The sequence below is a fragment of the Haliotis rubra genome, unplaced genomic scaffold (genome assembly GCF_003918875.1).
Source record: "Haliotis rubra isolate DU_JTF1 unplaced genomic scaffold, ASM391887v1 Scf200, whole genome shotgun sequence".
Lineage (NCBI taxonomy): Eukaryota > Metazoa > Mollusca > Gastropoda > Lepetellida > Haliotidae > Haliotis > Haliotis rubra.
The window spans coordinates 550,852-622,940 of record NW_025766004.1 but is presented as its reverse complement, the minus strand read 5'-3'; the positions used below and the strand labels follow the sequence as shown (position 1 = coordinate 622,940).

General features: G+C 41.5%; 1 long non-coding RNA gene across 1 annotated transcript; it reads left to right on the top strand.

The window, feature by feature from the left end:
- The first annotated feature begins 30,569 nt into the window (after positions 1-30,569).
- On the top strand, positions 30,570-55,020 carry LOC124275647. Its single transcript, XR_006898328.1, has 3 exons — positions 30,570-30,581; positions 39,233-39,242; positions 54,945-55,020. It is a non-coding gene; the product is annotated as an uncharacterized LOC124275647 (long non-coding RNA).
- The last annotated feature ends 17,069 nt before the right edge of the window (positions 55,021-72,089 follow it).

Sequence of the window (72,089 nt, the reverse complement as noted above, 5' to 3'; positions counted from 1 at the left end):
AGGAATGTAATGCGTCTGTAATTTAGGTCTTGCTGCAGATGAAATATGTGATTGCGTGCATATACAGTGAGCAGCTTTGGCAACGTGATCTCGAAAGAAAACCATTTTCAATACCATCAATAATGTTTTTGTTCAAAACGGTCTTTTCTGTCACATGACAATTGATTTCTGGAACAGTTTTAGATGTCATGACTTGAAACTTTAACCCTGGTGTGAATTTGATCAATGTCTGGCTAAGAAGATAAAAATGGCAGTTGTCAGTAGTGTGTATATTCTCAGTACTTACTCACCTTTCGATCTTTCAAGTGCTGTAAGATGATGTTCAGGGAATGTAAGATCCACTTTCCATATTCATATAAAATGGAAATCATAATGCTCATTATAAGCAAGCATGATTGATAACCGTTGTTTATTATTGTTCATCACAGACAACCGGCGAGTTTTACTGTTTATATCCAGTATACCCAGGCCTCTATAAGTATTCAACATCTTGTTAGAGCAGCTCTCCCTCAAACCAATCCTCAATGCAGTTAGACAGTGACTGATCGTGTTCGCGAGTGATTGAGTGAGCTGGTTTTTACGCCGCTTTGAAACACGCCAGGCCTCAGCTGACTGCCAGCTAAAGCCCACGGTGATGCAGGCCATACCATGTTCACCACGTACAAGCCGTCGAGCACGTCCCGGTGCAGGTGGGTCAAGGAGTAGGTTCTAATCCGAACCGTGTTGTAATCGGTGCATGATTATATGGTTATGAACATGCCGCTTCACTAACCATAACAATAATGAAAATCTTAAAACAGCCGCATTGGATTTATGTGAAAATCGAAGCGGCTCATGGAACATTTGCTTTATTGCACATCCAACAGTTCATTATCACTACAGGGGTATTAAATCACAGAAGACACCTTGCCATGCTGGTCTCTTCTTTCAGCCAGATTTAGCTGTGTAACGCTCTGAATCCTGCATTACATGCTTGCCGACATGATTAAGAACATTAATCTTAAAACCTATGAAGACATAAAGGCTAAAGAGTTAAGTCAACAGCAAGGACGATATCCCGTTGTGCAGCGAGATGGGTTAAGCTGCCTTTGAATAGTATTTAAAGTATTTTATGGCTTCTTATTTAGCAGCCTGTAATTTTCGAGTCTGGAGGCAATTCAGTGAGTATTAGCAAAGAGGTACGATGACACTGTGTTATGCAAGATCCCACGCTTGACCATCTGATCCATTAAGACGCCTTATATGGTCAGAAAGGCTCCTGGAGATGAACTATTTCGACTAATATAGATAACTGGTTATTGTTTCTAATAGAGAATTGTCACTATATTAACGTAGGAGGAAATTCCAAAGTGTTTGGGATCGTATATTGTTGTGAAATCCTCTAACAGGCATCCCAAGAATGGCAATCCCTTAGCAGAACCTTCCTGGCTTCTAGATGCTGAAGTTTTAGTGCTAAGATAGTCGTAAGTTCCATACATTAACATTAACTTGCGACTATCTTAGCGCTAAGAGAGCTTCGAAAATCTAGGCCCTGGTCACCAAGGGACAGGACTTCTACAGCGATAGCTTTGAACAAGAACAGACCTTATATGCTTTTAAACCAAAACGCTATACCCTTCAAAGAGTTAAACCTACAAGGCTGTCAGCATCCTGATTACGACAAGAAGACGAGATCAGTAGTTCCCGAAGAGGGCCATGTAAAACCAATACGTCCTCTTATGTTTAACGAGTAGACGACCCGCTACAGCTGTGTAATACAAGTGTATTGACCAGGGACTTGTGCACCATCAACGAATCTCAAGCACTGACCGTGATATTTGCCCCAAAGGGTTAATTTGGTCCCGTTCTCCTGTGTGCTCTCTCTCTGAGAGGCAGCCTTCTGTATATAGACTCTTGTCTTTTTTACCAAATTGCACACAGTGCTAGGTTGAAGGTGTTCGATGTTTCATGGAAGATATGAAGATGCACCAGCACGTTCTGCGATCTAAGATAAGTTTACTGTTTAAGCCATGGTAATAGAGGGAACGCTGCCGTAATCTGCGCGCGTGGGCCAATGAAATGTATTCTGTCGCTCACACATCTCGCAGTTAGTTATATTTGCAAAAGGGAATTGATTTTTTTTCGGATTTTCTGTATTGGCAGTGCAAACCCCAGTTTACATAAAGAATAGGCTTCACCTCGTCTTGAGGCTTTGTTGGGCACATCATGGTGGCAGGTAATACTTACATGCCTTTTACATTATATGATGCTGAAGGTGTCATCGTGCTGCTAAACAGATGGCTTGTATATTAACAGAACAACATCATTACTCTGTCATAGGTTTTGCAACATTGATGTTTTACGATATACTATGTTAGAGAAAAACACGACAGCAAGGGTGGTGCTGGGAAACCAAGGATCATCACTTGAGTGAGTGGGTGTGTTAAAATTTTACAATCACATCGACAATATTGCAGCAATATCGGGATGACAACAGCTTATTTGTGACTAAATGTACCATAACAAAAAATGTTACGAAAACGTCACTAATCTGAAAACAGTCAATAAAACATGGAAAACAGTTGGATAAACGGTTATTGAAAAAAGGAGCAAATTATATGGCGGTCTAACTAGCTGACTTTATCTGCAGATCGAAGACCATAATTAAAATCCCTGAATGTCTGTCCAAAATTATTTAAAGGTAGACATCACATAGCATGGTGCAGCGTTGAACTAAAAACAAACAAAGAAACAGTGCTGAATGAAGGAACACTTCGCAGATGAAGCATTAGGTGAAATATTTATAATATCTGAGTACATGATGTACATATATGATAGTGTTTTCACGAACCTTTTTAAGAGAGACGAGATATCCGACTGGTCACTATAGTACACAAAGTGCAGAAAGAACAGAGTAATAGCTGTCCAGATGTATTGGGTCAAATTTATGAACCCTCTGATCTTCGTTCCATCACTTGTAATTTCCAAATATATGATCACACAAACGTAGGCATCCATTATTCTTTGAATCTTATTACTTTCATCCCACATCTTGGGATTGGAGACCACAGCAACAGAACATATTCAGGTGGAAATAGCCTTTAGGATTTCGCTGGATTTGCTTGAGACGCTCGATGTTCGAACTAATGAAACGTACTAAAGTCCGGATGATATATAACCAGACATTTTCCAGGACATGAATATCATGGGGCTGAACGGGCTTATTATGCATCAGACTTGATTACTTTCCTTACAGTTTTAGATGACCTGTACACGATGCACTGGGATGTTGTCATTATCAATTAACAGATTTGACCTTGATTTGTAATATTAGGTCATGAAGCGTTCTCGGAATTATCTTGGATATTGGCATTTTTCAACCCATTCCAGCAGATGTACATGTAATCTAATATGACATGTCTTGATACTCTGTGCTGGTGTCGCAAGAACGTGAACACACTTATCATTTATCCGATAACAATTTGACTTTTGTTGACACTGCTCTCTCTTCTTGGTTCTCCTGAACCACAACGTCCTTCCTTGACACCTGAAGTTCAAAACCACGTAAATGGAGATAATAATGTTACCATTTCGATACATGTTACAGCTGTCTTCTTTAGACTGAAAGGGAATTCGGCAACTTTTACATGGGATACAGAAAATGTTGTTCAAGATTCATGTCAACTCGTCAACACTGTACCGGTATTCCCTGTCATTATAACATGTTTAGAAGTTCACAATGTTGTCACCGTTTCCTGTCGTGTACGTCAGTTACACCAAGTATATTGAATGTTAACATTTTCCTGGACTGGTCTTACTGCACTTTAGATCTATGATCTTTTGACGTACGACCCTTGGTAAATCACAGACTGGTATAGGTCCCACGCACAGTGCTTGTTATAGATGGTCAGTTAGTCACAGAAGTCGAGTGGACAGGTCAACTGAGGTTATCACCCGGGCTGTTGGGTCATTTCTGTAACAAGATAATTACTGGCGGTATCCTTATCTGTCCTGTACTGGATGATCTGAGATAGATCCCCGCGGGTATTTGATTGATTTTGGCAGTAAAAGTTTATTTCCTTTTATCTTTGAATATGGATTTCGAAAATAGAAGGCAACGAAACACCTTTCACATCCAGAAACAAATCTGTACTAAAATTGAGTAAGTGATGTTTTATGTCGCCTGGAGCAGTCTTCCAGCAATATATCACAGCCGGGACACCAACACATTGAACTAATGTGTGGACTCGAACCCGGATCTTTGGTGTGACGAGCGAACGCCAATAGGCTACCCCACCTCCCCTCTGCTTACAGCAGTCACTTTTACGATTCTGACTAAATCCTGAGTATGTGTTTATGAGTATCTATCAAATAGTGATGGCACAAGCTGTTCACGGAAAGGTTGGCGTATCCTGCTCCGCCGGTTGTTCGAGTCATAAACACCTGCAAAGGCACATCAACTATTCACCTGAGAATATACGGGAACATATTGTACAAGCCAAAATAGGGAAATTGGCATTTTCACTTATGTCTCCAATGTTGCTATAAATCTGGAAATCTTTTCCACATTTCCACCATGGCGGATGTTTTTAAATCTCCACTGAAGACTCGAATGTTGTAGCCATGATCGAACAACTTCTGTACAAGAAGCAAGGGTTGCATGACGCTCTTTGAAATCTTGATCATGCTCGAATGTTTCTCAAATGTTAAAGGGAAAGTTGAATATTGAGAAATACACGTCATACACTCGTTTGATGAGTGTTTTGACATTCTGAATCGTTATCCAAACATAAATCAGATAAAGCTGTCTTGCTTGTATCCAATATTTGTAGTCCAGGGGGGATCATCAATGGAAGGGAATTCGCTATTTGATTGTTATTGAGGGATCCCACATTATCTAGATAACTGAAGCGAAGTTACCTTGTTTTCACTTTGCCAGTCCAAGCAGAAACTCTGATTCCTATGGACACAGATCTACAAGAAGTAGGACACAGTTGGTCCCCATGCGGATGAGTGCTTGTCTAAATCTAAACCAAAAACACTTACACGTATGTTATCAATGAAAGACCATTTTTTAATCTTTGACTGGATTAAATAAAAACGTATGTTCTCTAATCTTTCTTTTTCTTTGATCTCTTCCTTAAAATGCTTATGTCCTTTAATCTTGGAATATATACTCCATCCTATTTAAAGGACCATTTAAATGTGAGGTTACCTTTTAAAATGCCTTTTTATTATTCTTTTTATTTGTTCCCATAGTTGAATGCACGCATTTAAAGCAATAAATGTACAAATGCATGATACATAGAGATTTAATTCACGCACATTTTATATGTTAATTCCTGTATCTCTTTTTCCTGTATCTAATTTTCCAGGAACTTTTGCTGTTTCTGTAAAAAACACATAACTTCCAAATAAACAAGTCACAGAAAGCATGTTTCAGTTATACATATGTGTATACGCTGGAGTATATGAGAAATTCTTATATTCTCATAAGTTAAGAACTCTTAAGAACTCCATGAACAAGGCAAATGGATGCACCCGTGCCGCCATTGTTTTTCAGAACTATTTCTTAGATCAGGTTGTGTAAGCTAAGTATATTACCTACAGGGCTTTCAGTTAAAACATTGCAGGAGAACCATTTCTTGGGGACTTGATGAAATCTTTGGATAAATGATAGGTAAATAAACACTCCATTTCAGGATAAGACCAATAAGACCTATGGAACCCGGTATTTGATAGACGCAGTTATTGGCTTCATAAATATAAGTCTGCAGGGCCATATCCAATCCGTCTGGGGATGACAGGAATGTCACAGCAATAATTCGTGTGTTCCCTCAGTCCTCCGACAGTCTGGTTGGACTTAGTGAACAGTGCTGTGATCCATGTTGGGTGCTAACGTCTCCGACAGTCTGGTTGGACTTAGTGAGCAGTGCTGTGATCCATGTTAGGTGCTAACGTCTCCGACAGTCTGGTTGGACTTAGTGAGCAGTGCTGTGATCCATGTTGGGTGCTAACGTCTCCGACAGTCTGGTTGGACTTAGTGAACAGTGCTGTGATCCATGTTGGGTGCTAACGTCTCCGACAGTCTGGTTGGACTTAGTGAGCAGTGCTGTGATCCATGTTGGGTGTTAACGTCTCCGACAGTCTGGTTGGACTTAGTGAACAGTGCTGTGATCCATGTTGGGTGCTAACGTCTCCGACAGTCTGGTTGGACTTAGTGAACAGTGCTGTGATCCATGTTGGGTGCTAACGTCTCCGACAGTCTGGTTGGACTTAGTGAGCAGTGCTGTGATCCTTTTTGTGTCTTAACTTCAGCAACAGTTTGATTGGCATTATGGATGACATCTTCTTTATAATATACTCTCCCAACAAATAAAAACGCATCATGAAAATAGCAATTTCATGTAGCAATGAATTAAAACGTGATTCATTTTACAAAAGGTTTTGCTCTGTTTATGAGTCCTATGGTGTTTATGTTTTGTAACATCACAACAAAACGCACCATCCGTAAAATACCCGTATTTAACAGCATGATTTCGGCGTGTAGTGTCACAGAATACACATTTCACATGCAATGCACGTGAAAGTTGGGGATCAGATAGTCTCAATGATGGGTATAAAAGGTTGATCGCTGTCTGTCGATTATTCACTGTATTTGGAATATTGTTGACGAACGCAAAATGCCACGTCTAAGTGAAGCCAACCGTCATATCGCCATTGGTTTGCTTGCAGCTGGCCAGTCTCAACGTGCAGTTGCCCGACGCATGAATGTTCACCAAAGCACCATTTGACGGCTCTGGGAGAGATATCGCCGGCAGAATGCGGTAGCAGATGCCCCTCGTAGTGGGCAGGATCGCTACATCCGGGTACATCACCTGCGTCATCGAACAGCTACGGCGACCAGTACCGCTCGACAAATACCCGGATTGAGGAGGCTTTCTGCACAGACCGTCAGGAACAGGTTGAGAGAGGCTGGTTTCCGTGCCAGAAGACCTTATTTTGGCCCTGTGCTTCGACAACAACATCGTCGACATCGAGTTCAATGGTGCACCAACGTTCAGGCCTGGAACCTACCGAATTGGCGTAGAATCTGGTTCAGTGATGAATCACGATTTCTATTGGAACGACGCAATGGAAGAATGCGGGTGTACAGACGTCCACGTGAACGTTTCGCCGACGCTTGCGTTCCCCAGGTGGACGGATTCGGTCGGGGGAGTGTTATGATGTGGGGGGGCGATCACCGGCCGTAGGAGAAGTGATTTGGTGATGACCCAGGGCAACCAGACAGCTCAACGGTACTGTGACGACATCCTACGCCCACACCTCCTTCCAATCATTGATCGCCAGAGGGAGTTGTTTCAACAGGACAATGACAGGCCCCACACAGCACGTCACACTAAAGACTTCCTCCAGAACCACAACATCAATGTGCTCCCCTGGCCCTCAAGATCACCGGACTTCAACCCGATCGAACATCTGTGGGATGTCCTGGACAGACGGGTCCGACGCCGTAACCCTCAGCCCCAGACACTTCAGCAACTCGCACAGGCACTACAGGCAGAGTGGGCTGCGATTGGGCAACACGAGATTCTGAGACTTATTCGTTCGATGCCGAGGCAATGCCGTGCAGTTCTGGATGCTCACTTGTTGTGGTCACACGAGGTATTGACTTCAGCGTCACCACACGTCTCCATGTGACACTCAAACTGACTTTCCTCGAGTTGGTGCCAAAGGCGGATCAGTCTGCATTCCCAGTGTGCAATTTCGCTATATTTCATTGACTCATAAAGCCTACAAGATGTTTCAAAAGAAACATAAAAATACAGTTGAAATTCCTATATGCGTTTCTTTTTTGGGAGAGTATATTATGAAGCGACGTTTCGGTATGGAATCTTTACCGAAACATCGCATCATAAAATGATAAAGAAGTGTCACTCTTGCTTGACAATGGTATATAAATCTAGGAATCTATACCAAAACGTCGCATCGTAATATAATAAAGACGTTGTTATCCATGAAGTATCCTGCTTTTCTCAAAACATTTACCTCGGACGTGTCGTCTCTCTCAACAGAACATGCAATTTGATATAGCAGTGAGTACCGAGAACGTTACTGCAGTGAGCAAACAAACAGGTAGGTTTCAAAGCTCCAAGGTTCTGAAAAAATGCAAATGACGCATCACGAATATTATTCAGTTCATTCAGAATGACCTTTTTGTTTACAAAAACTGGTCTAGTCTTTCAATCTGTACGTTCATACAAATTGTATCGGCAAGGTATCGTCCTACAGACTATTTCTGTAATACCTGCGTAACATTCACATAAATAGGTTCTGGGCTGAATTACCCTACACCCTCAGTGTCCTTGAAATAATGTTTGCATTGACATGTACAACATTAACAACATTGAATTATTGACCTGAGTATAATAATTATCATATCTATTGTCCCAGTCTTTTATTGTAGTCGTCTTTTCTATACAGTACGTATTTGTCTCTCACCTTTGTCCTTTTCTTTGCACAGGAATGTAATGCGTCTGTAATTTAGGTCTTGCTGCAGATGAAATATGTGATTGCGTGCATATTCAGCGAACAGCTTTGGCAACGTGATCTCGAAAGAAAACCATTTTCAATACCATCAATAATGTTTTTGTTCAAAACGGTCTTTTCTGTCACATGACAATTGATTTCTGGAACAGTTTTAGATGTCATGACTTGAAACTTTAACCCTGGTGTGAATTTGATCAATGTCTGGCTAAGAAAATGGAACTGGCAGTTGTCAGTGGCGTGTATATTCTCAGTACTAACTCACCTTTCGATCTTTCAAGTGCTGTAAGATGATGTTCAGGGAATGAAAGACCCACTTTCCATATTCATATGAAATGAAAATCATAATGCTCATTATAAGCAAGCATAATTGATAACCGTTGTTTATTATTGTTCATCACAGACAACCGGCGATTTTTACTGTTTATATCCAGTATACCCAGGCCTCTATAAGTATGCAACATCTTGTTAGAGCAGCTCTCCCTCAAACCAATCCTCAATGCAGTTAGACAGTGACTGATCGTGTTCGCGAGTGATTGAGTGAGCTGGTTTTTACGCCGCTTTGAAACACGCCATGCCTCAGCTGACTGCCAGCTAAAGCCCACGGTGATGCAGGCCATAAATGTTCACCACGTAGAAGCCGTCGAGCACGTCCCGGTGCAGGTGGGTCAAGGAGTAGGTTCTAATCCGAACCGTGTTGTAATTGGTGCATCATTATATGGTTATGAACATGCTGCTTCACTAACCATAACAATAATGAAAATCTTAAAACAGCCGCATTGGTTTAGGTGGAAATCGAAGCGGCTCATGGAACATTTGCTTTATTGCACATCCAACAGTTCATTATCACTACAGGGGTATTAAATCACAGAAGACACCTTGCCATGCTTGTCTCTTCTTTCAGTCAGTGTTAGCTGTGCAACGCTCTGAATCCTGCATTACATGCTTGCCGACATGATTAAGAACATTAATCTTAAAACCTATGAAGACATAAAGGCTAAAGAGTTAAGTCAACAGCAAGGACGATATCCAGTTGTGCAGCGAGATGGGTTAAGCTGCCTTTGAATAGTATTTAAAGTATTTTATGGCGTCTTATTTAGCAGCCTGTAATTTTCGAATCTGGAGGCAATTCAGTGATTATTAGATAAGAGGTACGATGACACTGTGTTATGCAAGATCCCAAGCTTGACCATCTGATCCATTAAGACGCCTTATATGGTCAGAAAGGCTCCTGGAGATCAACTATTTCGACTAATATAGATAACTGGTTATTGTTTCTAATAGAGAATTGTCACTATATTAACGTAGGAGGAAATTCCAAAGTGTTTGGGATCGTATATTGTTGTGAAATCCTCTAACAGGCATCCCAAGAATGGCAATCCCTTAGCAGAACCTTCCTGGGCCCAGATTTTCGAAGCTCTCTTAGTGCTAAGATAGTCGTAAGTTCCATACATTAACATTAACTTGCGACTATCTTAGTGCTAAGAGAGCTTCGAAAATCTAGGCCCTGGTCACCAAGGGATACGACTTCTACAGCGATAGCGTTGAACAAGAACAGACCTTATATGCTTTTAAACCAAAACGCTATACCCTTCAAAGAGTTAAACCAACAAGGCTGTCAGCATCCTGATTACGACAAGAAGACGAGATCAGTAGTTCCTGAAGAGGGCCATGTAAAACCAATACGTCCTCTTATGTTTAACGAGTAGACGACCCGCTACAGCTGTGTAATACAAGTGTATTGACCAGGGACTTGTGCGCCATCAACGAATCTCAAGCACTGACCGTGATATTTGCCCCAAAGGGTTAATTTGGTCCCGCTCTCCTGTGTGCTCTCTCTGAGAGGCAACCTTCTGCATATAGACTCTTGTCTTTTTAACCAAAGTACACACAGTGTCAGGTTGAAGGTGTTCGATGTTTCATGGAAGACCTGACGATGCACCAGCACGTTCTGCGATTTAAGATAAGTTTACTGTTTAAGCCATGGTAATAGAGGGAACGCTGTCGTAATCTGCGCGCGTGGGTCAATGAAATGTATTCTGTTGCTCACACATCTCGTAGTTAGTTATATTTGAAAGGAAATTGATTTTTTTTCGAATTTTCTGTATTGGCAGTGCAAACCCCAGTTTACATAAAGAATAGGCTGCACCTCGTCTTGAGGCTTTGTTGGGCACATCATGGTGGCAGGTGATACTACTTGCCTTTTACATTATATCATGCTGAAGGTGTCATCGTGCTGCTAAACAGATGGGTTGTATATTAGCAGAACAACATCCCTCTATTTCATGGTCTTGCAACACTGATGGTTCACGATATACGATGTCAGAGAAAAATACGACAGCAAGGGTGATGATGGCTGCCACATCGCGATAACAGGTTAATTATGACTAAATGTCTGTTGACAAAGACTATGTGAAGTATCACGGTTTAGTTAAAGACACACGAAATCAGTATTGGAACACATAACATCTCAGTATATTATTAAGTAGGACCACTAGCAAACCACTAGCCAGGCCACCTTATTCGGGATCAGTGGGACTTACTGTGTGTTTGCTTCCAGACTGATTCACAGCAACATTTTGGTCATCTCTTTGGTCAAGAGTGGGTGTGTGCACTGCCAACAAATATTTTGCCCAAGGGAATATGTCTGTTGGCATGTTGTCTTTGATTACTAGCTTAACATTACGAGGTTAAGGCATCCTATTGGAAATAATATGAATACCATCAATAATATCTTTGTTCAAAACGAATGGACAGGTCTGAATTTTTTCTGCGACATGAACACTGATTCCAGGAACTGTTTGAGATGTCATGACCTGTAACGTAAATGTATCGTTAATTTGATCGACCTGACAATGGCAGTCACTGGCAGTGGCGTGTACGAGCACTCTGAATCCGTACAGTAACTGCATTTCTGCAAGTTATTGTCTTTACTAGAGCTTTTAAATGATGTTCGGGAAATTTAAAAGACAAAACCCTAAGGAAGGATAAACAATATATTGACGAACAACTTCTTCATTACAGCGAGAGAACAAGGAACGAGATGCATATATACAAGTGTGGGAACATGTTTATACTGTACAATGTGGTTTAGGATTGCAATAGCTTGGGGAAGCCAGTAATCCAACTTCTAAATGACTCTCTAAAAAGGGACAAAACCATGTTTAGAGTCACAAGACATTTCCATTGTACGATTCCAACAACATCGTTTTGAGTAATTATCAGACGGTAAATGTGTAATAATAATAACAACTGATATCAGGTTTGCATGAAATATTTCAGTTCAATACATCCTGAACCACTGATGGCATGCGTTACAAACACATGCAACGGCAAGTCAAATCTTCACGCAAAAACACAGGAACATGTGGTCTAAGACAAGATGCACCAGACATTAGTGCTCGATTGTACTTTAGATATGGAGAAAAGTAGTCAACAAAAGCTGTTGTATAATCACCGATCAGCAGTGTTATAATTATTATAGATTTTCTTGATGTCTGACGTATCTATAGCAATGTTGACCATTGCTAATTATCCATCATAATTAAAGATTTTCATCAACGTTAACCATTGTTCGAACTTGTCAAACTCCGTTCACTGCTAACTGAAATGTATTGTCATCACTTTTATTTATCACGTACACCAACAAGCGGGAACCAAGAAGTTCAATATCCAAACTACATACTGGAAGTATTTAACAGTTTCTAAGCGCACTTCGATGTGTACAAACTTCGAGTCAGCGAGACAGTGACTGAGCGTGTTGCCGAGTGATGCAGTGAGCGAGTTGGTTTGCACTATATGCCAGCTTACGCTACGAGAGCACGCAGTGGTATAGCTCAGTTCACCATCGAGCAGCAGTACCGTCGTACGAGTTGTAATCAGTGCTTAATTCTGCGTTGAGATAAATGTTGTTTCACTTAGATCATTAAAATGATTCAAATGCGCATAGGAGTTAATGGGTAAATGTGGAATCGTAACGGGTTGCGGAACGTTTGCTTTGACTTAGCCAACTACGTTCATTCTCACTACGGGAGGATTACATCCAAGATACTTCTTGCAATGCCGGTCTCTTGTTTCAAGTTGCTCTAGGTGTGTAACGCTCAGAATGTTTCATCGCATGCTTGCCAACTTGACTGAGCACACTAATAGTAAAAACCAAAGCTACATTAGCGCTGAAGAGTTATGCGAACTTTGAGGATTGAAAACTTTGATGCTTGTGTGTACTTGTGTTTAGCATCGTGTTCTCCAAGTCACCGAACCCGACCACCCGACATTAAGCCGCCTTTTGTAACCAGCAGAGGCTTCTGGAGACCAATTCTGTCGACCAGCATAGGTCCCGGGGGACCAATTCTAACAAAGGATCACCTGGTATGTCGCAATAATAAGGTGGGCAATCTTGAAATGTAAGTTGTAAGTTTAAGATGTTTATTCGTATAACGAGGAGAGTTTTATGGTGTAGCTACTAACACCGTTATCAAGCAAGTGATGTAAGTATTGCAGGAAAGGCTACATCACTTGCTTGATAACGGTGTTAGTAGCTATACTGAAACGTCGTCCATATCAATAATAAAGAAGTTGTGTATCCTAAGAACACTCCTCGTTGGTCAAAACACCAACTTCTAAATGCCACTCCCATAAGTTATGTTGTTCGCAAAGAGATGCTTTTAGACTTATCTGAATTTGGGGTTCGACATGCCTCTTTACAGTAATACGGATTCAATCCATTACACCTACGGCGGTCAAAGAGTTAAACCAATAAGGTTCTGAACACCCAGATTACGCCAAGGAGACGATATCATTGGCCCTAAAGGAGGACATGTGAATCTGGTGTGTCGTCTTATGTTGAGCTAGTAGAAGACCCGGTAAAGCTGTGTAATACAAGTGTATTGACCAGAGACTTGTCACAATGACGAATCTCAATTTAAGCGCTGATCCTGTTATTTGCCCCAAAGGGTTAATTTGGTCCCGCTGTCCTGTGTACTCTTTTTGAAAGGCAACTTTCTGCATATAGACGCTTGTCTATTTTTCCAAATTGCACACAGTGCCAGGTTGAAAGTGTTCGATGTTTCTTATGTTGAGCTAGTAGAAGACCCGGTAAAGCTGTGTAATACAAGTGTATTGACCAGAGACTTGTCACATTGACGAATCTCAATTTAAGCGCTGACCCTGTTATTTGCCCCAAAGGGTTAATTTGGTCCCGCTGTCCTGTGTACTCTTTTTGAAAGGCAACTTTCTGCATATAGACGCTTGTCTATTTTCCCAAATTGCACACAGTGCCAGGTTGAAGGTGTTCGATGTTTTATGGAAGACCTGACGATGCACCAGCACGTTTTAGTATTTAAAATAAATTTACCGTTTAAACCAGGGTAATAGAGGGAACGATGCTGTAATCGGAGCGCGTGAGTCAATGAAATGAAGTCTGTTGCTTACACATCTCGCAGTTTATTTTGTTTGAAAAAAATATCTCCTTTTTTTCGTTTTGGGATTTTCTGTATTGGTACACATCCTTCAGTTAACATGAAGACCAAACAAGCTGCGCACTTTATAAACAAGGGGTACAACTATGGGGAACCGTGCTGCCTAAACTGGCGTGTATACTAACGGAACAACACCATTCCATATCACGGGATTTTTTTGCAATATGGATTGACACATCTATTGGAGATATTTACAGTACTGTTACATTGTTTGGGAGAGAAAGACGATCACTGGCGTGGTGGTGAGAACCCAACTTGAGGTATCACCATTTCATGGTCTTGCAACAGTGATGGTTCACGATATACGATGTCAGAGAAAAACACGACAGCAAGGGTGGTGCTGGGAAACCAAGGATCATCACTTGATGATGGCTGCCACATCGCGATAACAGGTTAATTATGATTAAATGTCTGTTGACAAAGACTATGTGAAGTATCACAGTTTAGTTATGAGACACACGAAATCAGTATTAGAACACATAACATCTCAGTATATTATTAAGTAGGACCACTAGCAAACCACTAGCCAGGCCACCTTATTCGGGATCAGTGGGACTTACTTTGCTTTTTCTTTCAGTCTGATTCACAGCAACATTTTGGTCATCTCACTGCAAACAAATATTTTTAAAAATGACTTTACTATCTCGTGGTATCAACATATTAGTCGATGTTATGTACTTCACTTCAGATGGACTCGCGTGCCATGCTCAGGGGGACTAATCACTGAAGTCAACGCAAGATTCGAACTCATGATCAAGGAAGGTTACACTGCATGTAACACTGTGAACAAAACACATCTAAACTGTAGTGCTTTCACAACAGGTGCAATGGCGCTGTCGCGCCGTAACAGCATAGACCCAGTTTGAGTTATGGGGAATCCTCGTTCCCTTTAACAGTAACATATAGACTATCGGGGTAAAGAAAATATACACTTGAGAATTGGAGTGTACCAAAACAAAGATATTACGAAAACGTTACTAGGCTGAAAATAGTCAATAAAACATTGCGAAAGTTAATTAGACCTGGTCTCCAGCAACCCATGCTTGTTGTAAGAGGCAACAAACTATTGGGTGTTCTTGCTCTGACTTTATTGATGCATGTCATCAAACCCCTATTGTGGAGATCGAAGCCCATCGTTTTTATTCTTGTATTGTCTGGCCAAAACTCGATCATTTAAAGGTAGGCATCACATATCTGAGCGCTGCATAGCTGTAGCTGAACTACAACGAAGCAAAACAAAATACCAAAGAAAAGAGCAAGCAAACAAAACAAACAAACAAACAAACAAATAAACAATTTGCCTGGCTGAATGACGTTGAGGAACCCTTGGCATACGAAGCATTAGGTGAAATATTTACAGTATCTGAGTACATGATGTACGACCGCCTCCGTGGTGTAGTGGTTAGAGCGTCCGCCCGGAGAGCGGAAGGTCGCGGGTTCGATCCCCGACCGCGTCATACCAAAAGACGTTAAAATATGGTACTTGTTGGTCCCTGTCTGGCGATCGGCATTAATGGGTACAACAAGGACTGGTCGGCTCGGAGTCAGTATAATGTGTCTGAGTGGGGTATTCATGCTTCACTGCGGCATGGTATCTCAGTGGGCTAGCACTATAGAACCAGCTTAAGTCTGGGATAGTACAAGCAGCCGCACATACACACATGCGCATGCACGTCGTCCTATGAGCGAAATATTCTCAAGCACGACGTTAAATCCAATTTCACCTTACCTCACCTCACATGATGTACACGTATGCTATGCGTTTTCACGAACTCTTCCAGAGAGAGGAGGGATCCGTTTGGTCAATATAGTGCACAAAGTGCAGAAAGAATTGAGTAATAGCGGTCCATAAGTATTGGGTCAAATTTATGAACCCTCTGATCTTCACCCCCTCACTTGTAATTTCCAATACAAGATCACAGAAAGGTACGCATACCTTATCCTTTGAATCTTATTACTTTCATCCCACATCTTGGGATTGGAGACCACAGCAACAGAACATATTCAGGTGGAAATAGCCTTTAGGATTTCGCTGGATTTCCCAGAGTTGCTCGATCGAAGTAATCAAACGTACTCAAGTCCGGATGACTTTTGATATATAACCAAACATTTCCAGGACATGAATATCAGGAGGCTGAACTGGGCTTATTATGCATCAGACTTGATTACTTTCCTTACAGTTATAGATGACCCATACACGATGCACTGGGATGTTATCATCATCAATTACTAGATCTGACCTCGATTTGTAATATTAGGTCATGAAGCGTTCTCGGGATTATCTTGGATATTGGCATTTATATGCCCATCTACAGTCGCTAGAGTCTCTGTCGCCAAGGTTTGCAACGCATTCCAGCAGATGCAATCCTATGAAAGCCGTCTTGATACTCTCTATTGGCGTTTTTCAGAACACTGATTCGGCATCCTACGAACGTAAACACATTTATCAATTTTCCGATAACAATTTGACTCTCTTTGAATACACTTTGCAAGTTACAACTGTATTCTTGAATTCGGCAGTTTTTACATGGATTCATAAAATGTTGTTTATGATTGAAGTTTACACCCCAAATTCTTTTGTGCATAGATTTTTGGATTAACTCAGGAAGTCATCATCAACCATAGGAAGAAGTGTCGATGGTCAGAAAGTCTGAACTGGCTGAATATGTCAAACATAACAAACCTAATTAAGATCAAATCAAGTGTACCTTAGGACGGTGTCACTTAATTTTGAAAATGTAACTGTCTGCAGAAGAAAGTATGGCTTATTATGCTTTGGCTTGTTTGCAAAAATATATGAATTTGTGTCTGTAAGAACTTAGAATTCACATGACCATTTGGTCCATGGAAATTAAGAAAAGGGAATTTTGAAAATTTCGGTAGATAGTATATTAAAAATGTAATGAAGTTCTTATTTTCACCAAAAATTCTGGATAATGCAGACTTAATTATCAAGGCGAATAGATAGAACACTTGGTTGTCTGGTTTGTTTACAGGCCGCCAAAGTAGGGCTGTCAGGCAAAACATACTACCATTTTAAGGCACATTTAATCGCGGGTGCTACCGTTGTGGCAGTGCATGCTTACCGAACACCTACTGTCATCAACAATTTTCAGGGATCCATTCATGTAATTAACACTGTCTTTCTTCCGTTTACACCAATCTGAATTTGTTTCTAGGGATAGTCAACACTGGATATTCTTTTTCACTGGTTTTCTATTATTAGAAGGGAGAAAATACTTGTAGTGTAAACTTAGCCACACGTCTTCATATTAAAGTATACTGTTTTAGTTAAACATTGTAGAATACGTAGAACCATCTCCGTTGGAATTGGCAAACCCGTGGGGAAACTATATTAGGTCAATAGACTTTCCACAACAGGATATATCAGTGAAGACTATAAGAAATATGACGTGTGAAGTCCGGTATTGGGAAGACGCAGTTATTGGCTTCATAAATAAAGTAAGAAAGTCTGACAGAGCCACGCGCAATTAGTCTGGAGATGACAGGAAGGTTATAGCAATCATTTGTGTATGGCCAACTCTTCCTGTTTTTGTCCTCAATCTGTCGGAAAAACGCCGGTTACATTTGTACTATGTCCCTGACATTTGTATGTGGTAACGTCTGTGATACTTCAGGTATCCGTCATGTGCTATATCATTTAGGCTGTTAGCTACAACCATCACATCAGGTTATGATAGTCAATCGTGTGTTCTGTTGTCCACGTGGTTCCTGTGTAGCTGAACGCCACACTCAGCAATAGTCAAGCTTTATGACAGCGGTCTGTAAACGATAGCATCTGGACCAGACAATCCAGTGATCAACATTATGAGTATCAATCTAGGCAATTTGGATACGATGAAATGTGAAGCTAGTCAGCGAGCCTGACCACCCGATCTCCTCTGAAGATCAGTTCTAACCCGGATGTCCAGTCGTGGAAAAAAGCAGGTTATATCAGTCAGTCTTGTGTATTTCGATCCAGTTTGTGAGTGAGCCTACCCGACAGGCACATTATAGCATTCACGCGTGTGCCCTACGATCCACTGATTATCCTGTAGATTTTCTATATTTGTGGGGACCCGTGAAGATCCGGGATAGAATAGGTCTCCAGCAACCCATGATTGCCACAAAAGGCGACTATGCTTGTCGTAAGAGGCGACTAACGGGATCGGGTGGTCAGGTTCGTTGACTAGGTTGACACATGCCATGGTATCCCAAATGCGGAGTACGATGCTCATGCTGTTGATCACTGGATTGTCTGGTCCAGACTCGATTATTTACAGACCGCCGCCATATAGCTGGAATATTGCTGAGTACGGCGTAAAACTAAACTCACTCACTCACTCTATATTTGTGGGGTTAAATGTTAGTATTAACTCGTGTGTGCTCCACACACTGCACGTTTTCAGTGTAGCCCAAGGGAATATGTCTGTGGGCATGTTGTCTTTGATTACTAGCTTAACATTTACGAGGTTAAGGCATCCTTTTGGAAATAATATTTATCTTTGCCCCTAGTGTCTTTGAAATTGTGTTTGCTGTGACACATGCCTCATCAAGAATACTGGTCAATCACCATGTAGTGCATTATTGATCTATTGTCATTGCTGTGAGTACCAGTATTTTATTCTGGCTGTCTTTTCAAAACAAAACGTATTTATCACTAACGTTTGACCTTTTCTTCAGATAGAATTTAACGCCGCACTTGGTCCTGATGAAATATGTGATTGCATGCATATTCAGTAAACGGTTTTGGCAAGGCCGATTCCGAAAGGAAAACAATTTGAATACCATCAATAATATTTTTGTTCAAAACGAATGGACAGGTCTGAATTTTTTCTGCGACATGAACACTGATTCCAGGAACTGTTTGAGATGTCATGACCTGTAACGTAAATTTATCGTTAATTTGATCGACCTGACAATGGCAGTCACTGGCAGTGGCGTGTACGAGCGCTCTGAATACGTACAGTAACTCCATTTCTGCAAGTTATTGTCTTTGCTAGAGCTTTTAAATGATGTTCGGGGAATTTAAAAGACAAAACCCTAAGGAAGGATAAACAATATATTGACGAACAACTTCTTCATTACAGCGAGAGAATAAGGAACGAGATGCATATATACAAGTGTGGGAACATGTTTATACTGTACAATGTGGTTTAGGATTGCAATAGCTTGGGGAAGCCAGTGATCCAACTTCTAAATGACTCTCAAAGAAGGGACAAAACCATGTTTAGAGTCACAAGACATTTCCATTGTACGATTCCAACAACATCGTTTTGAGTAATTATCAGACGGTAAATGTGTAATAATAATAACTGATATCAGGTTTGCATGAAATATTTCAGTTCAATGCATCCTGAACCACGGATGGCATGCGTTACAAACACATGCAACGGCAAGTCAATTCTTCACGCAAAAACACAGGAACATGTGGTCTCAGACAAGATGCACCAGACATTAGTGCTCGATTGTACTTTAAATATGGAGAAAAGTAGTCAACAAAAGCTGTTGTATAATCACCGATCAGCAGTGTTATAATTATTATAGATTTTCTTGATGTCTGACGTATCTATAGCAATGTTGACCATTGCTAATTATCCATCATAATTAAAGATTTTCATCAACGTTAACCATTGTTCAAACTCGTAAAAATTCGTTCACTGCTAACTGAAATATATTGTCATCACTTGTATTTATCACGCACACAAACAAGCGGGAACCAAGAAGTTCAATATCCAAACTACATACTGGAAGTATTTAACAGTTTCTAAGCGCACTTCGATGTGTACAAACGATATCTTCGAGTCAGCGAGACAGTGACTGAGCGTGTTGCCGAGTGATGCAGTGAGCGAGTTGGTTTGCACTATATCCCAGCTTACGCTACGAGAGCCCGCAGTGGTGCAGCTCAGTTCACCATCGAGCAGCAGTACCGTCGTACGAGTTGTAATCAGTGCTTAATTCTGCGTTGAGATAAATGTTGTTTCACTTACATCACTAAAATGATTCAAATGCGCATAGGAGTTAATGGGTAAATGTGGAATCGTAACGGGTTGCGGAACGTTTGCTTTGACTTAGCCAACTACGTTCATTCTCACTACGGGAGGATTACATCCAAGATACTTCTTGCAATGCCGGTCTCTTGTTTCAAGTTGCTCTAGGTGTGTAACGCTCAGAATGTTTCATCGCATGCTTGCCAACTTGATTGAGCACACTAATAGTAAAAACCAAAGCGCCATTAGCGCTGAAGAGTTATGCGAACTTTGGGGATTGAAAACTTTGATGCTTGTGTGTACTTGTGTTTAGCATCGTGTTCTCCAAGTCACCGAACCCGACCACCCGACATTAAGCCGCCTTTTGTAACCAGCAGAGGCTTCTGGAGACCAATTCTGTCGACCAGCATAGGTCCCGGGGGACCAATTCTAACAAAGGATCACCTGGCATGTCGCAATAATAAGGTGGGCAATCTTGAAATGTAAGTTGTAAGTTTAAGATGTATATTCGTATAACGAGGAGAGTTTTATGGTGTAGCTACTAACACCGTTATCAAGCAAGTGATGTAAGTATTGCAGGAAAGGCTACATCACTTGCTTGATAACGGTGTTAGTAGCTATACCGAAACGTCGTCCATATCAATAATAAAGAAGTTGTGTATCCTAAGAACACTCCTCGTTGGTCAAAACACCAACTTCTAAATGCCACTCCCATAAGTTATGTTATTCGCAAAGAGATGCTTTTAGACTTATCTGAATTTGGGGTTCGACATGCCTCTTTACAGTAATAAGGATTCAATCCATTACACCTACGGCGGTCAAAGAGTTAAACCAATAAGGTTCTGAACACCCAGATTACGCCAAGGAGACGATTTCATTGGCCCTAAAGGAGGACATGTGAAACTGGTGTGTCGTCTTATGTTGAGCTAGTAGAAGACCCGGTAAAGCTGTGTAATACAAGTGTATTGACCAGAGACTTGTCACATTGATGAATCTCAATTTAAGCGCTGACCCTGATATTTGCCCCAAAGGGTTATTTTGGTCCCGCTGTCCTGTGTACTCTTTTTGAAAGACAACCTTCTGCATATAGACGCTTGTCTTTTTTGCCAAATTGCACACAGTGCCAGGTTGAAGGTGTTCGATGTTTCATGGAAGACCTGAAGATGCACCAGCACGTTTTAGTATTTAAAATAAATTTACCGTTTAAACCAGGGTAATAGAGGGAACGATGCTGTAATCGGAGCGCGTGAGTCAATGAAATGAAGTCTGTTGCTTACACATCTCGCAGTATATTTTGTGTGAAAAAATATCTTCTTTTTTTCGTTTTGGGATTTTCTGTATTGGTACACATCCTTCAGTTAACATGAAGAACAAGTAAGCTGCGCACTTTATAAACAAGGGGTACACCAATGGGGAACCGTGCTGCCTAAACTGGCGTGTATACTAACGGAACAACACCATTCCATATCACGGGATTGAGAACCCAACTTGAAGTATCACCATTGGAACAAATCTAAGATTCGAACTCATGATCAACGGATCCTAGAAGGTATAACTATGGACATGTTAGGCCTTTAAGCAATGTTATGCTTCCACGGATGGTGAAATGGCATCTCGAACACTGTAAATATATAAAATGTGGTTGACTTACGTGGACTCCCTGCATCCTCTCTCCCCTTTGAATGTGAATATATGGGATTAAGACAGCGACTGAACATATTCAGGTGGAAATAACCTCTTAGTTTCGCTGGCTTTCCGTGATCTGTTCGATGTAATCAAACGTGTAGGAGTCCGAATCCTTCTTTTGTCGTATAACCAAACATTGTTCAATAACATTAATATCAGATCAGAAGATATAGATTATACATCAGACTTGATTACTTTCCATACATTCATAGATGACTCACATTCGATGCACTGAAATGTGGGCATCATAAATTTATATAGGTATACTTTATATATTTATATGCCCATCTGCAGTCGCTTGAGTGACAGTCTGATATTTTGCAACCCATTCGTGGTACTCACTGCTGGCGTGCTCCGCATCCTACCGACGTTCACACATATATTAATTATCCTATAAAACATTACTAGGAGGGAAAATGTAACTAAGCTATAAAAATACAGTACACGTCAGGAAATGGTGAAGACGTAGTGAAATGTGAATTTCTAGATGTGAGACAACGACATTCTGATTATTAACTCAAAGAAATACACTTAGGCACCAGAACGAATCCGAGTTGCCGAGTGCAGCAAGATATTAAGAAAGTGCCCACAAGGTGGCTTGAGAATCACAACTGGAACTATAAAGACATTTTATGGACCCGTGCTGTATTTTCAACTTGTCGCTGTATTTTCTGGTTCATAGATTACGTTCTTGTTTGATGTGTTTACCTGCTGCCATAGCGTAGGTACTACAGCTAAGCTTTCATCAATATTCTAGTTTACATATTTTATACAAATTGTTCGCATGGCTTGGGCAGCCAATAGCACATGCAAACCATTTTAAACACCAAGTACGTGTCAGTGGTCCTTTCATATGATATTTACATCAAATGGAATCTGTCTGATCGCTACTTTTTCTCCTAATAACATTGAGGTATTATATATGAATACGACCCGTGAAGATCCGGTTTAGAACTGGTCTTCAGCAACCCATGCTTGTCGTAAGAGGCGACTAACGGGATCGAGTGAGCAAGCTCGCTGATTTGGTTAACACATGCGTAGAGCGATGCTTATACTGCTGATCACTGGATTGTCTGGTCCAGACTCCATTATTTACCAACGGCCGCTACATAGCTGGAACATTGCTGAGTGCGACGTTAAACAATAAACTAACAAAACAAAATCAGGACCAGATCCAGTATTTAACGTCATGAGCACCAATCTATGCAACATACGACGCCGACCAGAGAATCACATGACCGGTGGACCTGAAAATATAGTTAGAACGAATGATAAAACCACAAATTAACATTCAAAACTGCGCCCGTTGTTTATAAGTACAGAGATTCTGTTGCATATAAGTAATGTTACGAGAAAAAAATATATATTAAACACCCCATTGGGGAAGAAAGGGAATTTTAATTTAAGATACGTAAACATGACATTATTTTCACACATACATTTTTTCAAATAAATATTTGTATAACTTAGCCTGACCATCAAATATGTGTTTGTAAACACACTTGTTTCTATCTAAGATCCATCTGTCCGTGTGTTTTCCATTATGGCCTATTCTTCTTGACCACAACCCATACTTGTCGTAAGAGGCAGTTATGCACACCATGAAATAAACTGACCCGTGATGATCCAGGTGAGAACTGGTCTTCAGCAACCCATGCTTGTCGTAAGAGGTAACTAACTGTTGCTCACTGGATTGTCTGGTCCACACGCGATTATTTACAGACCGCCGCCATATAGCTGAAATATTGCTACAACCAAACAACCACACAAAAAATCGTCTTGATGACATCGAGTGCTGCTCCCACTGATTGAAAATCTTTTTCAATAACATTTGTTGCAACAACGGCATACACTTGATTGGCTCTCAAATCTAGAAAGGACTGTGGCTGAGAATACCATGTTATTCTGTATGTTGCATTAAGAAAAATCTTTCCAATATTCTTTTTATCAATATTTGAAGAAAACTCTTGACTTGAAATGATTCTCCGCTTCGAAATGTTGAAGTTGCAGATGAAGATCCAATATGCCAATTGTTACAAGGTCTTGCTTGTTTCCAAATTTCAATTTTACTGTTTTAAAAACTCTTGTTCTGATAAGCCCTGAGGAAATTTTCGATGTTCTCTCTCTTCTTTTCTTCGATTAGTTTCCTGGAGCATTCTCTGCTTGGAAAGAATATTTGATCAAATTTCTTTTCTGGGAGACATTCAACAAATATCTGCGAACAACGCGTCATCTCGTTGACATTGTAAATACCATCACGGACCCTTTGCTTGATATGATCTGTGAGTACGAGGTCTATAGGATGTTTTAAAGGCCTGCAGCCTGAAATGGGTCAGTTATTTGACTTAGCTCACTTGTATTTCATTCCCCGCGTGTTGGCATACCTGCTATAAGTACAGATAGGGTATGAGTGAGTGAGTTTAGTTTTACGCCGCTTTTAGCAATATTCCAGCAATATCACAGCGGGGGACACCAGAAATGGGCTTCACACAATGTACCCATGTGAGGAATCGAACCCGGGTCTTCGGCGTGACGAGCGAACGCTTTAACCACTAGGCTACCCCACCGCCAGTATGAAAACATCTCTTACATGACATAGGGGTTTATCACATAGATTACCCAGTTAATCTAATTGAACTGTTCCCTGATCCTCACTCAACAGATCGGGTGCCCCGTGCTATACATGAAGGTGACCGTTACTTTTGGTTGCCATATATGTCACCAACATGTCATTTACACCAGCGTCAACTATACAATGACGTACAGGAGGATATTCCTGACAACATATTAAAGGAGATAAGAATAACCGCTCAGGTTGAACTGTACATCAAGGACTCGCCGCTCATTATATCATTAGTCTGATGATTGAATGTTCAGCTTCCTTCATAATGTCGTCAAGGCCTCTGCTGCAATCTCCTATCTTTCTTTTGGACTCGCCGCTCATTATATCATTAGTCTGATGATTGAATGTTCAGCTTCCTTCATAATGTCGTCAAAGCCTCTGCTGCAATCTCCTATCTTTCTTTTGCATAAACTCCCCAACCCCAACCCCCAAACAAACAAACCAAAAACCCCGTTAACTTTTGAAAATGAGCTTTGAACTTTAACAATTTAACGGCCTCCTTCATCACTTCTACATATTTACATAGACACTCAAAAACAGACCAATGGTTTCAGACAGATACGTTTTATCTTGAATATCAGTTTGAAGTCAAGTTTTTTATGTTATTACATTTCTCTTGCAATTGGAAATATTTTGACTTTAAACCTTGGGTATAAAGAAAATCTTTTTTAATGAAATTGAATGAGTTTTACCTTAAGTCAAAATTTAGTCAGCTCAAATTCTTTAAAAATAGCATTGAGTTAACGTGTACTGTTATCAAAACGGCCATTCGCAGTTGTAACCATGAACTAGTTGTTCCTTGTGATAGTGAAATCAATACAATTCAAGCAGGACATGTCGGACTGTCATTCTTTCACAAAAAAGTATACAAAATGGAGGATCCTCGTAAATGGGTTTGTGTGTTCCTCGAATTGTCAATACGACATCGTCGCATGTTGTTGACATCTTCAAATCTTGACGGACAGACAAATATAGGGGTAACCAGTAGTTGGTTTAGGTTCATGTAATTTATTTATACCTACTTGGGTGTCCCACTTCTTTTGCATTAGATCTATGCTATAACATCTTATTACATGCTAATAATCACTTTCCGGGATTAAAAGTGATGTCAGGGATTTGTTGAGTGCTACTTCAGCAGCGGCATCGACCAGTAATTCACACGTGCCTTACCAACAGTCGACGATGTCGTAATGGCCAGTAGCTAGATCATAACATAGTTCAAGAGTTTCGATTAAAACTGGGTGCCGACAGGAAATAGTTTCATGGCATAAAGAGGAGAGAGAAAATGAGAAAATATAAATGAAATGTTTATGTTTAGATTGAGCTGTCATTTGGTGTGATACCTTGATTGCATGACTCTGGACTCGATATTTAAAAAAAATAGTTCCACTTTATTCAAAGTATTCTTTCTGCTCTCAGTTATTTAAATCGCAACATATACGTTTATGTTAATCGTTTGGCTTAAGTGACTGATAATCAATAGGTAGCCAGAGGGGTGACGCAAATCCAGCTAGGGTACCATGCATGTAACGGAAGTACCGTAATTCCCATGGTTCCTAGTATGGGGACTTAACTTTGTCTTGTTTTTATCTGCTTGTCCGTCCGTCCGTCTGTAATATTTCTTGCTTCTAAAACAATAGGAACTCATCCACGAAATTTTGCACACACAGAACAGGTTTTCATCTGGTGCCTTTTGCTATTTAGAGATTTTTGTTATTTGTTACATTTCCTGTTACATGGCAACAGGTTTAACTTTGCCTCTGTTAATAGCAGTTTCCTTGTCAAGATCCTATCTCATACACACACTGATCTTGTTGTCAGCCGGTATCTTGCCTTTTGATATCTTGGGATTTGGGGACATTCAGTTAAAACGTAATTACAGAGAACATACATACACCATATCTACACAAATCTGCCTCAGTATACCTCACAAACTGGCACTCTAGAAACCTAATAGTCTGACCACAAGATTGTTTGGATGGCTATTCAGCAGAAAAGGAAATGTTTCGTGTAAACATTTATTCTCGTATAACCTTCAAAGATAATATTCCATGTTTCATCTGAAATATGAGCTTTGCAATACATTATATCATAAGCCATCTACGTATATCATTTCTGACATCCATTTGATCATCTTAACACTATAAAACCTGACATACAAATACAAAAAGTTCCTTCTCCATATTTTTGTTTTTGATAGACCCGTGAAGATCCGGGTTAGAATGAACCTTCAGTAACCTATGCTTGTCGTAAGAGGCGATAAACGGGTTCGAGTGGTCAGGCTCGCTGGCTTGGTTGACACATGTCATCGGTTCCCAACTGCGCAGATCGATGCTTATGCTGTTGATCACAGGATTGTCTGGTCCAGACTCCATTATTTACAGACCGCTGCAATATAGCTGGAATATTGCAGAGTGCGGCGTAAAACTAAACTCACTCACTCACGCACTGTTTTCGATAGCTCAGTAACCTGTATACAGACAGATGGATACATATATTCTCTTGAAGTTGGACACATGACTTTTGTAGGTCTTGATGATTACCTCTTTAAAATGGTGATGACTCTTGTTAAATGTACCGTTAGGAATAGTCACATCTTCAGGTTAGACACTAGTTTCGACTTATGTATATATCTGATACTTTGGTTAGTTTACTGTCCTTTGTTGACAGGTTTAATATATTCTGAGTTAGGTTTTATTACTTGCTAATATAGTTGTTACAGTCACAACATGTCTAAAATGTTACCAACGGGACTTTAAATTTGAACTCATTCATTCGCTTAGATAGTAGCCATCCTTCCTGACTTACATAGCTGCTTACATTGAGAATGTAGATACTTCTAGCGCTTGCTAGTTGTGAATGGAATGCATGCCATGTGCGAGATAGAATACAACCAGTTAGTTTTATCTGTTTGGTGTTGTCGGAGAAGATTATCTACCAAAATGTATCTTTCCTTGTGTGAATCACATACACTAAACGCCAAAAGAAACGTTACCCTCCTTCCTTAATGACGGAGGCACCTATCTTCAGCTGGCGTTGTGATGCGTGGACGTCCACTTCTTGGTCTGTCTACGGTGACCCCAGTCTGTCTGAAGCCCTGAATAAGTCTTAAAACCGTGATAAGGTGGCATCCGAGGGCGTTGGCAACAACATTGTACGTCGACCCCACTTGCACCATCCCAATGGCTCTTTCTCTCTCTCCAGCTGTTAATCGTGGCATATTTCCCGTACTTGTGTATCATATCGTGTATTCTAGGCTTCTCTTCTATAGAATCATTCTACATGTGAAATGGATGCAAATACTGCTTGAGTATTGCTGCGTTTTGGCGATTGATATTGCTATGTGTAAACAGAAAATGGAAAAATGTTACTTTGAAAGCAAAAATGTTAACAAAGATAATTTTAGATGTTTCAAAACATTTTTTCACAATATCAAAGACACGTTTTCCTTGTTTTCATTAATGCAAATCAGCAGAAAATGTTTTAATAGACTTAAATCATAGGAATGATTATTTTACAGTTTTACACACTCTACAACAGCTGTTTCTTGTTTTAATAGCTAAAAAAATGGTTACTTTAAATGGTTTATAATTGTCTCAAAGCAGAATTTTATTTCAACCTTTCTTTTGGACATCAAAATCACTGTTATTAGTTTATTTCGGCAAGGAGGAATAAAGGACAATTTAACTCTTCTGAAAAAGATGCATTTCACCTAAATATGAATGCATTTGAGAATTTTTTTTCGTGATTTGCATAAAGCTGTGTTGTTAAGCTTTCTTGTAAACTAATACCTTCTAACCTATCTTTGATAGTTTTTCAGTAATTCATAACGGAAGGAGGGTTACGTTTCTTTTGGCGTTAGTGTACTTACAAACTAGAGCCCCTGTAACATGAGTGTGTGAGTGAGTGAGCATGGTTTTACGCCTCTTTTAGCAATATTCCAGTAACATAACGGCAGCAATGAGCTTCCACTCATTGTACCCATGTTGGTAATCGAACCCGGGTCTTCAGCGTGACGAGCGAACGCTTTAACCACTAGGCTACACCACCGCCACCCCTGTAACAAGAAGTTGACCCTGAATCTTGATGTCGTGGTCATGACCCTCGTCAGTTTTCATCTTGTTTTACTTACAGTCTACGTCAAGTGCAAATGTCTGACAGTGTATGGATCCGTTATTTCAACATGCCCGTTTCTCACTTATGATACACTTTAGCATTAGGTTTAGAGCCCAAGAAACGAAACTTTGTGTTGGTGAGGTGAGGTGAGGTGAGGTGAGGTGAAATTGGGTTTTACGTCGTGCTTGAGAATATTTCGCTCATATGATGACGTGCATGCGTGTGTATGTGTATGTGCGGCTGCTTGTACTAGCCCAGACTGAAGCTGGTTTTATAGCGCTAGCCCACTGAGATACCATGCAGCAGTAAAGCATGAATACCCCACTCAGACACATTATACTGACTCCGAGCCGACCAGTCCTTGTTGTACCCATTAATGCCGAGCGCCAAGCAGGGACCAACAAGTACCATATTTTAACTTCTTTTGGTATGACGCGGTCGGGGATCGAACCCGCGACCTTCCGCTCTCCGGGCGGACGCTCTAACCACTACACCACGGCGGCGGTCGTGGACATGAACACTTAAGTTTGTTCTCTGTGTATGATCGTTTGGCAACCTCCTCACTCCACTTGACCAGATAAAAACGATTTCTCAAATAATACTGAATTTGTAAATTTGGTTTTGATTTGCCTTTGTCCCTTCATTATCTCATAAAAATGAGAAGCAGTGGTTCTACTGAGCCTTGTCTGAAAACACATGACATCTCCTCTCAGTTTTCTTGTCTCCTGCTGTAAATCAACATCTTCCTCCTGGGTAATTGGTGTCAAAACCAACAGTGAATTCTTCCTCAACATCCAGTGGAGTGTCAGGTGGGAACGGCTGTAACACCTCGTGCAGACACAACTGCCGGCGTCTTTTTTATTATTAATTTTTTATCTTGTACCTGTCGACATGAATTTATTTTAACAGACACTTAAATATGATTAGAGAATATTGGATTATTATGATAGGCTCAAATTGTCAGGAAACAAATGAATGTTGGTTAAGGTTAATATTGTATGTAAATGTAATGTACATTGAGTACAAGTGGGTTTTTCTTGTACAATGTGTCAGAAAGTCACTAAAGGGCACGCAAACATTACTTCCATTATCAGGCATGTTTTGTTATTTAAAATGTTCAGTACTTAGAGGCTAAAATATTGACTTAAGAATTATAAAATCATAATATAAAAATGTGGTTTTATCATTTTTTAACAAACGTTGTAGTAGACAGAGGACAACACATTTGTTCAGATTGATTTTGGATGATAGGTCGGGTGGTTCATCCATGACCACGCCAACAGCAAGGTGCTGACTTTATCTGAGACCTTCTTGGTTCCTGCAACTGCTGCGGTTGCCTTGTAGCTGACACATCTGCTGGCACCTCATGAAGGCCAATCTTCTTGAAGTGAGAAATGGTTTTAGCAAGCCCAATCACATGTGCACAAGTTCCTGACGCCCTCATGAAATATAACAGATTGCCGTGTCAGTGCCATTGAAATTGTGACAGAGAAGAGGAATACCTTTCTGCATTTGTTATATTAACAATGTATCATTTGTTTCATTGGATGATTCCGCTACCGTACACCCACATTGTTCATGTTCTCTAACATATTCCTGGATGCCATTTACATGGGCAATTTCTGTCATCTCTGTCCTAACAATTTCCTAGAATGTCTTTTAAAAGATGTGCTAAAGATGGTATGATAAAGAGGACATTATGTTAAAGATGGTAAAAATTATAAAACTGTCCTTGTTCTTTGTCTTTATATCGATATACCGATTTGTCAGAGACCCCTGAACCACTGCCATCATAGATCTCCGTGTTCAGGATATGGCCCCAGCTACCATCTGATGATCACACTGAGCCGTTCAGTGCGACACGTTCATTTCGACCTTGGTACACACGCTGTCTTCCCTCTCGTCATTTGGGAAGAAATCGTGATTCACCTCTTAACCATACTCGTCTCCAGTTTCTCACAATCATTGGACGTAGCTGCTCCATTGCGTATGCTATTGTCAATGTCGATGTCTTCTTGGTCAAATTTCCACCTCTTGCAGACAATTCTTGATTGTTTGGCCCGATACCCTTCTCAGACAGGCACATGCCTTGACGTTTCAGTGGCAGCAGCCTATCGATGACGCAGATGAAAGAAACGGATGTCGTGATCTTTTATAGGACTGGTGACTCTTGGTCTACCACTTGGGGTATACCGATCCCTTAAACGTTATGTATGTTGAAATAGCGTGCAGGTACTGATGTGGAGTCTTCAACTTCAAGAACACCCTGAGGCGATGTTGCAATTGGCATCATTCAGACTCTGCATTTTCCCACTTCAGATACGTCGACAAAGGTTTAATGGAATGTTGACTGACGTTTGACCTTTCATTGTCGCTGCAGTTGATGGTCAAAACATTCTCGCACATTATGGTTTTAATTTCCTGTCCATGAATATTTTGTGCAGGAATGAAAGGATAGCGTTTGTGCAAATATGTGGCTGACATTGTTCAATAATAATACTGCATTTGTATTGAATATTTCATGAACGAACCAAATCAATATTCTGCTCATCTCTGTCGCTTTCCTTTTTGGAGAGTTTACATTTATAGGTTATAGAGCCAACTGATTAAACTTGAAGTTGGAATTGACTACATTTAATTTTATTTTAATAGACAGAAAAAATGAAATTAAAGTTAAATCATTATTCAGCGCAATACCGGCTCTGAGACCGTTTTAGAAATGATTAACATACACGAAAAAGTACCAGATATTGCGAAGTCCTCATTACAGCCAAAACACTTATGAAAATATCATGAAGATTAATTTTTTTCTTTAGCCTGTGTTTGCTTCTTAACATGCACCCGTGAAGGTCCGGGTTAGAATGAGCCTTCAGTAACCCATGCTTGTCGTAAGAGGCGACTAACGGGATCGGGTGGTCAGGCTCGCTGGCTTGGTTGACACATGTCATCGGTTCCCAATTACGCAGATCGATGATCATGCTGTTGATCAATGGATTGTCTGGTCCAGACTCGATTATTTACAGACGCCGCCATAAAGCTGGATTATTGCTGAGTGTGGCGTAAAACTAAACTCACTCACTCTTAACATGCAAATACGTACATTGAAAGCATCCCCCATGTAGATGTATTAGCTTAACTTCCACTCGTTTTACCCGGACTTTGACGATTCTTGGTTGAAAGCAAACTTATGAAGAAATAATACATTCAGATTAATGCTTTTTCCCTTTATGTTTATAGTTTCTGTGGTGGTCATCTTTACCGAATATTATGTGAAACAGAACGAGATGAAGCGATGAAGGAATCTGAATGAAGCGGACATAACTATTTTACATGAGATAGTCTTTACAGAGTGAGCTCCCCTGTTTCCAGTCATTGGCTCACCATGGATAAATCTTGAGCCCTTCGCATGTTAAGTATACTACTTGTTTAAAACTGTCCGTGGTGTTTTGCACAAAGATACTACTGACGCATACTAAATGGACGATTTCAGTATAATTCAATGATACAATTGAATACACAATTTTACGATTCCAAAATATATTTCTTCGAGAGAAGCGTAATTGCGATGTGTCCATGGATAATCACAGCAATATGATTATCGATGACAAATTTCGTTGCAACAAGGTGAAAATTCATAATGATGGTGGTTAGGTGACCATGACTGAACCCGTGAAGACCCGGGGTGGATTTCGTCTTTAGTAACCCATGAAGTCTCTGTGTGTGCGTGCGTGCACGCGCCTAGTTGTTAAAGCGTTGGCTCGTCACGCCGAAGACGCGGGTTCGATTCCCCACATGGGTACAATGTGTGAAGCCCATTTCCGGTGTCCCCGCCGTGATATTGCTGGAATATTGCGGCGTAAAACCATACTCACTCAGTCCTAAGAGGCGACTAATGGGATGAGTTGGTCAGGCTCTCTGAAATGGCTGACACATGTATCTGCGTAGATCGATACTGATAATGTCAATCACTGGATGCCTGGTCCAGACTTGATTATTAACAGACAACTGTTTTACAACTGGAATATTGCAGAGGGTGGCGTGAAACGACAAACAAACAAACATGACTGAACGAGATGTCAATAGCATTATCGGACTTGAAATTTCGATACGACCAAATAGCATCTGATCGAGACATAGGGTCGTCGCTATGAGAGACATCAGAACGTGACCTGGAGATATCTTATGTTGCCCACGAGAGATCAGAACATGACTGGGAGATAACATATCTCACCACGAGAGATCAGAACGTAACCAGGAGATATACATATCTCACTACGAGAGATTAGACGGTGACTGGGAGATGGCATATGTTGCCCACGAGAGATCAGAACATGACTGGTAGATATACATATCTCACCACGAGAAATCAAGAACATAACCAGGAGATATACATATCTCACCACGAGAGATTAGAACGTGACCAGGAGATAGCGTATCTTCCACGATATCAAAACGTGACTTGCAATTGGAGATAACATATCGGAATCAGGAAAGATCAGAACGTGCCATTAAGATAACATATCGCGGCCACGCGAGATCCGAACATAGGCTAAAGACAACATCGCATAAAAGAGAGAGATCAGACTTAAGTTACAGTTTAGTTGACATAACAGGCCGTGGTCTTCAAATTTTAATTCTTGGTCCAGCTAGTGACACAGCGGATCGATTGTGGAGTGGAAGGTGCTTAAAATATATCCACATTCAGCACATTTGAGAATATTCCCGAGTATATTTAATCTTTATTACACCATGCTTCGAGCGGATTGAACATGGGATTGTGTGGCATTATAACACGTTGTCAACCACTGATGTATATTTGGAAGTCTGGCTGTAACGCTGAAAACAAATTCATTCTCGCCTGACACAATACATTAATTTAAAGCGGTGTAAAATCCCTCTTTGGTAAATGAAAAATAGGCTGATGAAGTACTTGTAAAATCTCCCACATACTTCTGCTCTTCAGGATGACTAATGCTGCTTTCGTGAAGAATGGTTCTTCATGTATTGTTTGTGAGGATGAAAATAAAAAAATGCATTACCCTATGAAAATGTGACTAAGTCAGCACTCTGTGGAAGTAAATACATGGAAAGATATTTACTAAAGAAACAAATCGTCACTGAGCATCGATGCCTCTTATACGTAGATTAAAGCAGATTTAACCTCAACGATTTACGAAAAGCCCCTTGAGCTTTAAGGTCAAATACATCACGTTACACTTTAGGAATTATTCACTACCCAGAACTAGAAACGTGAAACTACAACCGTTGTGCTACCGGTAATACAACTTGTTTGAAATATGCTCTGTAACATGAGTCGGCCTGTAGTGGCGCGATTCCTTATCTTGTGTACTGAACAGGTAACAAGATTTCAACCTGAAAATAGTAATCCCCACACAAGATGTAACAATCTCTACTTTTGTTTTGAGAAGGATTGGTTGGTTTGTTGTTTAACGCCGCGCTCAGCAATATTCAAGCAATATGGCGGAGGTCTGTAAATAATCGAGTCTGGACCAGACAATCCAGTGATCAGCATCATGAGCATCGATCTACGTTATTAAGATAAGATGGCATGTGTCAACCAAGTCAGTGAGCCTGACCACCCGATCCCATATTTAACATATCGCCTCTTCCGACAAGCATGAGTTACTGGAGACCATTTCTAACCCTGATGTTCAGGTTTGAGAAGGAAAAGGAAACTAGAAATAGCCGGGATATCAGTCCCTTGGAGTCTCTTGGTATGTCTGCGTACAGCACAAATGTAACTAAAGGTTATGGGTGTGTACTAAATGTAATGTAAACAAAGCAGATCGCTGTGCAGAGTTGCCTCCCTTGACCGTACCAGAATCCGCTTGTCGTTGTTTCACATCCACCATTCTCACATTCCATAAATTTTGATCCGCCTATAGACATAGTATATAGTTTTGATTTGATTCACAGATTCGTTCTGATAATAACGACGTTTGATGCACCGTGCACTTGTGAATTTCATCAGTTACGTAAACGTGTAAGTCCTGCGCCTGCGTCACTTCAGTCTACCGCTTACATCACGCTGACATGTCAAGATGCAACTGAATTAATGTTCACAGTGGCATTAAACACAACTCACTCAGTGTCTTGACGTTATAGATATGGTGGGGGCGGTGGGGTAGCCTTGTGGTTAAAGCGTTCGCTCGTCACGCCGAAGACTCGGGTTTGATTCCAAACATGGGTACAGTGCATGAAGCCCATTTCTGGTGTCCCCCGCCGTGATATTGCTTGTATATTGCTTAGAGCGGCGTAAAACCATATTCACTCACTCACTTAAATATGGTGCCGTTCGTGTTCTGTTTGTTGAAATAGCAACCCGAGTTGACACACCTGCGTCAATTATACGCAACATAGGTATAGCTTGTGTTGCAATAGCTGTCACCGATGCCCTCTGTCATGGCGTCTTTGTGTAGGAAAAGCGCCCGCCTGCTGAGGTCGACTGAATCTGCCCGGAGTCGACCTGTGTGTGTACCCAGTTGACAGAGAGTAAACGCTAGCATTAGAAGACAAACAATGTGTTATAATAACACCCCTGAGCCAATGTCCTGTCACCTCTCGCTCTCTACCCCAGGGTTAGTGACACCGATATTGAATATTGAACATATAGACACTGCTGTATTGTAACCATATCATTGACGATATTGACACGCTGTCAGTGATAGACCCGGGACTGCACTAATGTCCAAACTGTAGGAATGTCTGTATCATTTGCCTGTTAATTCACGACCCATAAAGCCCACTCCCCCTTCTTCTCACGCTAGGGACCAGGGAGGGAGGGCGGGAGGGTCGGGGATAGAAACAGTGAAGCTGTCACGTATTCTATTCAAGGAAGGTTGAATGGCGCGATTACTAAGAATGACAATGTTTACAAATATATAGGGAGATATAAGTGCGAAGTGTTTCTGTAAAGGAAGCATTATTCTTGGTCACAGAGGATGAGGAATATAGGCCAACATTTTGACCCCAGGATGACCCATGAAATATCAAAGAATGATTTATATTTTGTCACGAAAAGAAACATAGTGTCCACAACGAGGTTCTAAACAAAACCAAAAGGTTTCGACAGGTTCGTATCTTAGGTTAAAGTCTAGGAAATTGTCGTTTCATACAAAAAGTACCCTAAAAGATTGAAATATTTTTGCAAACAATCTTTTGCTACGCCTTTTCACCCCCTGCTGACTGGTCCCAATCTTACGCTACGCCTTGATTCCTGCTGACTGGTCCCAATCTTACGCTACGCCTTGACCCCTGCTGACTGGTCCCAATCTTACGCTACGCCTTGATTCCTGCTGACTCGTCCCAATCTTACGCTACGCCTTGATTCCTGCTCTGACTGGTCCCAATCTTACGCTACGCCTTGATTCCTGCTCTGACTGGTCCCAATCTTACGCTACGCCTTGATTCCTGCTCTGACTGGTCCCAATCTTACGCTACGCCTTGATTCCTGCTGACTGGTCCCAATCTTACGCTACGCCTTGACCCCTGCTGACTGGTCCCAATCTTACGCTACGCCTTGACCCCTGCTGACTGGTCCCAATCTAACGCTACGCCTTGACCCCTGCTCTGACTGGTCCCAATCTTACGCTACGCCTTGATTCCTGCTCTGACTGGTCCCAATCTTACGCTACGCCTTGACTCCTGCTGACTGGTTCCAATCTTACGCCTTGACTTCTGACCCTGCTCTGACTGGTCCCAATCTTACGCTACGCCTTGACTCCTGCTCTGACTGGTCCCAATCTTACGCTACGCCTTGATTCCTGCTCTGACTGGTCCCAATCTTACGCTACGCCTTGACTCCTGCTCTGACTGGTCCCAATCTTACGCTACGCCTTGACCCCTGCTGACCGGTCCCAATCTGACGCTACGCCTTGACCCCTGCTGACTGGTTCCAATCTTACGCTACGCCTTGATTCCTGCTCTGAAAGGTCTCAATCTCACGCTACGTCATTGATTCCTGCCCTGACAGGTCCCAATCTTACGCTACGCCTTGACCCCTGCTCTGACTGGTTCCAATCTTACGCTATGCCTTGATTCCTGCTCTGACCGGTCCCAATCGTACGCTGTGTCTTGAGCCCTGCTCTGACTGGTCCCAATCTTACCCTACGCCTTGGCCTCTGCTCTGACGGGCCTACGTCCTAGAGTTCGCCCTGATTCCTCCTAGGATAATCCGACACTACCCTTATATCACTTCTCTGACAGGCCCTGATCCTACATTACGCATTGATCACTGCTCTGAAGGGCCCGAATGATACAGTAATCCTGGATGCCTGCAATACGCTGACCAGAATGCTATTATACGCCCTGATCTGGCCTTTCAAACGCCCGAATACAAGACTACACCAAGATCTCTGCTCTGAGTGGCCACACTCCTACAATACGCCCTGATCTGACCTTTAAACCGTCCGAATACTAGACTACACCGAGATCTCTGCTCTAACTGGCCACAATCCTACAATACGCCCTGATCTGACCTTTAAACCTTCCGCATACTAGACTACACCAAGATCTCTGCTCTGACTGGGCCCAAACCCTACGCTACGCCGAGATCCCTTCTCTGACCTGCCCAAATCCTTCAGTACGCCTTGATCCCTGTTCAGACGGGGTATCAATCCTACGTTACGGATTGATCCCTGCATTGACAGCGCCCAGTAATACGCTACGCCTTGATCTCTTCTTTGATGCGATCCAGTACGTCTAACTACAGATCTCTGCTCCGGTCGGGTGCAACACTTGCTCGCGTTAGTCCCGCGCCTAGTGACATTTCACACAAACCATCTTGTACCCAAAACACTCACCACCTACACGGCTATTTGAGTCAGGTTGGGCGATATCATTTTCCTCTAGTAATGTAAAATGTGTACAGAAATCAAGTTAATTGGCACCGTGTATAAAGCTATTTTCACGGGGCTGGTTGAAGTCCGTCTTAATATTGTCAACTCGGCGTAAAGAGTACCAAGTGGGCGGAGAGCGATTGTCCGGCCCATTGTCAATCCATTGTCCACCCTCCACGTCCGGTGGTGACCAGAAACCGTCCCTGACACGGGTTTATTTACACGTCTCCGCTAATACCATTTTACCTACCCCCCTTCACGCCGATGACAGTTCTAGCGATGTCTTAACTCCTACAGTGGTAACATAAACTCACAACAAATACCCCACAGTCATTCTACCACAGTCGCCACAGTCGGTTGGTGTACGCGTTGAACCGAACAATCAAACAAAATCGAACACTTGTCAATGCATGTCTAATAATCATACTGTCGTCATCTTATTTCTTATAAGCAATATAATCTCTATCATAAGAGAGCGAGCATAATTTTAAGTCGTTTATAGAAATATTTCAGCAATATCATGGTGGGGGATGCTAGATATTGGCTTTATACTTTGTACCCACGTGGGGAATCGAACCCGGGTCTTCGGTGAACGATTTACCCAGAAGATCGGACTACCCTTCTGTCTTTTATTTTAAAAGAAATGATGAAATATATTATGATACTAATCTACACTTACATAGTTTAAAAGTAACAACACAACACATTTAAACAACAATAAACGTCGAGACAAAAAGAGGTAAATACTTGAAATTTGCATTTAATCACTGGGATTAAAACAATGGAACCTCTGCAATGTTAGGGTGGAATAAACAACCATCACCATCGAATTGCCAATTACTGTATGCATAATTTCAGTCACTATAAGGGGGCGGTGGGGGTAGTAGACTAGTGGTTACAGCGTTCGCTTGTCACGCCGAAGACCCGGGTTCGATTCCTCACATAGGTACAATGTGTGAAGCCCATTTCTGGTGTTCCGCGCAGTGATGTTGTTGGAATGTCGCGAAAAGCTGCGTAAACCCATGCTCACACAAAAAATGGTTGACTTTTTGTCACCTGCCTTTTTTATATAGGTATAATATTCAACATGTTTCGATTGAAGTAATTGTAAAATAACGCGAGCCCATGAATGTTGGCATTTTTGTCTTGTAATTTGATCAAGTGTTTGGCTGTTGATAAATGTTATTTTCAACGACCTTTGCCAGCCTAACGCCCACCATCGCCAGGGCCCTGCAGTGCAGCAACCAGGTCTATGTCGTTATTTTATGCAACAACAAAAACTCGGAAATGTTTAGGGAATTTCCCTAAATAATATCTTTATCTTTTGAAAAGCCGGAAGTCAGAGCAGAAAATGTTGCAGAATTCCTTATGGTATTCACTAAACCTAAACGTATTCGTTCAGCCTGCTGACAAAAAAACGGTGATACTTTACCCAGATACATTCAGTACTATGCTTGATTCGTTGATCGTGAGGGGCGGTGGGGTAGCCTAGTGGGCAATTAAAGCGTTCACTCGTCACGCCGAAGGCCTTGGTTCGATTCCCTACATGGGTACAATGTGTGAAGCCCATTTCTGGTGTCCCCCACCGTGATTTTGCGGGAATATAGCCAAACGCGGCGTAAAACCAAACTCGCTTACTCACTCGTTGATGAAATATGTGTTATGTTGATATAATGTGCCATTCAACGTGATGGTCAAGTCAAATATGCCCACATATTAAGCTTACTATACGGGCTGGGCTCCGTCTAAGCGCAAGCGAGCAAAACATAAAACGCAGTTAAGCACCGGATCTACTGAAGTACAGCCACGTTTTATCGAATACGTGCATGTATTTATTTATGAAAATGAGGTGAGGTGAGGTGAAATTGGGTTTAACGTCGTGCTTGAGAATATTTCGCTCATATGACGACGTGCATGCGTGTGTATGTGTATGTGCGGCTGCTTGTACTAGCCCAGACTGAAGCTGGTTTTATAGTGCTAGCCCACTGAGATACCATGCCGCAGTGAAGCATGAATACCCCACTCAGACACATTATACTGACTCCGAGCCGACCAGTCCTTGTTGTACCCATTAATGCCGAGCGCCAGGCAGGGCCCAACAAGTACCATATTTTTACGTCTTTTTGTATGACGCGGTCGGGGATCGAACCCGCGACCTTCTGCTCTCCGGGCGGACGCTCTAACCACTACACCACGGAGGCGGTCTATTAAAATGAAGTCTCTAGTTTATAAACATTTGAATTTCGTAAGAGTCTGGATGAGTATGAATATAATTGATATGAGTGAAGGTGTTTAGTTTTACTCCGCTTTTAGCAATATTCCAGCAATATCACGGCGGATTATCGATATGACTTAATACGTGTAACAGTTAATTGGATACAAATTAAGCTAACACGTATACCTCACTTAACAAAATATGGATTGTAATTATAGGAATTATACGACCGGGGGAGTACTGAAGGCTATACACACCTCACACGTTCGAGCGGTATTGTCTTAATGTACAAAGCATGTGTAGAACAGCAAGTCTCGTGAAGTTGACATGTGTTTACGATAGTGGCGTAGATACCACTCTGGGTGCCGTTGTACAAAGCGATCTTAGCGCTAAGGTGACCGTAACTCCCATACTTTAACATAGACTTAAGGTAGCCTTAGCGCTAAGGTTGTTTTGAACAACGGCACCCTGAACATTAAACAATATTAATGAAATGGTACAAATATAATGAATATACTGATTGAAACAAATAAAGCAACGTTACTTCATCGCAGTATTCATATTCTAATGTTAGAATTCAGATTTTCACTCATAGTGAAATGCAAAGCTTACTGAGAACCTGGAAAATGTCTATTCCGAAGGATTTCAAGACAAAGGAGTTCTTCTCGCAGTCGTTCGTTGGTATTCCATAATCTTTGGTTAATTTGCTACAAAATTGAAAATGGTCGTTCATGTATTGGTTGGACATTGTTTTGTTTGTTTGTTGCGTTAATTTTATGTTTGAGGATATCCGTATTTGAACATAATGATGAAATGGTTCTACCACCTTTACAATGTGTTATTTCCAGAACGTGGTAAGGATATCTTTCTTATATATTGTAGGACCTGTTTGTGCTTGCTAAATGCTTGAGTCTGTTATATATTTGCTTGCGTTTAATTTCACCGGCTATGCCCCTTAAGACAATTGTGGGGATTCTATAACCCTGGATGTTTAAGTGCGTGGGGGACATTTGTAACTGTTTAAAGGTGGACATGGTGTTGGGGTAGCTGTTGACGCTGACGTTAATGTTGTCGAGTGGGGACAAGCACCCTGTAGTGTTTGCTCTTACTGTGGTCACGTGACGTGACAGGGACAAGGGTCCGATGACACATTCCACGTAGAGGCCGGGCGCGTGAAGATGTCGGCGTCTGTTGAATATACATGGTTTAAACTTCACTAAGGACAATTAGTTCACTACACCTTGAAAACTCAGGAAATCGCTGAGTCGATGTTCCATAAGAATGTGACGGCGACATGTGAAGAATAATGATAGGTCTGCTGTCAGGGTGATGCCTGTTCATATAAGGGGACGGGGGGTTAGCCTAGTGGTTAAAGCGTTCGCTCGTCACGCCAAACACCCGGGCTCGATCACCACATGGGTACAGTGTGTGAAGGCCAATGCTGGTGTCCCCCACCGTGATATTGCTGGAACATCGCTAAAAGTGCCGTTAAAACCAAACTCTGTCACTCACTATTCATTCAGGAACTGACTAAACGTGTTGAAATTAAAGCTTAAAGGCGAGTATAGATTTTAATTTTTCAATAGTTAACAATTTTATTTTGCTGGAAAAAACCCGAGCAAACAAGTCGTATGAGGTGTGGCAATTCATCGATCAGAGTTGCTTCCCTTAGGAGAGTCAGAATCCTGTGAACAAGGCTACCGCCTAATTTATCTTAGACTTTTCTCATACATGAGGCTGACTAGCTAACGGAAATGTCCTTCAATAAAGCATTAAAAAACATGATGAAATATACCAGAGATTTATGATGCAGAATTTTACTCCCTGGATGCAGTCATTTGCATTTTTGTATCAGGATTTGTATTCAAAAAGTGCAAAGAGATATAACATTATTAGTATTTTATATCCATTTAATTAAACATTCTGATTGCCAGGACGTTTTGATAACCCCGGGGTTAATCTATCAGCTCATTACACCGAAGATCCAGGTCCTATTCCCTGTATGAGTTAGAACCTAGTCTTATGTAAAACATGTTATATTTGGGATGACACTTTCTCACTGAAGTAGTACTAGTACTTTTGTTCTAGTACTTTTGTTGGGTTGTCTCATCCGGGATGTGTACCCACACCTTCCGAGTCAGGCACCTAATCGCCAGCACTCAAAGTCAGCCGTCTAACCCACTCAGCCTACGCAGTTCCACAAAAGTAAGTCGGACAACTGGTCGTCTAGACCACGGACTTTGTGTACCCCTCTGATAAGTGTAAAGTGTCTTAGTTTCTTCTATTTACATTTGATGTTGCGTTATGCCCCATCGGTCATATCACTGGTCAGTCGGTCAATAGGATACGAGGGCGGTTGGGTAGCCCAGTAGTTAAAGCGTAAGCTCCTCACGCCGAAGACACGGGTTCGATTCCCCACAAGGGTACAATATGTGAAGACCATTTCTTGTGTCCCCGCCGTGTTATTGTTGGAATATTGCTAAAAGAGTAGTAATCACTTGAGGTTGTGTAATCACTTGAGGTTTTGGTTTAATGCACAAAGTAACTCATTGTTGCAAAGGATAGGGTGGTTAGGGTAGGTGTCTTGGCAAAATGCCAGTCGTACCCCGGCACGGGACGACGCTCATCCCATCAACCACTGGTTTGTCCATTCCACACGTGATTATGACCAAAGCGCATGAAAAACGATAGCGATCAAACATTCATCCGATCTACCAACAGACAGAAATTAGCAATGACGACCTGGACGTGTTAAAGGAAACATAGGCTAAGATATGATGCCTCATGTACGTTACGTGTACAATATATATCGGGGAACCCGGGCCAGCAATAGCTATCAGAATGACCCTGAGCAATTCCGCGTGGGCCGCCTCCAGTACATAAAACATGCAATGAATTCAACAACACCCTTTCTTTGAGCATGTGATAGTGTCGAGCAGACCAGTAGCTCATGATTCCCCGGAGTTGGGTGTGGGACATGCCTGCCGCATTCCTCGATAAGTGCTCACCTATATTAGCTTAAACCTATGACCTGGCACCGGAAGTTATGCATGGAGAATCCCCTTATATACAAACACATGCAGACAACATGCATTGTATCTATACGCTTCCGTGGCACAAGAAGATTCTGAAGAATTTTTATCCTTTTGGAAAAATGACAAGACAACTTCCGGTCTTGATGGCTACAGTCACGAAAATCAACATTTCCACGTACTCCATGTTCTGAAGATCCTGAACTCCAAACAGTGCTGTTATGTAACATGGACTCGCTTGGTCAGACTCTCATACACACCGCCGTTGTTCATCTCCGTGCTCTTATCATCAGTTCGCATATTTTACGTGACATATGCGGCTCATGTTCTCGGTAAATGTCGTCTCTTTCCGCAGCTTGCCGAAGACAAGGAAGTGTTGTGTGTGCGTGGAAAATACGGAAGCGACTTCGTGAGGATTTACCAGCACCAAGGCAGATGTTTGACACTTAAGCGCAACAATTAGTACACGACAGATAGTACATCATTCTAAATCATTCAGAATATTAATTATATAACTGTGAGGTCATCTGTTTAATAGTAAATCATAAAGAAACAGATGTCTCCTTCGTTGTGACAAATGATATTCGGCGTAAAACAACATTCAGTCATTCACTATCTCCTCAAATACAAAACAGCTACTTCAGAAAACAAAATATATCGCGTCATTGATCAATACTCAACAGTAAGTATCCAAATTGTTAAAAGAAAACAAATTCGTTCATAAAATACTGTTGTCTTTTCTAGATCGATACAATCCATTGAACAAGAGTACCAAACTCTTTATGATCAGCGGCCTAGTGGTGAAGGCGCTCGCCCGTCACGCCGAAGACCGGGGTTCGATTCCCCACATGGACACAATGTATGAAGCCCATTTCTGGTGTCCCCCGTCGTGATATTACTGGAATATTGGTAAAGGGGGCGTAAAACTCGTTCGCTCACTTTAAGATCGGATCTTTATCCCGATATGGAGGTCGTATCGGAGGTCGTATCGGGTGAACTTTGTAATCAACCAATCAGCTTCTAAGTACTCGTTGCAAGTGAATGAATCTGACAAGCATATCTAATTTCAAACGGGAGGAAATCAATAGAATTGTGGAATTCCGACGGCCAAAAAGTAAAGCCTCACCATTAACTGCATGTGGATATGTTACCCACCCTGTTGTCCTGACCGACATAGTATTTACACCCACGATTGATTGAGGATTAGTGTCCTGAGTGGTTTTCCAAATCGAGGCGGTAACGAAGCCGAATCGTTTTAGAAAGCTGACACCTGATTGGCTCAAGAACTCACGCATCGTTCATTTACAGTTCGCTTGGGGTTCATCTGACCTTCTTTGAGGGTGTCCTGAGATTTGAAGAGAGAGGTGGCGTATCGACAGAGTAAAAAGTCTAATATAATGGGATTGTTAATATGTTACTCGCATTATATAAGGTTATGCGTTAACTAGGTGTTACCATTATGCTCATCAAGTTATATTACTGCCACTTATACGAGGACGGTGAGGTAGCCTAGTGGTCACGCCGAAGACCCGGGTTCGATTCCCCACATGGGTACAATGTGTGAAGCCCATTTCTGGTATCCCCAGTCATGATACTGCTGGAATATTGCTAAACGCGGCGTAAAACTAAACTCACTTACTCAGTTACACAGCAATGCTTTAAGTCTGAAACATATTTTCAATAGACTCTTTCTACACAGAATACATTTCTCTCCTGTGAAAGTTTTTCCTGCTGATGAATGGAGCCGTCATGATTTGTTTCTTGATTGGTTTTGGTTTCATATAATACACAAAAAGCCCAACTCATCATGAGATCGGTGTTGAAACCGAGACTGTTCTACGACAGTGTATTCTATGATGCTTATAACAAATCAGCCTCTGGTTTATGTCCCTTAGTCGTCCAAGGAACGTAAGCCATCAGTCCATTTGGCATTAATCAAGCATACGCCGTTTTATTACTGACGCCATGTCCGGCCTTCACCGATAATCAGTTCCGTTTGTTGTCATACATTGCACCAAGCCATATCCCAGCTATACGACGGCGTTTTGTAACTGGACAACGCAATCGAGTGATTGACATTGTGCGCATCGTCCCAGCGGAATATGATGACTTGCTTCAACAGTGTCAGTCAGGCCGACCGCTGGATCCTTCAGTCGCCTATTACGGTTGGCTGGTTGGTTGATTGGTTTAACGCCGCACTCAGCAATATTCCAGCTACATGGTCCAGTCTGGATCAGACAATCCAGTGATCAACAGCATGAGCATCGATCTGCGCAATTGGGATAACATGTGTCAACCAAGTCAGCGAGCCTGACCACCCGATACCGTTAGTCGCCTCTGATGACAAGCATGGGCTACTGAAGATCAATTCTAACCCTCATCTTCATGGTTCGCATATTACAACAGACATGGGTTACTGAAGACCAATTCTGAGTCTGATCTAAACTGATAAACCACAACCCAAGTCAAATTTTCCCCGAATGTTAAATTGTTACTCGCTGATTTTACCAAAATAGCCAAAGACACTCCCTTTTAATAACGATAGTTGTCACACAGTACAAAATATACAAATAGACTAATTAACGCCTACGATAAAATCAAGTGTATTCATTAAGGAAGATATATTGTCTGCAGTGATGGCGCTGACATGTAAGGTCTAATGGGCAATGAAGGTGGTGATAACGATGTCCTGATTTTAATCTTAAACACCTCCTTTGCCTTTAAATACATTTGTATGAACCACTTTCAGGCTCTCCATCGAGACAGACGGAGAACCGATCTTATCGCAGAGTTAACGACGAGGCTTGTGGTATCCAACATAAAAATAAATGGTAATGACGTCACGCGATGGGTCGTCTTGTAAAGGAACAGAGGTAATGACATATCTATAATCTGTAAAGTCGAGTTTGGTGTCTCTTCACACCATACGTGCCGCAGGCTAGGTTCGGAGCAATGGCATGACCGCGCACAGGACGTGCCACTTCCGGTTCTCTTCAGAACACCTCATTGTCGTCAATGACCATGGTGTCGCTGACTCCCCCGCACAGTCGCGTGTCAGATACTATTTCAGATTGGTCTGTTTCCCTACTCAAGAGCACGCCTTGCCTCTCAACCCTTTACACCGTTCGGCCATCACTAGTCTCTGAAGAACAGAGAGGAGCCTCACGTCAGCCATATTGGAGACCAAAACCCATTGGACGAAGACAAGGAAATGACGGACTGGACGAATCACAACGAGTGAGTGAGTGAGTTTAGTTTTACGCCGTACTCAGCAATATTCCAGCTATATGGCGGCGGTCTGTAAATAATCGAGTCTGGACCAGACAATCCAGAAATCAACAGCATAAGCATCGATCTACGCAATTGGGAACCGATGACATGTGTCAACCAAGTCAGCGAGCCTGACCTCCCGATCCCGTTAGCCGCCTCTTACGACAAGCATAGGATACTGAAGATCAATTTTATCCCGGATCTTCACGGGCCACGAATTACAATGAACTATACCGACAATGATTTGGTGGCTGCTTTCGAAATCATTTTGCTAAATATGATAGGGTTTGGAAGACCGGGCTATTGATTGGTGCAATTTGTTTATGCTGACTACAAGAACAATGGAATTTGATACGATGGTGGACTTCCTGGCAAAAAACAGAAAGAATTTATGTTTGGTCATACATGTAATTTTCACAAATGGAGTAATAGAACTAGTAATAGAAGTGGTAGAAAATAGTAGACTTAAGTATATGTACTCCCTCATTCAACCACTCAAACAACAAATCAACAACAAATCACAAATGGAGTAATAGAACTAGTGATAGAAGTGGTAGAAAATAGTAGACTTAAGTATATGTACTCCCTCATTCAACCACTCAAACAACAAATCAACCACTCACTCGCCAGGCCGCCATATAGCTGGAATATTGCTGAGTGCGGCGTAAAACTAAACTCACTCGCACAACTGCACACTCAGTTCACCACATCCAAAGAGATAAACCCATCCATCAGCTCATTCAGCTCATCCATCAGCTCGTTCAGCTCACCCATCAGCTCATTCAGTCATCCCTCAAGAAATACCATTTAATCCATCCAGGATTGTTTGATCTTACCAAGTGCTCACAACTCACTTACTCTTGCCAGGAGACAGACAGGTAGCAATGCTCACCGACTTGTATTCGTTTTCTTTCTAATATTTAAATGTCACTTAAAAACTTAATTATGAACCACATATATACCTGAGATATCTCTATGACTATGCGCCATAAGTACGCTTGCAGAAATTCATAATCCTAATGGTAACCAAAAAATCAAATGTCACCATGACAGAATGAGTAACAGCTGTTCAGGTAATGAAGTTTGTATGCCATGTCATTTTTTTTATCGATGTAAGGTTTATCAGGCGTTATGATGGAAATGTAAATCTACTTTCACCGACTGTGCGCTCAATAAACGTGTGCTCTCAGGACCTTTCTATGTTGGTTGCCCAAGCGAGGGGACTCCGTACTCCGCGGGGTCATCTCGACGGTGTGTGGACTTGTCGACAGAGGCTTGGCGCTGTCTGCAGACAATCTGGCTAATCTTATCACACAGAGGCTGTTAACTGACAACATATCGAAACATTTACACACATATGACTTGTAAGTACCAATAAACCGATTTGAAATCCGCTTTCCAAAATATTAACCTTGAAGATGTTGTTTTGTTTCGTTGGGTATCTCTCTTTAGGAAGGTAGGAGTTAGGAAGGTTCCATGATGTATAAAGGAGTTATGTTATTAGTCTGTCATACAGACCCTGACGAAAATCCAAGAAAGCCCACGCAAGTTAAGAAAATGTGGCAAGTCCAGATTTCCACAGCTTCTGAAAATGAAGAAAGTCTCAGGGATCCTTCTCATGATATTTATGTATTTTACTATGAACATTTTTTCTGTAAAATATGTTAATTTCAGACACTAGTAACTGTTGTTAGTCAATTCTGTTGTATGACCTCCGTTGAATGTTCCATATGTGTATCTGTTGAATGTTCGTTAAGTGGATAACTATTTGGTGTTCCTTGGTCTGATTGTGTGTTTGGTGTTCCTCTGTAGAGTGTTCAATAGGCTTGGGCTGTAGTGAGTTTCATTTTCATATTGGTTGTGTTGAGTGAGTGTGGTTTTACGCCGCTTCTGGCAATATTGAAGCAATATAATGGCGGGGGACACCAGAAACGGTTTTGAACTGTCTTGTTATGGGTTTGGTCTGAGCAAGCGATGCCAACACACTGTCTCACCTTGCCAACATCATGCTGTCATCACAAATGTCGGCATTGTGTCACTCACGGGTACCCGTTTCCCGGGCATGATGATACTTTTTACACCACAGTGTTTGTGAGATCATGTGGTTACGTTGCAATCTTCTCAATTTATTTTAATGAAGACATATATCATCAGTTATGATTTAGAGCATAGTTTTGTCACATAAATCCAATTCATGATGTATACTGAGGTATCTATTTGGATAAACCATCTGATATCCTGACATAGACTGTATCACAGTCCCTGAACCGTATTATTTTCCTTCTGTCCACCCTTTCTGAAATGATAAAGCCCTAAATAAAGCCTCTTGATTTCCTCAACTTCAGGAATATTTCGTCTCAGTGGGGCTCCTTTTCAATTTATTAGTCTAAGGATATGTTTGTTTCCATCAAAATGAAATTAATCAGAGACTAAGCGTTAGTCTTCTCCTCATACAAGGCGGGGCGGTGGGGTAGTCTAGTGGTTAAAGCGTTGGCTCGTCACGCCGAAGACCCAGGTTCGAATCCCCACATGGGTACAATGAGTGAAGCCCATTTCTGGTGTCCCCCCGCCGTGATATTGCTGGAATATTGCTAAAAGCGGCGTAAAACCAAACTCAGTCAGTCAGTCAGTCATACAAGGCACCTCATACATGTTGCATCCCTGTTTTGTGTCAAACAATTTCATTTGTATCAAGAGCATTTCAGTCATCTGATGTTGAACAGAAGAAACAACACATAGTTCACAAAATAGTAAAAAAACATATTTGAAATTAAAATTCTTGAGGCAAACCACGACTCCGTAAATCAATGGAAACATCAAACACGGCTCACATGTCGAGGAAATAAAATAAAACGAACATCGGAATCAATCAACAGTAGACATAACAAATTTGTGAATTTGAAATGGATAGACGTCTGTTACTACGATTTACCTTCAAGCGCTGACCAGATCATGTGTCAATCTCACAATATATATGTTTAACTCAAAATCATACAGAATTAGAACTGTACGTGTGCTCTCCGAAACGGTCCATAGACGGCCGTTACAGTCGTATTTCATTCTTGCTGCGATAGCGAATAACACGTTTACCTGTATCTCAGCACCACTTTCGCCTCGTTATTTTCACCGCTGGAAAGATGCCTTGCGCATCATATCTCAGAAATAAATTTGACCTGCACTCTTTCGATTCCCTCTGCTTTGATGTTGTTGTGAAACAAGGAGATATATTTATCTTAATTATATAACATTACGAGTCGCTGAGCCAGCAGCGGTGGCAAGCTGTATCTGACGTTAGACTTATCGGAACATGTTGGGATGGAGTTGTGTAAGGCCGTTTCTGTTGGCGCCCGAGGCATTCAGATGATCGTACTTTCCTTTAGAAATATGTTAATTCTAAGTAAGAAGTATGATCCTTGAATAGTCTCTTTTCTTTTCACAAGCACATAACGGCGAGTTACGTCATGAAAACATATGTCGAGGAAGACGTTCAAATATGTACGCATGCACCCCTAAAACATGTGAGTTGAGTGAGTGAGTGAGTTTAGTTTTTCGCCGCACTCAGCAATATTCCAGCTATATGGCGGCGGTCTGTAAATAATCGAGTCTGGACCCGACAATCCAGTGATCAAAAGCATGAGTATCGATCTGCGCAATTGGGAACCGATGACATGTGTCAACCAAGTCAGTGAGCCTGACCACCCGATCCCGTTAGTCTTACGACAAGCATGGGTTACTGAAGGCCAATATTCTAACCCTGTCCTTCACGTTTAGGTAAAACATGTGAATTGATATGAGTGTCAATACGGTATTAACCCGAAAACAGAAGTGTTCAATTTGGATCAAACATGCGTGTGCTTGTAAAAAAACCTTTCGTACATAATTGCATGCATGGACGTGACACTTCGTGACACAAATGGCTGGTACAGAAATTCTAGTCGTCAGATTTGTACAAGCTGTACAAAAGTTAGATGAGAGTTGTAGTCATATCGCTGTTGCAAAGTAAGACATGAGGTGTAGTGACGTCAGATATCTATTCGGATGACGTCAGATATCTATTGGGATGACGTCAGATATCTATTGGGATGACGTCAGAAAAAACGCAGTGACGTCCGATATCAGCTGTTTTGAAACCAGATGCGCGTTATCGGAATGTTACATTTCATGTGTAGGGAAATCAGATACCAGCTGTTTTGAAGTCAGATCGTCGTCTCTGGTCAAGTCAGATGTGAACTGTGGATATCAGATGTAGAGACGTCACATATGTTTCGGCTTTATTGAAGTTGATATCACATTGTGGAAGCTGCATATCAGTTGTAGTGAAGTAAGACATCAGCTGTAGTCAAGTCAGTTACATCGGCTGTGGTGACGTCAGATAGTACCTTATGGAGAAAACAGTGATCCGTTGTCGTGAAGACAGATTTCAGTCCTGGTAAATTCTTATGTGAGTTGTAGTGAAGGTATAGATATTAATTGCACTGGAGTCAGTTTTTGTTGTAATGAGGCGAGTCAGATCTATGTTGTAATGAGGAGTCAGATCGATGTTTAATGAGAGTCAGATCGATGTTGTAATGAGGAGTCAGATATATGTTGTAATTGAGGAGTCAGATATATGTTGTTGTAATGAGAGTCAGATCTATGTCAGATATTGTAATGTATGCGTTGTAATGAGGAGTCAGATATATGTTGTAATGAGGAGTCAGATATATGTTGTAATGAGGAGTCAGATCGATGTTTAATGAGAGTCAGATCTATGGTGTGATGAGGAGTCAGATATACGTTGTAATGAGGACTCAGATATATGTTGCAAATGAGGAGTCAGATATATGTTGTAATGAGGAGTCAGATCTATGTTTAATGAGAGTCAGATCTGTGGTGTGATGAGGAGTCAGATATACGTTGTAATGAGGAGTCAGATATATGTTGTAATGAGGAGTCAGATATACGCTGTAATGAGGAGTCAGATATATGTTGTAATGAGGAGTCAGATCTATGTTGTAATGAGGAGTCAGATCTATGTTGTAATGAGGAGTCAGATCTATGTTGTAATGAGGAGTCAGATCTATGTTGTATTGAGAGTCAGATCTATGTTGTAATGGGGAGTCAGATATATGTTGTAATGAGGAGTCAGATATATGTTGCAATGAGGAGTCAGATCTATGTTGCAAATGAGGAGTCAGATCTATGTTGTAATGAGGAGTCAGATCTATGTTTAATGAGGAGTCAGATCTATGTTGTAATGAGGAGTCAGATCTATGTTGTAATGAGAACTCAGATATATGTTGTAATGAGAGTCAGATCTATGTTGCAAATGAGGAGTCAGATCTATGTTGTAATGAGGAGTCAGATCTATGTTGTAATGAGGACTCAGATATATGTTGTAATGAGAGTCAGATCTATGTTGCAATGAGGAGTCAGATCCATGTTTAATGAGAGTCAGATATATGTTGTAATGAGGAGTCAGATATATGTTGTAATGATGACTCAGATATATGTTGTAATGAAGAGTCAGATCGATGTTTAATGAGAGTCAGATCTATGGTGTGATGAGGAGTCAGATATACGTTGTAATGAGGAGTCAGATATATGTTGCAAATAAGGAGTCAGATATATGATGTAATGAGGAGTCAGATCTATGTTTAATGAGAGTCAGATCTGTGGTGAGGTGAGAGTCAGATATATGTTGTAATGGGGAGTCAGATATACGTTGTAATGAAGAGTCAGATATATGTTGTAATGAGGAGTCAGATATACGTTGTAATGAGGAATCGGATATATGTTGTAATGAGGAGTCAGATCTATGTTGTAATGAGGAGTCAGATCTATGTTGTAATGAGGAGTCAGATCTATGTTGTATTGAGAGTCAGATCTATGTTGTAATGGGGAGTCAGATATACGTTGTAATGAGGAGTCAGATATATGTTGCAACAGAGACCATATACTGGTTGCAATGAGGAGTCAGATCTATGTTGGCAAATGAGGAGTCAGATCTATGTTGTAATGAGGAGTCAGATCTATGTTGCAATGAGGAGTCAGATATATGTTGTAATGAGGAGTCAGATCTATGTTGTAATGAGGACTCAGATCTATGTTGTAATGAGAGTCAGATCTATGTTGCAAATGAGGAGTCAGATCTATGTTGTAATGCGGACTCAGTTCTATGTTGTAATGAGGACTCAGATATATGTTGTAATGAGAGTCAGATCTATGTTGCAATGAGGAGTCAGATCTATGTTTAATGAGAGTCAGATATATGTTGTAATAAGGACTCAGATATGTGTTGTAATGAGAGTTAGATATATATTGTAATGAGGAGTCAAATATATGTTGTAATGAGAGTCAGATATATGTGGTAATGAGAGTCAGATATATGTTGTAATGAGGACTCAGATATAGGTTGTAATGAGAGTCAGATCTCTGTTGCAATGAGGAGTCAGATATAGGTTGCAAATGAGGAGCCAGATGTAGGTTGCAATGAGGAGTCAGTTATATGTTGTAATGAGGAGTCAGATATATGTTGTAATAAAGAGCCAGATATATGTTGTAATGAGGAGTCAGATATATGTTGTAATGAGGAGTCAGATCTATGTTGTGATATCTGACTCCTCATTTGCAACATATATCTGACTCCTCATTTGCAACATATATCTGACTCTCATTACAACATATATCTGGCTCTTCATACAACATATATATGACTCCTCATTACAACATAGAATTTTGTCTAACATAAAGGGATTTTAAACCCATTTTACTATTCAAGTATAACTTGTCGCTTTAGTTACTGAAGCAATGGGTAAATTAGAAACTAATTTTGTCCGAAGTTCCCAGACATGCAATACGGCGATATCCCAAATATTTAACTCGGAAGAGATATTTTTTTCAGAATGCTTAGTTTTAAAAAGAATATCTCAATATATGAAGCGTCGCTATCATCCGCACCATGTACACGTTCTGTTAGCGTCATGTTTATAGTTCTGGTGAACCGAGGCTAGCATCAACAGCCGCTACCTGCTCCTCCCCACCTTCTGTAGCATCTGTTCTCGCGGTGATATATTTACACCCGGCAACCCTCTCACTTGTTAGCTACTGCGGAATCTGTAAACTACTGCATTTCGTCGACTGTGTCACTCAGCAGGAGAAAAACGTCTGATGTTACAGCCAGAGTGTCTCTGCTGGGTTCATTGAACAACGAGTAAACAGATGGAAATAAAGTTGACGAGTTAAATGATCTTAGAGTTGAAGTTTATTGATGTTTTGGTGGAAGGTCGGTATATGTTGGACAACGGGGGCTGGAGCTTCTGTGTAAGTTAGTGGTGCATGAGTGAGTGAGTGAGCGAGTGCGTGCGTGAGTGGGTGAGTGGGTGAGCGATTGCGTGCGTGCGTGCGTGAGTGAGTGAGTGAGTGAGTGAGTGAGTGAGTGAGTGAGTGAGTGAGTGAGTGGGCGAGTGAGTGAGTGGGTGAGCGAGTGCGTGCGTGAGTGAGTGAGTGAGTGAGTGAGTGAGTGAGTGAGTGAGTGAGTGAGTGAGTGAGTGAGTGAATGAGTGAGTGGGCGAGTGGGTGAGTGGGTGAGTGACACTTTTGTCCTGACACCGCGGGTAGTTTGGTAAATGATTCCCTATCATGCTGCATGATCCATTTAGCACGACCCACTAATACACAACAGGAGTTCTCTCATATTGCTTTGTTTAATATGGTAGAATCAACCTGTCCTTAACTACCTTTATACCATTGTATCATTAAAGAACCCCGTGACCCTTAACTTCTTTTGAATTATGTATGCAAATAAAGTTATGTCACTTCTTTTGACCTACATGTACTTGCAGAATGTGTTCGACTTGATGTGCGGTGAGTTTCAGTGCTATTTCTTCTCAATTAGTTTCAGACATGATGCCACGGCAACCAGGTGTATAACAATGATAAGACCATAGCATTGCGCTATATTTCCACACCAGATCAGAGCTACATAATTAATCCAGTCCATGGATACGTGGGCAGTCGATTTTGCATTTTCAGCTTCATGGGGAGAGTTCATACCAACCAGTCTGTGAAGAACCAGAAGGATAACACTCACATTACCATGTAACACTACCGGGTACCCATGGACTGCTGGATCAACTACTTTGAACAAAGTCACTTGCCCCCAAAGGACACACTATGAGCTTCAGTGAGGAGCAGGGCCAAAGCTCAGAAACTTACAGGAATCAACTCGCCGGAAACGGTCACCCAAAGTGACCAACGTTGACCTGTCCGCTGTTCGCAGGACCACGCCCTACCGTCCAATAGAGACAGGAACCAGAATAATGGACAACATTTAATATTCTTCATAACCCACGAAGATGCACTGACTATGCCTCTCTTCTTATCATATAAAGCAGGTGCTCGCGCAACTCGAAACGCAGCGAATAGTTTATCTGAGGAAGGGTCGGGTCCAACCGTTGTAGATGTATTGAGGAGTTTTTTTAACAGACTGCTAGGCATGCATGCTTTGAGTTCTCAGGGGCTGTGTAGAAAGAACACATGAATGGCACTGTATACTAAAATCACCTGCGTTACAATAACCCAGAAATCAGTGACAAAAAGTGAGAATACATTACTTAAAATTGCAGGTTTATATTCTTTAAGGAACAGGTGGCAATATTTTATTGATGTCGATTGCAATAACACCGATGTTCTTCTATTCTTGGTGGTGTTTGCGCGCACATGCTTACATGCTCAAACCATCTCAAGGAAAATATTTGGCGATCAAGATATATTCTCCTCCAGTTTCAAATTCCATAGCAAACCCCAGTTGCAGGCGTTTAAAAAAAATACGAGATCCAATCACGTTTTTGTACTGAAAACTGTAATCTAGAACTTGATATATATACACAAGCACCAGCATGTACATGCCATGTTAATTGCAAAGGGTTATACATCATTTCACCCATACAAGTACACGTTCATATATTATCGAACCCGGTGTAATGCCACAGATACCGTATCAGAGAGCCATGTCCCCTAAAGGCGTGTACATACCGGCGCTTAGTTGTATCCATCCTCTCTTATCCAGGGTTTTCTGTCTCCATATTATTTAGATAAATATTTTGAAAGAGTCGTGCGGTCCTTAACTTCTTTTGAGCCGAAATCATGGAGATGTAATACATGTGATGAGACTGGGTTTAGTTTTAAGTCGCTTTTACCAATATTCCAGCATTATCACAGCAGGGGACAGAAGAAATGGGCATCACACATTGTATCCATGTAGGGAATGGAACCCGGGTTTTCGGCGTGACGAGCAAACGCTTTAACCACTAGGCTACCGCCCCGCCCCCTGAGACCAGTTTCGATTCCAAAATTGGTGTCATGAGTGAAACCTTTTTCAAATGTTCCCAGTTTATAGGGGGGGCGGTGGGGTAACCTAGTGGTTAAAGCGTTGGCTCGTCACGCCAAAGACCCGGGTTCGAATCCCCACATGGGTACAATGTGTGAAGCCCATTTCTGGTGTCCTCCGCCGTGATGTTGCTGGAATATTGCTAAAAGCGGCGTAAAACCAATCTCAGTCAGTCAGTCAGTCAGTTTATAGGGGAGGAATAGTGCTCGAAGTGACGTTTATCTTATTTACTCAGTTGTATTAATGCATTCAGGGGGTTTTGTTGATTTTATTGTTCCTTGCTCCGTCTGTGTCATCTGGTGCAGTTACAATTACAACGCGTTCCAAACAACGTTTACGTAAACAGTGTACTGAAAACAATTCGATCATGATAAATATTCTATGATATATTTTCATACTATTCATGGCACGTGTGAATTTACTACGCCAAATACATACTGCTGTTATTTTCCGAGCTGAATAAACACATATCTCATTCAATACCCTGAGAAGCCTAACTCCACGTGGTCAATTACATAGCGCTTGAACCGGAAATTGCGTATTTATAATGGCAGAAAGTTCCTCTTTTCTAAACAGAACTTATTCTCGCTTTACTCGTGGCTGGCATAGAGTGTTCATGAAAAGTATGTACAACTCTAGCAATGCGCACATCTTTGTGTGTTATTATAGTATAAATCTACGTCATTGTGCAGTTAACATCCACGAGTCACGTGATGGAGCTGCAGCAGCTTCTACAATCTGCATCCGTAACAAAATCACTCTACAAGCGATGTCGCTGTATGTACCATATAAATATTTAAACATATGTAACTGAAGACAAGAGTTGGAAACTATTGAAACGCTATCTACATATTTATAATTGTTAACTCATGAAACACGTAAAAAATAGTTCGATCAAACACAAATGTAAACGTTTTACTCGTTGTTGAAACAGTTGAATAGTTTAACAGCCTAGGGAATGGTTACTTTGAGCGTGCTGGCGTTTTTGTCCTCAATTCCCCTAAAACCGTTTTCTACGTTTAAGTAATAAAAAGAGAAACAAAATCGAGTTAAAAGCGTGTTTCCAGTGCTTAGAATAACAGCACAGAAACGGATACCTTTTGCCACACTCTCTACAATGAAATTCGGTACGACGAAAAAAATTGGTACTCACAGATGATTATCCTTGTAAAAAGAGGTATATCTGCTACAAAATAAACCCGAGAAAGACATTTAGATTGACTCGTATCACTATGGTAATGAATATGGCGTCTGGTATAGGACTGAACAACAGGGGAATCGCGCGACTACGCCGTACACACGCGTGTTGGGGGGTCAGGTGCTATAGGGGGTGTACACGCCGAGGCTTCACTCCCACTAGTGGCTGGGCTTCTCTCTGGCTGTGGATAAAGTAGAGGTGGTACGACGCTGAACGCTACAGGTAGAAGACGGGAGTTAACGTTATTACAGGTAGATTGTCGTTAGGCGGTGGGAAAGAAGAATCCATTTAACCGATTTCAGATCAGATGGTGCTAGAGTTGGATACTTACGTCTCCGTACTGGACGTATTCGACGTATTGGATTGAAACGGTATTTCATGAATGGATTGCCAATGGACAATTTGACAGCGTTCAGGCGTGTTGTTTTGCAGTAAGGTGAAACATTCAGGTGTGACAATTCCGGCATCATACGAATTTGTTTGTCATATTGTTTGGACTGAACTTTCAATATTGTCATACGAGTATGTGAATGGACTTGAATGAATATTTGGTATGACTTCACGATGCTATCTGTGTCTGTGCTGGCCTTGTGTTGATGTTCTCGGATACTGATCTCATGACCTCATGTAGGATTACGCTGATCTCACAATGGGAAGACAAGACGTGCATGGGTTGTTCATCGCCAGCCGATCTGAGGGATGGAACACAGCATAAAACCAAGGTAATGTTTGTGTGAGTGAGTGAGTTGGGTTTTACACTGCTTTGAAATGTTTCTTTTTTGTGAATTGTCCACACAGTACGCAAACAACTGTCATTGTCATATGACTGACTGAGTTTGGTTTTACGCCGCTTTTTATCAATATTCCAGCAACATTACTGCGGGGGACAGAAGAAATGGGCTTCACAGATTGTAGCCATGTGGGGATTCGAACCCGGGTCTTCGGCGTGACGAGCCAACGCTTTAACCACTAGGCTACCACACCGCCCCATTGTCATATGATCTCAAGACAGTTGTTATGTTCGTGTCAAACCAATGATCATGTCCGGGTTTGAATCGGGTATCCCAAAGACGATTCCAGTGATGACTGCATGCTATTGTCAACACAACACAGTGTATGAGCATTACCTTTCTCGATCAATCACCCTTCATAGGTTTAAATACATTCTTTACCACTGGTAAATATTATATAACTTGCAAAAAGGTATTCTACTAACGCTCCAAACAAATTTCAAGAGTTTTAGCCACTTTTCTGACACTGCGCGTTTCTGCTGTGTAGCCATCGACACGGTTAACACTACTATTGGAATCTGTTTACCCCTCTGATACAGATGGTTTGTAGTAGTTTGTTTGAAATCAGTTCATGAAGCATCTCCTTTAGAGTGGCAGTGTTGCAAAATCCCTGTTGAATAACAGGATTGTAATATCCGAAATGGAACAGTGAGTGAGTATGGTTGTACGCCACTTTTAGATACATTCCAGCAGTATCGCGGCGGGGGACAATAGAAAAGGGTGAGATAAAATAGATATGTTGTAATTATGAAAGAGTGTATCGTATCTTTGGTTCGGCTATAGGGTCGGTGGGGTAGACTAGCTAGTGGTTAAATTATTCGCTTGTCACGCTGAAGGCCCCGGGGTCGATTCCAGACATGGGTACAATGTGTAAAACCCATTTCTGGTGTCCCACGCCGTGATATTGAATTTGCTTAAAGCGGCGTTAAATCATTCTCACTCCCTGGTTTGTCTATACAACGTGCTGAATGCCACAGGTCGTGGTTTGAATCCAAGAATATGCCCTATTATGGCCCCTTAACAACAATATACCCCTCTGGTAGCTGGCTTCACCAAACCTTTGAATATCGGTATGTGTCATTTGTCTGGTCCTTGACTGAAATGATATGGTGTGAGCTGAGAGTTAAGTTGAAGTTAAATTGTAACAGTTCAACTCACTCAGTCAGGTGTTGTTTGACTCAGTCAGGTGTTGTTTGACTCAGCCAGAGATACGTAATGTGCCTAAACTTCTTTTCAAACCCAGCTCGGTAACCCTCACATATGACAAGTACAAGACTTTTGTTTGTTTGTCGTGTGACGATAAACGTTCATGTCATCAACCAGGCGCCGTACATGGTGTTCTACGGGATCTACAGTAATAATTTATTGATGAAACAGTTGGGGAACGTATTCAAGTAGCACGTGACTTGACACTGTAACCAATGACGGCGGTGTTTTCAAAATCAGGGTGGATCTGAGATTCGAACTCACGTCGGCTTGTCTTCCTTGGCACAATGTCAAAACGGTGTATACAACTAAACCCTTGTTCAGGCTGTCCTAGAATGTCTCACAGTCACTGAAGCATAATATTTTCCGTTCCCTCCTACCCTTACTTTAAAGCAAAACGATGAGGAAGCCTTGTGGTTAAAGCGTTCGCTCGTCACGCCGAAGACCCGGGTTTGATTCCCAACATGGGTACAATGTGTGAAGCCCATTTCTAGTGTTCCCCGCCGTGATAAGGCTGAAAATTGCTAAGAGTGACGTAAGATTCAACTCACTCACTCCTGGCAGTGAATGAAGCAGGTCTATATGTTAATCAGGTTCGTGTATCGCCTACTTCATTGGGTCCGAATTTCAGACGAAATGGAGTTCTTCTTCATATCAAAATTAGATCTTCTCCGGGACATAGCTTTAATCTAATGTTGACCCTGTGTAGTGATATATCAAAATGGATGCAAAGTTATGTTGAACCTAATATTTTCCACAGGGGCACCAAAGGTGATGCTGTTGTTCATACAAATACATCCTTTATACTTGACAGATTCCGTACTGTTTTTCATATTGAAATGTGCTTGTTCATCACTTGTTAATCGTGTCCGATGTGTTAGTGAAGACATATTGGTCAACTCTCCAATTGTACAACAACTTCAACCAAATTTCCATGATAGTAAATTAAATACTTTGGTCAGATCAATCCACATGTATCTGGTTACTACAGCCTATGTTCCTGACATCACAACTGCTTATACACCTTTTTATAGCAGCGTTAACATTACCATGGTGACGCAACAGTCTATTACCACAGCATCACATCGTTGCTCTCAATCCTTCAGTCTTCCCTTAGGATACATTCCCAGTGTCCCATCGAGGTACACGCCTCATGAAAAAAATGAAGTCGTTGCGATAATAACGCGGTCTCTGGCGATACTTATGTCGTTTCTAACGGCATATCCTAAGCGTTTCCTCGCGACGCGACCGCGTTCCCTCGCGAGGAAATTTTCCACGCTGTGATTCAGTAGTCCCTCGCAACACCACTGCGTTTTGATGGTCTCGACCCTTTATTGTGTAACGGCAATACATTATTAAAATATATTAATTGCCTGGATTCGTCAAAATATCATTGATTGATCAATCAAATCCAAATGGTCAATACATTACTATCCGGACATTTTTTTTATGAAAAACGGCACTGTTGGGATTAACGTGGCCTGACTGTATATGAGGTTACAAGACAATGTTAACAGTCATATACATTTTGTTAAAAACAACATTTCATAGTCCTTGTGTCTGATGAAAAGCTTCGAGATTCTGGTGTCTGGTTTGATGTTTCGGGATACTGAAGCCTGGTGTGAAATTTCGGGATTCTGGTGGTTGGTGAAAAGCTTCAGGCCTATTAGGTCTCACACGTCATTTTTTTATACCATCTGTTATAAAGTGCCGTAAATGAATGCAATGTGTCATTTACCATCTCACCATCTTTGGGACGTTGCATCAGGATGTAGATATCAGAGAGATGAGCACGTGGAGCTGTTCGAATTGGTCTCAGACACAAACATGGACATCTATTTGCTGTAATAAAACATAACAGCCGTACAGCAGAGGTTCAGCATAGAGTAAAACGGTATTCTCCTAATCAGGATATACTAAAACACCCGAACATATCACAGAAATCTTTCAGATTCACAGAATTGCTGTTTCTGAGTGAGGTAGAGTTAAGGGAGAATGGAACATGTTTTAGTTGTGTGAATGTGAGAGAGGAAAGCCCGAAGTAAAACAATCTTAGACGTCTACAAACATGTACCTCTTTGGTCATTATAAAGCTAGACACATAAGAAGGGCGAATCTTGCTTCCATCCATGATCGTAGGTGTCTGGCGCCCCAAGGGACGCAACTCTGCACAGCGAATTGTGGCGCCGTATACCACTTCATGAAATGAAACGAAAAGATGAGGATACAGCTGAAAGTGCAAGGTCCGTTGCGCCCATGACCCGGGTTCGATTCCCCACATTCATGGTGTCTTATGTGTTTATTGCATTATGTGACTGGACTATTAATTTCTACTCATACGTGCAGAGCAAACAAATAAGTTATTTCTTGTTCGCTATCGAGATAATCAGCTCTGTCCGAGATGCTGCAAGAGAGAAAATCGCATAACATACAGGAGGAACATGAAGAACAGCAGTGAATGGGTACCCGGTAGTATATGATAGTGTGTATGGTAACCTTGTGGAGCCTCACATGCTGTTGGGTTGTATACTCCCCAGGGCGCTGAGAATGAAACGGAGTGCACACAGATCCATTGACGAGTTTATGATAATATAGCGCCTGAGGAGTAGAATGTGGCGCTTTATGATAGAATGATATACAATTATTGTTAGAACTCGTGACCGGAATCAAATTTATACATGCAAAATGATGCGCTAATAAAGGCACTGTCCATCGTCCACCGTAGTGTAGAAAAGGATTTGATAACAAAATCCGATCTTGCCACTAACAGAATGTCCTCATCTTTAATGGAAGACCGCGAGTCTCTCAGCCATCTGATAACCGGTTGTAAAACACTACAGACGTTGTCTGTACGGACAGTCAATGCGCACTCACTGCAAGGCATGTTAAACCACTTGTCTGTATGGTCGCCGCCACATTACTGCAATACCTTCCTACATCTAGCGTCACTCCTGGATTAACTTCTCAGTTTTATAATGATCCCAGGACCTGTACAATACCAAGTCAAACTTGCAGAGTACTAATCCGCTCTTTGTGTCGGAAAGTTTGGCATAGTAGCAGTTTGGTGTCAAGTCTTCCATAATAAATAGCTGCAATGGGAGCCGCGGGGAAATGCCTCATCTGATAGGGGGTGTTGATTTCTCTATACAGGAAAAGACAGCTGCTTGACATTGCATAATATCTCAGGAACAGTAAATCTTTTGGATCCGCAAAAAACCTCCCGGTGTAATGTCATTAAAGTCCTGCGTTAATGTGCCACTGCCACACTGTAAAGCAATTACGTAGTTAAGGAACAAAGACGAATGAGTGAGTATGCTGTAGATCTTGACAAGACTGGAGCACGGCGTCTCCCAGATCTGCAGCTTTCAGTTTGACTGGTTTGGGTTTTAGGGGGACCTGTTGCTGTTCGTCATTGACGGAGGAACCACCTCCCTTTGTTTCACCGTCATTGTTCTGGGAACGTGGTTTGTCTGTTGACGTTGTTCATTACGTGTGCACATGCACGACCTAATTGGCGGACGATTGTTTCTCTCCGTTGAGTGTCAGATCTCCAAAGATTGGAGTGTTGGTGTATCGTGTTGTTGTTGAAGATTAGAGTAGTTTCCATGGTACCAGAATTCCATTGTTTTTGTGGTTTCTAAACATATGATGGGACAATGCATCTTAAGTTTAAAGCGAAACCACAACCGACGTATATGCATGTTTATGTGTCATGAGGTCGTTGCACTACTATGAATATAGGTCATGATTGGCTTGCTCCAGAACGGATATATGCCATGAACTCGTTGCAAGACACTAATATTGTGCCTGCATCAAAGCAAACATGAGTGTCTTGCACCACAACAATATACCCGTCAGATCATTGCTCTACAACCATATGTTTCGAGATCGTAATATATCATGAGTGAGTGAGTTGGGTTTTACGCCGCTTTTAGCAATATTCCAGCAATATCACGGCGGGGGACACCAGAAATGGGCTTCACACATTGTACCCTTGTGGGGAATCGTACCCGGGTCTTCGGCTTCACGAGCCAACGCTTTAACCACATATAACTAGGTTACCCCACCGCCCCAGGTTGTTTTGAAGTAAACATTAGTTCGATGACTACAAAAAAACATATGCCATTAGCCCAATAGACCTTTTCAAACACATGCCATGAGTTGAAAGCCCCTCAACAAACATGTCATGAACCCAATGCACCTTGACAAGAATTTGCCATGACTTCAATGCAACCTATACAAACATTTATCACGAGTTCAGTGCACCTTAACAAACATATGTCATGACGCCGATGCATCTGAACAGACATGTGCCACGAGTTCCATCCACCTTAACAAACACATGCCATGAGTTCAATGCACCTTAACAAACATACGTCATAACTCCAATGCACTTTAACAAACATATGCCATGATTTCAATGCACCCAAACAAACATATGTCACGAGTTCAATGCACCTTATCAAACATATTCCAGGACTCCAATGCGTCTGAACAAACATATGCCATGACTCCAATGCATCTGAACGCCATGAGTTCAATGCATCTTAACAAATGTACCCCACGCGTTCAGTGCACCTTAACAATTATATGCCGTGAGTTCCATGCACCTTAACAAAACATATGGCATAGTTTACCTGTACTGGAATACAACAAATACCACTGTGTTCCTGTACTAGAACAAAGGAGTCAATGGCCGAATACCCCCCTGACCCCTACCTCAACATGCCATGCATCTTGAGATAAAAATACAGCATTGAATAGGCCCTCCTACCTGGGTAACCGCTATATTACACCACATGCTGCACAGGCACACATCCACCCCCATCTATCTCGACTCAGACTCTTGGTTTAATGATGCTCATGACCTTCTTCGGCCTAGCATGCCTGCGATGGTAACGCGATGCGTGTTTAATCTCGTGTGGATATTATTGCAGTTCGTAACGCTCTCTGACTACGGCATGGCGTATTGACTAGCCCTGTCGTTGCTGACGCCGTGTTCAGATAAAACACACTCCCCTCTTCTACCTATCAGTGTTCGTGCAACAACTCCCCACAAACACCTAATCACGGTCTTTTTCTTGCCATTCCGACACACCAGCACAGCAATGTCGCGACCTCATTAGATTGCATTGTATGTACACCGTGTTTTAAAAATATGTTGTAAAAGCAAATATATTTGTGAATGTATTTTTTTCGTATAGTTTTTTCTTTTAAATTCATATGTACTTATACTTTTAAACATTTACTGACGCATCTTGGCATGAAATAGTTTAAATCCCTTTACGTTCTATGACTTGGGATATTTTTTTTAATGTTCTTAGTATGCATGTAGTATTCCCATAATGGACACATCAAGAGAGTTGAAAACACATTATGATGATTCGTTTTTTCCGCATTTGATATTTCATTTTTTAGCGGTGCAGGGAACTCTATAATCCGTATGAGCATGTAATCACATTATATCCAGTTCACGTATAAGTTGGTCGTTTGTGGAGATTTATGGTATGACCCCAGACGTATTCTAGAACCTCAGCCTTTCATGGGGTGTTCAAATGGGGTGTCTTTCAGACGAATTGTCTTTGTCATAGCGTCTGATCAATACGCGTTGTAAATGGGGCGCCCGATTCACCCAACCTGTAGCTTGCTGAAATATCCTCCCATACACTGTGTTATTGTATACTGGCCGAGAATGCACGAGTAAAACTAAATTTGAAATTCAAATTTGATTACTTAAACTGAGGCCTCGCGACGTCATATGGTGAAGAGCGTCTGTAAATCACACACACCTGAATGGTGTTGCATATTGCGCCATTTACCTGGGACCCGCACAGGGTTGGCAACTCAGTGCACTTAGAGAGGAGTTGGGATTCCTAGATGAATAAGTCTCAAATTTGAAATAAGATTAAACTAGATGATTGATTGATTACAACTTGACATGGTTAACCTGAACTTTGATGTATTTCAGTTCGAAATCGAAATTTCTTTTATTTCTTCATACTGTCATATGGTTTACTGTCTATCTAGCAATGGATCTAGCATATGATCTAGCAATGAGTCTAGCAGACCATGGACATTAATCTAGTCAGATTTTGGATTGGAGTGAGTGAGTGAGTTCAGTTGTACGTGGCTTTTAACAATATTCTATAATTATTCACGGCAGGGTACACAAAAATGGGCTTCAAACATTGTACCCATGTGGGAAATCGACCCTGGGTCTTTGGCGTGACGAGCGAAAGCTTTAACCACTAGGCTACCCCACCGTCCCTGCCAATGAGACTTGTGGTGGGCGTTATGTTCATTCATTCCTTGTCAGTGCATGTCAAATACTTTGTAATTAGTTGTCTTAACGGTTTCTTGGTGGTGCACCCTGATACCGTAAACTACAGTTATAACGAACTCAGTGGGGCTTTTAGTTCGTGGTAACCGTAGTTCGTCATAAACATTTTGAACTCGTTGTCGGAGCAAATAATAAGTAGCCCCAGTTGTATCGGTCAATTCATTATAAGTGTGTTCGTTATAAACAAAGTTTACTATATGAGATCAACATCGTGCTTGAATGGTTTGGGACAGTGGGTAGCCTAGTGGTTAAAGCGTTCGCTCATCACGCCGATGGCCCAGGTTCGATTCCCGACATGGGTACAATGTGTGAGGCCAATTTCTTCTGTCCCCCGCCTTGATATTGCTGGAATATTGCTAAAAGTGGCGTCAAACCCTACTCACTCACTCACTTGAATGGTTTAACGGTATGCATAAGACTCGTACATACACATGAGACCCGTATGGTGGTTGAGGGATTTTAACAACATTCAAGAGACACACATGTTGCTTTGGTGATTGGACAATATGCATAAAACCATAACATAGACGTGAGACCCGTATGGTGGTTGAGGGATTTTAACAACATACAAGAGACACACATGTTGCTTTGGTGATTGGACGATATGCATAAAACCATACATAGACGTGAGACCCGTATGGTGGTTGAGGGATTTTATCAACATACAAGAGACACACATGTTTCTTTGGTGATTGGACCATATGCATAAAACCATACATAGACGTGAGACCCGTATGGTGGTTGAGGGATTTTAACAACATTCAAGAGACACACATGTTGCTTTGGTGATTGGACAATATGCATAAAACCATACATAGACGTGAGACCCGTATGGTGGTTGAGGGAATTTAACAACATACAAGAGACACACATGTTGCTTTGGTGATTGGACAATATGCATAAAACCATACATAGACGTGAGACCCGTATGGTGGTTGAGGGATTTTAACAACATACAAGAGACACACATGTTGCTTTGGTGATTGGACAATATGCATAAAACCATACATAGACGTGAGACCCGTATGGTGGTTGAGGGATTTTAACAACATACAAGAGACACACATGTTGCTTTGGTGATTGGACAATATGCATAAAACCATAGACATAGACGTGAGACCCATACAAGTATGGTGGTTGACAATATGCATAAACCATACATAGACGTGAGAAACAACATACAAGAGACACACATGTTGCTTTGGTGATTGGACAATATGCATAAAACCATACATAGACGTGAGACCCGTATTGTGGTTGAAGGTTTAACAACATACAAGAGACACACATGTTGCTTTGGTGATTGGACAATATGCATAAAACCATACATAGACGTGAGACCCGTATGGTGGTTGAAGGTTTAACAACATACAAGAGACACACATGTTGCTTTGGTGATTGGACAATATGCATAAAACCATACATAGACGTGAGACCCGTATGGTGGTTGAGGGATTTTAACAACATACAAGAGACACACATGTTGCTTTGGTGATTGGACAATATGCATAAAACCATACTTAGACGATAGACCCGTATTGTGGTTGAAGGTTTAACAACATACAAGAGACACACATGTTGCTTTGGTGATTGGACAATATGCATAAAACCATACATAGACGTGAGACCCGTATGGTGGTTGAGGGATTTTAACAACATACAAGAGACACACATGTTGCTTTGGTGATTGGACAATATGCATAAAACCATACATAGACGTGAGACCCGTATGGTGGTTGAGGGATTTTAACAACATACAAGAGACACACATGTTGCTTTGGTGATTGGACAATATGCATAAAACCATACATAGACGTGAGACCCGTATGGTGGTTGAAGGTTTAACAACATACAAGAGACACACATGTTGCTTTGGTGATTGGACAATATGCATAAAACCATACATAGACGTGAGACCCGTATGGTGGTTGAAGGTTTAACGACATACAAGAGACACACATGTTGCTTTGGTGATTGGACAATATGCATAAAACCATACATAGACGTGAGACCCGTATGGTGGTTGAAGGTTTAACAACATACAAGAGACACACATGTTGCTTTGGTGATTGGACAATATGCATAAAACCATACATAGACATATACAAAGAGATAGACGGTGATTGACAATATGACCCGTATGGTGGTTGAGGGTTTTAACAACATACAAGAGACACACACATGTTGTATGGTGGTTGACAATATGCATTTAACGATGGTGGTTGATACAACAGACAAGAGACACACATGTTGCTTTGGTGATTGGACAATATGCATAAAACCATACATAGACGTGAGACCCGTATGGTGGTTGAAGGTTTAACGAGGATTTTTTGGTGATCAACGCCATAGACAAGAGACACACATGTTGCTTTGGTGATTGGACACATGATGCATAAAACCATACATAGACGTGAGACCCGTATGGTGGTTGAGGGATTTTAACAACATACAAGAGACACACATGTTGCTTTGGTGATTGGACAATATGCATAAAACCATACATAGACGTGAGACCCGTATGGTGGTTGAGGGATTTTAACAACATACAAGAGACACACATGTTGCTTTGGTGATTGGACAATATGCATAAAACCATACATAGACGTGAGACCCGTATGGTGGTTGAGGGATTTTAACAACATACAAGAGACACACATGTTGCTTTGGTGATTGGACAATATGCATAAAACCATACATAGACGTGAGACCCGTATGGTGGTTGAGGGATTTTAACGACATACAAGAGACACACATAGAGTTTCCATGATCAAATCATATTCATGAGACCTGTACGTGATTTCACCATATACACGGGACACTTATGGTGGGAGAGGGTCTTCATGATAGACCTGAGATAGACCCGTAATGTATGTGCAGGCTTTAAGGGATCCTTTGGTCAAACACATTACCCGAGAAACATCAGGGACCTATAAGTCGGTCAGCGATCCCGTTAGATCATAAAAACATCGACCGCGATTTATCACTATGTTAAGTTGACGCAACGTCACACAACGAAAACGGTGACCGTTCAACTACAACTCCCTCACACCATCATGTGCCAGTGTGGTCATAGAGGGTAATTTTGTCACGAGATTTAAAGGACTGTACCCAGTTCACCATCACCTATATAGTCATGGCGTAATCTCCACGTCGTCTCGCTGCCCTGACCAGACGCGGTGTTGTCCTACTTGAAATAACCAGGTGGGTTTTAAACCAGTCGGACAAAAGTTGCATCCGTGCTTCACAAAGGCGTTCATGGCATTGTTGAGACGCTGACATAGGGCTATAGAATGTGCGCATAGTCATGGCAGCTGGTTTAAAGGCGCACTCCCCAGGACACGGGTCTGTATTATTTACCATTAGTGGGGTAGATACAACGGCGCATTAAGAAGTATTTCAGTTATGTCTTGGAATTTCACTTTAAATGCATTGGGGAAGTACGAGTGTAGGATCTAGCTATGGATCTAGCAATTGATCTAGCATATACTATTCCAAAAAAGAAACGCATAACCCAGAAACCGGTTGCGAAAATACTGTATTTTCAAACATGTATAACTCGTCCACAAATAGACTTTAGGAAATGAAATTTTACATCAGTTTAGAAGAAGGTAATGTCTATACAACAAAGTGAATAATTCTAGATAACGGAGACGATGAGCGCGATGGTGACCACGTAGCATGGCCCCGACGTCGGGTGTCCTGGCTCTCAGTCCAATCTCTCTCAACCTGTTCCGTACAGTTTGACCGGATATCCTTCGAAGTCCAGGCACCCTAGCTGCTGTGCTCTCACCCGTGGCAGTACGATCACGCAAATGTAGTACCCGGATTTACCGATCATGGGCTGCAGTGGGGATTCGAGGTCTGCCTGTACGGGGACGGTCATTTGTAATACCCGTTTGGTTGTAACGAGCTGCAAGCCGTGATATCGTGCTCAGACTCACATTCAGGGGCCTGGCAACAGAAAATTGGTAATCTCCAGCGTGCATTCTTTCAATGGCGATGTTCCGTGTCGCAGCGTCAAGACTTGGCGTTGTGATTTGACCTCGAAACTCCTTCAAAACGGATGCCGATTTCCGAAAGTAATTTGGATTTTTATAGCCAGACAGTGCACGCTCTTTGCTGCACAATTTCAACTGGAAGGTGATTCCTGTTGCGTAGTGGCGATGCCTTTTTAATTCTTGTAAGAAATCTCATCAAAATCAACATTTTCAGGTAAAGTTGACTTTTCACTTGTGCAATTGTGTAAAATCATGTTATCAACACTTTTGTTACATATTTTGACCATTGTTTGAGCACAATAGGTAATTGATAGATTTGATAAAAATACAAAACGCCTATGCGTTTCTTTTTTGGGATAGTATATGATCTAGCAATGGGTCTAGCAGACCATGTATATTAAGCTAGTCATATTTGGGATTCGAGTGAGTGAGTGAGTTTAGTTTTACGTGGCTTTTAGTAATATTTCAGCAATATGACGACGGGGGACACCAGAAATGGGCTTCACACATTGTAGCCATGTGGCGACCAAACCTGGGTGTTTGGCGTGACGAGTGAACGCTTTAACCACTAGACTACACTATCACCCATGTGGGATTCGAACCGACTGTATGTCGTGTTGTGAACTGTCTAGCACGGATATGCCAAATAGTTTAACAGCGGGACTATTGTGATATGTTTCATGCGTATATGAGGAGGCGCTGTTTAAAGATGAGAGTAAGTGAGTGAGGTGGGTTTAATGTCGCTTTGGACAGTATTCCAGTTCTATAAGTGAGTGAGTGAGTTTAGCTTTACGCCGCACTCAGCAATAGTCCAGCTATATGGCGGCGGTCTGTAAATAATCGAGTCTGGACCAGACAATCCAGTGATCAACAGAATGAGCATCGACCTGCGCAAATGGGAACTGATGACATGTGTCAAACAAGCCAGCGAGCCTGACCACCCGATCCCGTTAGTCGCCTCTTACGACAAGCATAGGTTACTGAAGGCTCATTCTAACCCGGACCATCACGGGTTCCAGTTCTATAAAGGCGTGTCAGCATGATGAACGACGATGTGATGCAGGTTTTAGATGGTCCCCACTTGAAGCTAACCAACAAATACGTGTTAGGCCAACCAAGAAACATTATCGAGCATAAATGGGATTAGACCCAACTGTCATGATTATGTTTCTGGCGTACCCAAGGGACGCAACTCTGTACAACGCTTTAGACGACTGGGCCACCGGCCGTTTGAATTCCTCCTTTAAAGTGTACTACTCCCACATAGCTGAACTGTGTGATGCTATTTTAAGGCTTGCTGCCTCTTTAATATATATCAATTACTGTCAAACTATCCTTGGTGTATCTACATGCATATACACCACCGCTGTCGTAAAGCTGTTCCATGACCTGTGGATATGCCAGTGCTACAACTGTTCTAAACGACGTTTTACGTTAGTGTTTAATAGGACAACGATGACCTATTGCCATGGTAATTTGTTTTCTGTCCATAAGTGACTAAACAACTGTCAGAAACCAATGTAGAAAAAGAAATGTTTAAAGTTTATTTTTAGAAATAACAATACGCTCGCGGTGGGTCCTTGCGTATCGTTACAACGCCCCCGGCGAAGGAATGCTTTCATGCATCGTCACTGACGCCGTCGTTACGCTGATGGCGACCACGGTGGTATATATGTCATCCCCGCCGCAATAGTTGGAGATGCTTAGTCACTCTTCGCCACCATCCACAAACCTCGAGATGGATCAGATGAAAGTCCATGTGAAAAAAACTGCCGCAACCTAATGTTGAGAACATTAAACAGTCGTGTGTAATGATTAATGGGACGTAGAACCTGCACGGACATTCTAAACCTCTCACCAGTTCAGACTTCTCGATTTCTCTCTTAGCTTCCCAAACACTTTAAACTTGATTCTCTCAAAATGTACTAATATATGTATTAGAGTGTAGCATAAACAAAATGTTTTGTTTGTGTGCGTGCGCGCGTGTGTGTACGTGTTTCTCATTCCTGTATACATGAGGTTGCTTGTATATAGGTGTAACATGTAACTTTACTGTGGCTATGTGTGCATGTTCCTTGTACCCGTATACAATATAAGCTTGTTTTGTGGCTCTGTACACGTGTCACGTGTATCTCGATATACGTGTTACTCTTACCTCCATACATGGGATACTTAAATATACGTGTTACTTGTACGTGTGTATACCTGTTACTCGTATCTTTACAAACGTGTCACTTGTACCTCATTATGTGTGTTACTAGTTCATGATATGCTTGACACTCATATCTGGCTATAATCCACACTATAATGCTATACTTGCCACGTGTCTCGTCTTATGCTGGTTTGTTTAAACACTGCGAATATGTTTTACCCAGTCTACGATCCTTGTCCAACACATTACGTGTTACTTGTATCTCGATATTCTCATTACGCATTACGTATTGGTCCAATGTTAACATGACTATACTTCAGTTAATATCAAGTATGTATTTGTTGCGACATCCATTTAATTATGTCTAAATATCACAACAAACCTGAACAGAAATCTTCATGAGGACGGCATCACTAGCATTCGTATGTCTGGTAAAGCAGAATTGACCTTCAGAACCCATGCTTGTCGTAAGAGGCGACTAACGGGATCGGGTGGTCGGGCTGACTGACTTGGTTGACACATGTCATCGTATCCCAATTGGGTAGATCGATGCTCATTCTGTTGATCACTGGATTACCTGATCCAGACTCGATTATTTACAGACCGCTGCCATATAGCTGGAATATTGCTGAGTACGGCGTAACACTAAACTCACTCACTCATTGATAGGAGATACTCTCTGTTGATAGTATGTCTCCAACATATTTCGTTAAACCTTTTTATTTCACTATATATTAGTAGTTAAGTGTTCTGTAAGCGATATCGACGATACGCATTAAAAGCACCTACGAGTGTTGATACGGACCCTGTCGATTGTTCATTCATATGCTGCTGTTGGCGACTTCCCGCGCCCGCCGTGTTACTCACGTAACAACTATCGTGGTGTAACTTCCCAGTGACGCTCAGCTCTCATTATCAGCCCATCTGTCAGGAATAATTGTATCCTCATGGTTGAAATTCCACAGGGAGCAACAAGTCAGATGTCACCGCTCCGCCCACTCTGATTCGGTCGTAAACCTGATAAGACTGGTTGGATGCCGTAACAGCGATGCGTTCTGTTCGTATTTATATATCTCGGCGTTCATTAGGCTGCCAAATCAGTCTGGAATAACAACGATATATCTGCGAAACAAAACGACCACGCACTTCAAAGGGTCTGGTATTTTGAAGAGGTATGTGAAAGTGTTAATGCAACATTAATACACGATTTTAAACGTTTTCGGATTCCCACTAGACAT